The following is a 60,396-nucleotide window of genomic DNA, read 5'->3' on the forward strand; positions in this document are numbered from 1 at the left end:
TTTTTTTTTTTTATTAGATATATTTTTATTATATTATTTTGTTACAAATTCTTGAAAATAAACTCAGATAAGCTCTGAATTTTAAATCTTATGCTGAAAAAAACAAACAAACAAACAAAACTCATTCCCTTTGTTGCATTCATTTGAGTTAGCTTAATGGTATGTCTTGCCACAACCAATATGGTTTATCATTACAGTGGGTTGAACTAGTGAAATATTTGTTTATATACTTTATATTGTTAGCTACTTGCTAACCTTGCACCTCAGCAGCTAGCAGCATTTTTGTTAGACAACTCCACATGGACAGCAACTGACACCTGCTTGAAGCGGCTAATAGCCTTCACTAGTCCACAGCTAACTTCTCTTCATAGCTTGTGCTAGCTTAATCACCTTGGCTGAGTTCGAATGTGCACCCTACTCCCTAAATAGTGCCCTATATAGGGGTCACACCATTTTTTCGGAGTGTCAGAATGTCCAGAGAGAAAAACAGTAGGGCACTCAAAATTACCCACAATGCATCTTGAAAAGTAGTGAGCATGGATGGTCACTAGACGGGTCAATATAGACCACAATGCGTTGCTGGCAGAAGCTCAACATGGCGCAAAGAGGCGAAAAAATTTAGCTGCGCGAAATTACCTATAAGCAAACAAACATAGGGAATAAAAACAAAAATATTTACACACAACTTTGGATTGGATTTGTAATCACATCTTGATGTGGGTTGTGGTTGCCATGGTGACGGCAGTAGTCAGGTGGTTTGCGGTGAGGAAAAAATAGGCAGCTTTGTGTCCGAATTGCCAAGAGAATGAGTGCACTATGTAATGTGCTATATAATGCAGCCCTATGTAGTGAACAAGGGGTTAGGGAGTAGGGTGGACATTCGGACACAGCCCTCCTCTCTGTACTCACAGAATAGCCGTACAGCCTCATCATGCTAGCAGTCGCTATTTGTACCTTTAGTCTTCTATGTGAAACACTGCCTGGATTTTCTGAGTCTGTAGTTGATACTGTGTATATTTAAAGCAGAAATTCCCTCCTAGTGTATAGGTTTAAAGGTTGATTTTTAATAGGCTTTTAAGGTGACAAAAGGATCCAGCAGCCTCATTAAGTTCTGACTCTTGTGTTAAGATGCTTCACATAATTAAAGGCTTAACCTCTCAGTCCCTTTTTCCCATAATTGTAGGCGAGGCAGAGCCAGAACCAATGGAGGAGTAAAAGTGCCACAATGAAATAAAATATATCACTACTTAAATGTGTCATTAATTAAATAAAATGACAGTTAACTACATTAATTTCTTATTAAAAGTATCACTATTTCATTAAAATACCAATTAATGTATGTAAAAACATATAATTTTTAACCTTTTAATGAATTATTTCATGGTCCTGTGTTGCAGTGCATCATGAATTTATTTTATCTGTCAACCTAGTCCATCAAACTCAGTGGGCGTGGCTAATGCTAATCCAGTGTGATCCATTGCTTTGGTCCTAAACTAAGAGGCTGGAGAGAGTAGATGGATGATTTTTGTGAACTTTCTAGGGAGGCAGTGAGAAACATTTTAGAGCTAGCAGATGATGTGACCTGCTGACCCAGAGAGGTAAGCAGAGGAATTTATGATAGTTGTAGCACTTATTTAGTCACTTTTCAACCAATATATTGACCATAGAGTGACTACCAGTTTAAAAGAAGTACTCCACTGCTTCTCTGGTACCAGGATACAACAAGCAGAACACACACAGGGACCAGAGCGTTTGGAGTTTGACCCGGCTGCAGTTCTGGAGCATCAAGTCGAAGTTCTGTTTAAAGCTTCTGCAATCAAATCCGCTGCTTTGCTCAGCAGCTCCTTCACCTCACACACTGCTTGATATTTTGCAGTTGCTAATAAAATTTTGTTCTATGGGTTTGTTTAATAGAGTATCTAAACCAATGTAGAGGTGAATAGCACCACACAGTTTATTGGATTGTGTTCACTAGCTCTGCATCGATTCATTATCTAAAGCATATTTACCTGGACTTGTGGCAAGGGTAACCAATCAGGCGTCAGGATCCACCCACTGACTTTGATGGGCAGATAAAAGAAATTCATGATGCACTGCAACACAGGACCATGAAATAATGAGTTAAATAGTGAAATAATTATGTGTGTTTTTACATACATTAATTGGTATTTTAATGAATTAGTGATACATTTAATAATACATTAATGTATTTAGTTGTCATTTTACTTAATTAATGACACATTTAATTAATTATTTAATGATATATATAGTTATTCCATTGAGGCACTTTTACTTCTCCATAATAAGCAGCTGGATTTTAAATATTTATTTTCCTCACTGGGATTTCTCTGACTGGCTCATTCACTCCAGTGTGCACTCTCTGCCTTGAGGAAATAATTTGTTGTTAGTGATGGAGACACCCAGAGGCAATGCAATCTTAGTGCAGCTGCAGGAGTATATAAGCCACCCAGTCTGGGAGCAACAGAGAACACACTCATGAAATGTGTCAGAGAGGCTGCTTGTTCTGAAAGGAGTTGCTATTCAGCTGCAGAAGAAGAAAATCCTCAGGTGAAGAAATCTTACCTTGGATCAACACAGGAGGAAAACAACCCGGATATATTTATATTTATTTATAAATGGATATTTTGATTAATTGTCATAATCAAAGTAATCCTAAACATCTCAATGGATTTTTCATATCAAGGGTAGGTAGAATTACTTTCATGGGTCTATATATTTAGAAGACAAAATGTACTTTGAATAGTGCTTAAATGTTAATTTTAGGAAGAATCTTTGCTCAGATTATGGATTTATTGAAATTATTAAGCACAATTTGACACTAAAATGTCAGAAATGTATGATAGTTGGTTTAAATATTTAACCAAAGATATATGATTAAAAGACAATACAAAGTTTGATGACATTATGTCCAGTAATTACAAAACCATACAGTTTTTTTCATGTTTTGAAAAGTGACAGTTTTGGAGATAGGAGGTTTGCGCCCGACAGCAGCGATATTGAAATTTAAAAGCAGGAAATATAAAAAAAAAAAAAACTAGCAAAAATGATAGAAAAATCAGTAAACAAATCAATAAAAATCTTATATGAGGAAAATACAAGCAATTGTGTGTAAAAATAAGAAAAAAGGCTCTTAAATAAAAAATAAGGTAAATGCACATTTTAATATTTTATTCTTACATGTGTGATTTGCTGTAATTTGATTTAATGGGCAGTCAGTGCTGCTGCATTTTAAAGGAATGTGCCTCTGTGCTCAGCAGCAACAGTCCGGACTTGTTCAGAATTCCCCTGTTGTTTTATCAAGAGAAAACTGAAGCTCTTCTTTCCAAAACCTTAAGAAGTCTGCCAAGAAATTTGTTTTTAAAAGAAAATGGTTACTCTTTGACCTTTGCAGCTTAGCGTGCCGTTAAAGAGGAGTTAAAGGACATTGATAATTTGCAGAATGTCCTTAAAAAGGATTGATGATGATGGTGGAGAGAAAAGATAATTAGGGTTAATTTTGCAAACAGGAAGGGTGGTTGGAAGTTTTCTTGAAGAGCAGGTGATGGGTGGGGTTTTTCCAAATATGGAAGTATGTTTCAGCTTAATCTATTATTTTCCATAGCTCAATCAAGGTTAAAGGCTGGTTTGATTTTCACTTTTTGTTGTGTAACAGCAAAATTCCATAGTGAATCATTGTTAGCTGTTTTTTTAATAATAAATCTTTCATTTTTTAAAATCAGACATTTTCTTTGTCTGGGGATATTTATGTGCCTTAGATGCTGACTCTAAATTGGGATTTATTTCAGCTATTGGTGGAAGGGTGTGGCCGTTCTTCTTTTCTGTCAAAGGTAACCTAAAAGAAATTCTTTACCAGATTTTTTACAATAGTTAAAAGATAATTTTCCTCTTTGCTTCTCAGTATCCTCTCAGCTAAAGGAACCACATCAGGCCCAGAGCCTAGCTGTGATGCTGGCGATGCAGCACTTCAACTCCTCCAGCCTCATCGCCTTCCGTAACCACACCACCATGTTGCAGGACCCTGAGATTAAGTTGGCGGGTAATGCCACCACTCAACGGAACCCCACGTCAGCAGGCCTCAACATGACTCTGGGCATCCTGTTCAACGTGATAGCCTTTTTCATTCTCGTCAAGGCTTATAACCGCTACCGCCGGAGGTCCAAGGCCACTTTCCTTCTGTTTGCCAGCTCCCTAGTGGCCACAGATCTGGCTGGACATGTTATCCCTGGAGCATTGGTCATGAGGAGATACTCGGCGAGTTTTGGGTCCACGAGCAATCTTACATCGAGCTTTCAGGGTAATCCTGCAAATCCAGATGCCTCCTGCCAGTTTCTGGGAGGCTGCATGGTGTTTTTTGGTCTTTGCCCACTGTTTTTGGGCTGCGCCATGGCTGTTGAACGCTGTCTGGGTATTACCAAACCTCTGCTGCATGCTCAGCTGGTGACCACAGCAAGGACAAAAACAGCACTAACTATGATATGGTTCATGGCTTTATGCATAGCCCTGCTGCCCACCTTTCAGTTAGGTGAGTACACTTATCAGTACCCAGGGACGTGGTGCTTTATCAGGGTGGTGGAGGACACTAAATCCACTGATCTTGCCTTCATGATACTGTTTTCTGGAATGGCTTTGAGCTCTCTGGCGATGGCCTTTGTGTGCAACACCATCAGTGGGATCACACTTATAATAACCCGTCTGAAGAAGAGGGGCTCTGAGAGGTCCTCAACGAGGTCTCATGACACAGAAATGGTGGTCCAGCTGGTGGGCATCATGGTCACCTCCTGCATCTGCTGGAGCCCTCTGCTGGTGAGTTTGTGCAAAATCCAACATGTGTTAAATTTAATATTTGTCACTTTATATCTTCTTATTTTCAGGACTGTGACAGTAAAACAATGATTAATAAATAGGAGCTCCTGCAATATTTCTTTTTTTTCTAAACATCAGCAAGGATACAAAAACAGAAACAACAGAAACATGCAAACACACTTCAGCTCAATATACCTAATTAGGAAATAGTACACAGCTGCGAAAGGTTACCCTTTATGACCAGTTAGAGACTTGTCAGTTGATATATACCCCACCAAGATCCAGATAGATCCAGGGAGTCCAAAACTGGGAGACAAATGTTCATAAACTTTTTAATATTGTCATCTAAAAAGAAAGAGTCTTTCCAGAAGGAAAACCTTTCATTTCTTTACTGTGGGTGAATTCTTGAAAAATGTCATATTTAAGGATCTACTTTTTTTGCAACAGTTTTCTAATCATTACAACGTTATAAGATTTTATTTACAGTGTTTAAAGTGTTCAAATTTCCTTTTGCTGATTGGAGTTTAAATTTAAGTAAAATAAAGAGTTCCCAAAAAATTTATATATGTAAAAAACATTCATCAATGATGTTAAACATTTCAGATTTCTTGAACATTTAGTGCAAAACTCTACACACAAACCAGTTTATATACAGTTACCTCAGAGGCTCCTTTGAAAATCATTTGCAGTGAATTGTTTACTTTAATTGGCCAAACTTGAACCACATTAGTAGAATTATTCATGTGGAAACAGAATGAGCTGCAGGTAACAATCCAGTGGTGTAAAAAGTGTTGTTTTTTGTTTTTTGTGTTTTTTTGTTTTTGTTTTTTTTTTGCAATGTTTCAGATCATTAAACTAATTTAAATATTAGTCAAAGAAAAGTTTTTAAAATGAAGGTTTTTATTAAGGGAGAAAAAAATCCAAACCTATGTGGCCCTTTGTGGAAAAAGTGATTGCTCTCTAAACCTAATAATTGATTGGGCCACCCTTAGCAGCCTAAGAGTGGCCCAATCAAGCCTTTGCGATAACTTGCAATGAGTCTTTTACAGCGCTGTGGGGAATTTGAGCCCACATATCTTTGCAGAATTCAGTCACTTTGGAGGGTTTGAGCATTAACCACCTTTTTAATGTCATGCCACAGCATCTCTGTATGACTCAGGTCAGGGCTTTGACTAGGCCATTCCAAAATCTTCATTTTGTTCTTCTTCAGCCATTCAGAGGTGAACTTTCTGGAGTGTTATGGATCTTTGTCCTGCTGTAAAACCCTAGTTTCAGCTTGAGAACGTAAACAAATGGCCGGACATTCTCCTTCAGGATTGAATTCATGGTTTTGTTTATCATCAAAAGTCTTCCAGGTGCTGAAGCAGAAAAACAGCCCCAGACCATCATACTACCACCACCATATTTTCCTGTTGGTACAATGTTCCTTTTCTGAAATGCGGTGTTAGTTTTACGTCAGATGTAATGGGAGACACACCTTCCATAAAGAAACTTTTTTCTCATCAGTCCAGTATTTTACCAAAAGTGGTGGGGATCATCAAGATGTTTTCTGGTAAAATTGAGACAACCCTTGAAGTTCTGTTCGCTCAGCAGTGGTGTTTTTGTCTTGGAACTCTGCCATGCAGGCCACTTTTGCCCCGTCTCTTTGTTATGGTAGAGTCATGAAAGCTGACCTTAACTGAGGCAAGTGAGGCCTGCAGTTCTTTGGATGTTGTTGTTGGGTCTCTTGTAACCTCTTGGATGTGTCATTCCTGCGCTCTTGGGGTAATTTTGGTTGGCCGGCCACTCCTGGGAAGGTTCACCACTGTTCCATGTTTTAGACATTTGTGGGTAATGGCTCTCACTGTGGTTTGCTGGAGTCCCAAAGCTTTAGAAATGGCTTCATAACCATTTTCAGACTGATAGATCTCAATTACTTTCTTTCTCATTTGTTCATAAATTTGTTTGGATCTTGGCATGATGTCTAGCTTTAGAGCAGGGGTGCCCACGTCCGGTCCTCGAGATCTACCATCCTGCAACTTTTGTATGCAACCCTTCTCCAACACACCTAAATCAAATGTCATCTTCATGTCAATCAGCTTTGCAGAGGCCTGGTAACAAGCCAGTCATTTGATTCAGGTGTGTTGAAGAAGGGTTGCATCTAAAAGTTGCAGGATGATAGTTCTCGAGGACCGGACTTGGGCACCCCTGCTTTAGAGGATCTTTTGGTCTATTTCATTTTGTCAGGGAGGTCTTATTTAAGTGATTCCTGGATTGAGAACAGGTGTGGCAGGATCAGGCCTGGGTGTGGCTCGAGAAATTGAATTTAGGTGTGATAAACCACAGTCATATTTTAATAGGGGGGCAATCACTTTTTCACACAGGACCATGTAGGTTAGGGTTTTTTTTAATCCCTTTTGTTTACTTGTGTTTTCTTTGACTAATATTTAAATTTGTTTGATGATCTGAAACATTTCAATGTGACAAACATGCTAAAAAAAATAAGCAAAGGGACAAACACTTTTTCACACCACTCTAATTAAAACGTGTTGGGCCAGCTCATGGAAAGAGGATGAGGGCAAAGGGCAAGGAGACAAGCCTCAGATCAGACATGCCGTGATGCAACAGTGTAATCGTCATGTTGGAGAACAAATTAACAAATAATGTGCAATCATATATGATTGTATATATATAAGATAATTATTTTAATTATGCTTTTTCTTTTATAATGGGAGAGAGCCATGAATTATACAGAACTGTTTAAATTGTTTGGTCACTGTATAAAACTTTGTTACTGTGTATTTTCATGTGCTTTCTTTTGTTGTTGCTTTGATCAGATCATTTTGGGTTTTGGAAATCAGTGTTAGGGTTATAAGTCAGGCATTAAAAAAAGTTTCAACTATTAAGAAAACTATTTAAAAAAACAAGTTTATTACATATTTGATTTTTAAATTGATTTGTAAAGTGTCATTTCTGCACAATAATAGAAACATACATCTACATGGAAACGAAGTTAAAAACAAGCATGGGGTAAAGTTTTGTGTTGGTTTGCTTTATGACATGTCTTTTTTTGATTTTGGTGGAAAGAAAATATCTAATAAACCCATTTTGACTTAATATTCCACTTTTTTCTGTCTCACATTTATGAAAATCAGACCATTTCTGTGAGATAATATTTTATCTGAATATTCAAAGTTAAAGGCCTACCTCAGTACAAAAATTATTACCAAGAATATTTAAGTGTCAATTTAATTGTGTCATTTAATAAAAAAATATTACTTGAAATGTTTTAAAGTCTGACTCAATAAAAGGGAAGAAATTTTAAAATGTTATAAATTTTTCAGCTGTTTCCACTTTTCCACATTATTTATCATCAATAGTTATAATTGATGAGGCATTAGATTGACTCCAATATGTCAACAAAATAAAACAGGAATTTTCAAAGCAGTTATTTTTCTAATTATTAAAATTCTGATCAAATTTATTTTTTATGAAATTCCCTATTTCAGTTTGTAAACATTAAATGAAGTACATCTTTAACTGTAAAAGTAGAAGAAATTATTTACAAAAATAAGTAATTAGTGGATAGTTAAACATGGTACAATGTTCACCTGTTTCCTCATAAAAGAATTAAAAATATTGTTGATTACTTGTATTTATATAATGCAAAATAATCCATTTCAGAAGTTGAAAACCAACATATACATCATCAGATAGATCACATTTTTATAAGAACAATGTGGATTTAATTCCAGTAAAATAAGATAAACATCTCAGTTCATCTGGACACTTACTGATAATATGCTAATAAAAGGTGCTAGCTGTGTTTACATGTACTTATTTTAATCAGATTAAGAGTTCAGTAGGAACAAAAAACACCACAGTTGGACCAGATTGATCCAATCAGGCTCAGTAAGAATTGAATGTTTAATCAGATGGTGAAGAGTGGTGTGAACCATTCAACAATCTGATTGTTTTTCTCTGACTGGCCTGCATATGCTTCAACCACATGAGGTGAAACTTAGCGGCGGTAAAATATAGCTACTCTGTGATGAGACAGTTTCTACTAGTCTGTAAATAGCAGGCGTCAGCCTAAGATTTGTAGTTGGGACTAATGTTGAGACAGCTGTGGTATTTTCTGTAAATTAGACAGATTGATATATGTTTATTTAGAGGATGTAATAAACAAAAAAAATAATCATACATTACTGCAATGAACAGATAATAAAATAAATAAAAATATAGTAAACAAAATTAGCAGCCAGGCCCATTTTTTTTTTTTTTTTTTTTTTTTTTTTTTTTTTACACAGGAAAAGAGTAATTCTTTTAAAATTCTTTGTGAAATGTAAATAATGAACTCTTTGAAAGTGTTTGAATTTAAATGTTAATGTTTGAGGGATTTTAATCAGATTAATAAAATATTTGTCATTGTAAACATGGCTGCTGTTATTGTTTAGGCGATTTGTGCTCCGCAGATATAATACTAGAAAATAAAAAGACCAGTTTACATTGTTCAGTACTGGGAATAAACAGCCACTGTGAGCTTTAAAAGAAAAAAGAAAACTACAGAAAAATATTTTATGATAGACAATAATAGATAGATAGATAGATAGATAGATAGATAGATAGATAGATAGATAGATAGATAGATAGATAGATAGATAGATAGATAGATAGATAGATAGATAGATAGATAGATAGATAGATAGCAAACAAATAAATAAAATAGAATAACTAGATGTAGACATACAAAATAAGCAAAGGCCAGATGTGTTTTGATAAAAATTTGCGACACCAGGGGATAAGGAGTTTTTAGAGAATTTAGATTACAAGGAAAGCCATGAAACCTGTTAGTCCAAACTTTGCTTTAGTAAGACCCTCAAGAGGCTCATTATGTCCATTATTAGTCATAACTGTGGGGAGTCTTGGAGTTATTTGTGAAGAGCTTCAAGGGTTTTCTGCATTGCTCTTCATAAAAACACAGCGCCGTGGAATAACTCCATTTAACACAGAGTGAAACAAGAAGTGGGAACATTTCTAAGATTCATTCTTCTGGTTCATCTTTTTTTAACCTCGTTTCAGTTTGCACAATTATATCTGTGTAAAATTCTACAATATATGAATTCTGTTTAACCCCATTTTAATCCCTTTTCCAGATCTTTTGCTAATAGTTTCAAGCTTTTATACCCCAGACTGAATATGTGCTAACATTTTCTGTCTTCAAGCATGTCCAGCTTATAGCACACGTGATCCAGTTTTTCTTTTCAATTTTGGCTACTTTAAATATGAAAACATTTAACCTGGCTCCCAGCTATCTGCCAGTAACAGATTTGTGTATTTTATCTCTTATTCCTCTAATCACACAATGTTCTACACGTGTGTAATTTAATATATATGTGAAATTTTTAGATTGGCATATTTGGTCATTTTGGAACCTTTTGGATTTCCTGTCTATTGTCTAATAAAGTTTTTATAAGGTTTTACAAATGTTTGGCCGCACAGGAGGGATTAGAATGAACTGCTTCAAAATACAACAGATCAGATTCCTCATATCATGTCATGGCTCAGGTTGCCAGCCTTTTGTCTTTTCTTGTGATAAATTTGGAGTTTCTAATGTTGATGAATTAAAGGATGCTGGTTTGTTCAATGAGTGAGTAAAAAAAGTACAAAATACAATCAGACTTAGCACTAAAAGTAAAGAACATATTGTTTAGTGGATAATTTCTTTGTTATAACAATGCTTATACTGTTGGAAAACCTGTTTATTTCCCTTATAACCCCTTAAAATTCTGCAATTTTTGTCTAAAATGTTTTTTTTATGGATAAAAGACTTGTTGTTGAGCCACTATTTTACCAGACTGCTTTTATTGGATCCTTGCTGATGTAACAGGATTGTTTTTTCTTGTTGTTGTTGCAGTATCATCTGCTGCTGGAGCACAGTGTAACTTCAAATATATATTGTATTTGCGGGTGGCATAGTAAATATCATTCACATCTCAAGAATCTTAGCTTTCCAGTGGTGAATAACGTGTTAGTACTTGGAAGGGAAACTGAGTAAAATTTACATATTTATTTGTCACGTCCCATCCACATTAAATTTGTGAGGAAAATGCATTTGTGGGATGAGCAGCAGAGTTGAGGATGTGGGTTGTGCCTATTAAAGACTTGCCAAATCTTTACTACCTTCCTTACAAATGTCTAAAAGGATCTTGTTTTAAAGAAGATATAAACAGGTTTTATTGCCAAGAATCACTGTTAGAGCAAAGAAATAATCCACCACACACTGATTTCCTTACTTTGTGTGCTAAGTTTGTCAAATGAATGTAGTCAAGAGGTTAAAAACATCAAAGTCAAATGCACACAAGTTTTTTCCGCCTTGGTTTATTTCAAGTTTAATATGTTTATGAAATGATTCAAGGCTAGTTTAAGACAATTCATCTTTTTGTTTTTCTATTTTGTGCATTAGGTCTTTGGACTGATCTCAGCCACCCACTCCTACATGGGCATTACGTTCGATAACAAAACCTACAGTAAGCTCATGGTGACCGGTGTCAGGATGGCAACCTGGAATCAGATCCTGGACCCCTGGGTCTACATCTTGCTGCGACGAGCCGTCCTCCGAAAAATCTACCGCATCACCAAAAAGCAAGCTAGTATGAAGGGAAGAACTTTTAGCTCCATCCGCTTGGATGTCATCTCTCTTCACAACACAGAGAAAAACAGTGTTAAAAAGATTTAAAGGAGGACAAGTGAGGATTTTTCTTTATTTTTTTTTTTTTTTTTTTTTGTTGTTTTTCTTTCACTTGCCAGTGAGACGATGCTGAACTTGATGATCAAGTATTCATATAATACTTGTTGTGGTTGGTGGGATTTCAATCCAACCTAATGGATGTAAATGAAGCTTGTGAGGATCTCACTGTTTCAGATCTGAAATATTGACTGGCCAGGAATAACATCTGAGTTGGTTCTATGGTTCTATGTATGAAAAAACGTGAAAAAAAAAATAAATAAATAAAATAAAAAGAACGGGCCCAACTCAGAGAAAATTAGTTTACAAAAGAGTGCAATACCAGTTTGTCCTGTGTGAGAATGCGGTGCTTGCAAACTAATGAAGCCTTTAAGATTTTCTGTTATTCTCCACAAATAAACCTAAAACATTGTTAATCAAATGAGACTAAATATTATACTAGGTTATTTATATTTATAAAAAAATTGTATGTTTTGGAATTGTGGCACGGACAATGGAAATTTCTAACAATTCAGAAAGAGTTGTTAATGCAGGAAAATGTTACGAGGCTGCACAGAGAAAGTCATCACTCTCCAAAAAGAACATTGTGGTTTATCTGGAATCTGATACCTAACTAAAAGAAGCCAGAAGGATGTTGGAAAATATGCTTGGTGGATTTATGAAGCCAACTTGGCTTAGATGAGAAGGGTTTTTAGTTTAAATGAGATGTGTTATGCAGCAGAAAGGAGAAAAAAAAAAAAGCTGAATCCCAGCCCAGTGATGAAGCCTGGCGATGTATTTATCTAAACTTCCTCTAATTAAATGTAGCATCCAGGCCATTTCATTACAGATCAGAATTGATGACTGAATGTGACAATGGTCCAAGCCATAAAACGTTGCACTTTAGTGATAAATTCTAACAAAACTGTACAGCTTAAGTTTCAGTATCTTGCAGAAGCAATACTGAACTTTGTCATATTAGCATCCATCTTGCATTGTCCCTGTACTCTGAGATCTCCCTTTATTTTCCTCTCATCTTCCAATAATGTCTTGGGTTTCTTTGCTAAATCATTCAGGGTGTGTGTTCAAAAAGGCCAGTGTATTGATAGCCAGTTGCTAGCAATTCGAGATGTGGTTCAAAACTCAGCTGGACCGTGATCAGAATAAGCAAACTAAGCAGCTGTTTAGGGCTCCCAAGAGTGTTTTCATGCCAAGATGCATTTATTTTATTAAATAAAAACAAATTCTGCTTAGGACCCCATAAAGGCTCGAGCCGGTCTTGAACGCAATGCTCCAGGCTGGAAAACAAAACTGTGAAGTTGGGTTTCTTAGCCACTGAATGCTGCATGGCACTAAGGCTCCAGCAACGTACATAATAAATGTCACTGTGCCATCAAAACAAGTCAGAAATACATAATTTTAATTACAGTGTTACTTTAACAGAGCACTATCAGAGCATCATCATCTACGTGTTAAAGTCCCACGTATCTGTACATGTTCCTACATGAGGACGTTTAAATTCTATGTCTTCCCAGTGTTAAACTAACCACAAAGAAGAAAAATAATCTTTTTTTCTACATTTCAATTTCAATCTAACTTGCGATTTTTTAAAAAACTTTTCTACGCTGCTCAAACCTATAAATGGTTACTGTTAGGAGTTAAAAGTCAAAAGGTTAGATTAGAATTAATGTACTTGGATAGATTGGATAGATAGATAATTCCTAGGACTGAGCAGATTCACTGGTCTCACGATTCTATTCGATTACAGTCACGGATTAGATTTGATCCGATTCCAATTTTCTATGTTACTGTTCATTGCTTCCTTTTTTTTATCAATGAATATAAGCAGACAGATCATAATGAACTCCCTATTTATATATACAATTACTTCAGAAATTAATTTGAGTATTCTGAATATGACAAACATTATAAACATGTAAACAATGACACTGTTATCTTCAACTTGAGAACTTTATTGTTTCACCTCCAGAAAATCAAGAAACATCATTGCTATACGTTGCATTAATTATAATCAACTGTTTTGTTGCAGCACTGATGCAAAATCGTCTACATCTGTATTGCAATGTATTGTTAAAACAAATAAATTCATCACCTTTAGCGATTCTGAACACGAAACATTAATGCTGCCTGATAGCAGGCAATGGCTCCTAGCCCATTTATCATCTCACAATGTAAACTGTGGATTGGGATGCCACAATGTTTTGGAAAACATACCTGCTATATGATTTTGTATTAAGGCTGGATTTAACAAGAAACTCAAACATGGGTGAGTCCACAAGCTCTAAAAGAAACATAAATACACAAATACATTAACTGAATCCCAGGAAAAAATATGGTGTACTGGTGTTGTTCTATCAAGGAATTAATGTTGCATGCTGCTAAGAAATTCTAGTCCAAGAGTAGTATTGTGGAGGAACTTAAAGTTTATGTTAGGAAAATTTCCAACATCCCAGAGCTCAGAGAATTATATTTTTGTCACATTTGGGTTGTAGTTCTTTAATCATGTTAATGCACAAAGAAAGATTTCATTTCCAAATGTTTAAGCACCATTACAAATAGATGAAAAGGATGTAGTGAGTTGGTCTTTAAAGGATGAACTGTTTTCTACCTTGAGGACTTGGAATCTTAAAGAAAACATCTCGACTCAGAAAGTTTTATGTTTAAATGTTTTGTTTTCCCTCTCTGGCTCAGTGTAAAGGTCAATGACTTGTGTTAAAGCTCACATGAGAGGAAAGAGAAAACGCTGTGCTTTTACCTCAGCATGAAGATGTGAAACACACCGTGTGCCGTGCTGTGACATGAATGTGAATGTTTGTCTTTACAGTGTGTTAATTTTTTTTATTCTGTATTATTGTATTTTGAAGTGAAACTAACTGAATGTGGAATTGTTTAAAAAAGAAAAACAGGGAATGTAGATTTACATAATAAATGGTTTCCTTTGCAATTTATTCATTTCTGTTTGGATAGTGATTTTTCTTGTATGTTTTATGTTTTATGTGACATACATCTCATAAAAACTCATTAGAAATTTATTGCAGGAATCCAGGATGTATTTTTCTATATTTTCACATATATAACCATAACATTAGAATAAGGATTCTAGATAAGGCAGCAATAGCTGGAACCTACAAAGGTGTCAACATCTTTCATTTAAACTTTAGTACTGTGCAACGATTACATTTTTAATCGTGATTAATTGCATGAAATTTTATGATTAATTGCACTGTCCTTTAGAAGTCCCGCTATATAAAGAAAATGCTTAACTAACTAAGTAACGTTTGGTTTATAAACACTAAACAGTCCCATCTTTTCACCCCAAAACATTCCACTTTGACCCAATTTTCAGAGAAACAAGATTCAGCTAATACATTCTAAAAATTTATCAAATGTTATCAGCCTCAGACGACCCGTAACAAAAACTGGACAGATAATGCTTTTAGCACACTGAAGCTTGCTTTACTAAATGTCAGATCTTTGGCTGAAAAAACAGCCCCTCAACCCCTCTCCCCAGCAAGACAGTCATGGCCAGTTGTCAAAAGGAAAACTAACAATTTTCCTCCTCAACAACCAGACATGCAACTACAGAACAGGTTTGCTGCACTGCTGCAGGTTTCTGGATCTACATCTGATGACCAGGATGAAATCTCCCTACACAGCAGGGTAAGACCAAAGAACAACTCAAACAATAAAAGGCGACAAGAAAAGCAAACGGCTGTGCCTCAGACTGTGATTGTTGGTGACTTTGATGTGAAAGATGTGAGAAAGTGTGTGGAAAATGTACAAAAGTACTGTGCTTTCCCAAGGATCAGATGTGACAGACAAAATTATGCAAATTGTGGCTACGCACCCAACTGTGGAAAAGCTCATACTGCATATGGTGTAGATGCTGTGAAACAATCTGAGGTGCTAAAACGGGACTTTACTGAACTGCTGGATAGGATCAGCTGTCTGGGTGTCTGGATATTCATCAGTGGTCCTTTCTCTCCAATCAGAGGAGGAGTGGAGAGATTCAGCAGATGGATGGACAGTTTCGTCCATCTTCTGCGTCAGTTTTATCCCTTACGTGAATAGCAATGTCCATTTCAAACATTGTCATACGTTGTCATCCTAATATTTGCATGTGTCTTTTGCATTGCCATGGTTGTTAAGTCAGTTCCTCCACCAGTGGGCAGTGCTAAGTTCAGAGTTCACTCCCATGAGCCGACATCAGTTTCAGACACTGTTTGGTGGCAGTTATGCATCACTATAAAGATGTTTCCAACCAAACAACCCGTCCTAAATGCTCGCATACAGTCTTTGTTTAAAAGCTTGCACATTTTCTACAGTTGTGCTCATCTTCATTCTTCTGTTTTTTTCTTCCCCTCCTAATCCTCTTCTTCTTCTCTGGTTTGTTGCTTTTGATGGTCAAATATCTGCTATTCTGATCAGCACTGCCCCCGCAATTTCCAGTGGGATTGCTCCGCCTTCTTCGTCAAGCAACGGATAACTAAGCTCCCTGAAAACAGAACAAATTATGCTCGTAACTGATGCAGAAGACGGACAAAACTGTCTGTCTGTCTGTGTATCCTTCTTCTGCGTCAAGCATAAACGGGCCTTAAGATGCATTTAGGAGGCAAGCCATTTAAATCTTCAAATGTGAGCAGTTATGTTTTTAGTGGTGTCATTGTGCCACTATATAAAGAGTAAAAACAGTGGATTCTTCTGGGTTTTAAAAGATCTACAAATTAGAAAATGAACAAAGAATCAGTTTTACAATTCACATGTTTTTTTTAGGAATGGCACATATAAAGTCTGTGAAAGAGCACTATGTAATGCAACATGAATAATCAGTGAACTCAAGCACCTTTGTCCTAGCTTTATACTTCCAGCTGTTAGTGTCAAAGAGAATTTGTAAAGAGCGCACAAAATTGACTTGCGTGAGAGGTGCTGTGAGAAAAATCCCATAACATATTATTGGACAAACTCATGCTGCAGCTGTAGCCCTCCCACACAAACATGAAAGTAATGTTTTTCATGGTTAGATTCTTGGAAAAGAAAAGACATCTACATTCCCTCCTTAAAGTTAACTATGTGTTACAGTATTCAGAAAGTTTAATCAGATCAGATCTGTATGCAGCATTGTGATTAAATCCTCTCCCTGAGGTTTGTATCAACTATAGGAAAAGACTTTAATTTAGCTAAATTGTTCAATAAGGATTTACACTCCAATTGTTTCTTATCTTTTCCAATAACATAGTTTCAATTCGGTCAACGTAAGAGGTCATTTTTCTACAGTAATCTGTATTTAAACAGCTGTGAAATGTACACTGAATATTTTTTAATCTAATCAAACACATCTGATGAATGCCATCTATGCATTAAAAACACTGACATTTTCTTTGTCGTAAGTAGTCATGCTGAGGTGAAACAATATGCTCATCAATACCACTACATATCTGTGCCTGTTTTTCTTTTGTGTTTTTCCTTTATTTCAATTTTTACAACTTTTTATAAATAAATTTGTAAAAAAAAAAAGATTCAGTTATGAGTTTAATTTACTCACTTATTTTGCAAAGAGATCTATCCATCAGAGGCAAACAAGCAAATTGTCGAGGGGAAGACTGTGTACTTCTACAGAATAACATAACATCTAATATAACAACATTTATACTCAAGGAAATGAAAAACAGGGTTATTTTAACCAAAAGTAAAAGCCATGTGAGAATATATAACAGGGGTACACTGTAAGAATAGTATCTAAGTAAAGTCATAACTTGGATACACTGAGCAACAAAACAATCACTGTCTAAAGGGCAAAGCCCAAAAAAATTCACTCCTCCTTACACCAAAGAAACTCATATTATAATGCCCCAACCACTTTATTACATTATGTGGAATAAAATGCAACTTTATTACAAATATTAGTCAGTTTTGTGCAGCTTCTACCTAAGGATTTGACTTGTCATATTATTATACTTTTAGCATAAAATATAAAAAATAAATCAAGTTAATGAATAATTTGAAATCTAACAGTTATCATTAGATAGTTTTTTTTTTTTTTCTTTTTTCAAGGATAGCCCCGATAACTGCGCCAGATGTACGTAATCAGTTTGAGCATTCGCCACGCCCTTTGTTCGGCTTCTCTGATTTTCCATTGGCTAGAATTGTAGTGTCGTGTAGGTGTCCACCAATCAGCGCCTACCCGTTTACAGATCGTGGGCGTTTTCTTTACACTGTTGCTGCAGAGTTTAAAGCTAGCCTACAGTACAGGCTGTAATCGGTAACGATATCACAGTAAGTAATTAGAAAATATTTCACTTTAGGCCTTTATATACTGATGGTGGGTTTTTAGAGGATATTTGAACACCACAAAAACATCACAGCTCTTTTGTGTATTTTAACGAGGACTTACTTGCCTTAGGAGCTTAACCGTTTGCTTTTGTTTGGCGAAGCTAACTTGCTATTGCTAAATGTGGTTGAAGATTCAATGGAGTCTTGCTCCTGTCTACTCGACCATTTTGGTGTCTGATAACCAACCGACCCAGTGTCTCATTTCAAAGTCGCTATGCTCTTGTGTTAAATTTTACGATTTAGTAAAACAAAAGCTATTCCACACCTTTTGTCTTTTGCGGTTTGTGACTATGTCATCATGGCTTAGCATGTAACAGTGGTAAACGTTATTTGTCGGGGCTGTCAGTTAGCTGCCGTTTTCGGCTCTGCACCGAATTAAAATGGCGTCTTCTTTTAAATTCCCTCGATAGAGCGGTTGGGTTCGGTACTTGTTGCTCCTGTAAAACGAACTTCTCTTTCATTTAGCAATTAAGGTTAATTGTTGAATTTAAAAACTGCCATTAGCTGTTAAGCTCACGTAACGGGCATGCTGGTTTGGCTTGGTGGCACGCGGGCCGTCTGTTCTGTGACTGTTGTCTCACTTAATTGTACTTTTCGTGATGTTGAAAACCGAATTGAATTAACTAACAGTGTTCACATTTGGGCTCCTTGGTAAGAGGCAATACTTAGAGAGAGGAAAGAAAATAATAAAAACCCTTAATATGTCTGACAGCTCTTGTGTCCCCAGCGTTTCATTGCCAACCTTCTGTCTCAGTCATCTCAGGTTTAGTATCATTAATAGCTCATAAAGTTAACAAACTTTAAGTTAACACTAGTAATGAATGCATGCATCAGTTTATTAACACATTAAACTCGGTAATTAATTTTAAATAAAAAGCACAGATTGTGGGGAAAAAAAAAGTTAAATCGGAGCTGTAAAACACTGATCTTTGATTGTTTGACAGCAGCTCTGCAATGAAGCACAAAAAACACCTCAAATCTGTCGAAATGTGTATTAAACTTTGCACTAACTGTGACATGAAAGAAGTCAAAGCAATGAAATGCGATTATTTCTGGTCTTCTTCAAAAGGGAAAAAGATTTTGAGTTAATCTGAAAGGTGGGTCAGGGGGTTGTGATCACTGAAAACAACAGCGGTGTGGTTGCACAGTCCAAGAAGAATGACAAACAAAATCTGCATAAGTGTGCATCGTGGATGGATGAAATTCAAACATCTGAAACTGACTTTTTAGTGTAAATTTCAGATTGGACATAGCGTAGAGCTGCTGGTGAGCACAGACCACCAGCAGGTTTGTGCCTTTTTCACGCATCAGTTGTCCCTTATCAATGAAGTTTATTGCCAAACAGGAAGATGATCTCAGTACTGTTGTGAACTTAGACACATCAAGCCGATGTCATAGAGTTGGTTGGTTTTGAGTGCTGCGATGCCATTTTGTTGTATGTAAGCTCACAGCAACACAAACCTGCTCTACTTCTATTATTTTCTGCCTTGCAGCCTCAGGGATATACAGGTGAGGATCACCTTTTAACCTCATGACCGCTGTGCAACAGAGGTGCATAGTTCCTGTCTTGAAAACCGTCTTTGAAAGGGATTTTACCTTCTGGGGAAAAAGCAAAGAAGTCATCCCAGGCCATTTTAAGTTTTAGATCAGGGATCTCTAACGCCGGTCCTCGTGAGCTACTGTCCTGCAGGTTTTGGATTCTACCCTGATGCAACACACCTGACTCAAATCACTGGGTCATTAACAGGCTTGTGCAGAGGTGTGTTGTAGTAGGAGACATCTAAAACCTGCAGGACAGTAGCTCACGAGAACTGGACTTGGAGACCCCTGTTTTAGATGCTGATGGTCAAAATGCAGCTATTGGGGTACCAGAGAAGAAAAGTAAATTGTCTGATTGGTTCTGCTATTGACATTTGTAAGATTGGTCATTTCCTTTCGCACCAAGTCCAATTATAGAACGCTTTTGGCTTCATTTTTTTGTCATCTGTGGCTTGCATTGATTTTTGGATATGACATTGGTACAACACAGTCTCCTGTAAATGCTACATTAGCTGCGATTACACGGAGCACTTTTTGTCTGCTCGAACATCCAATCACAATGAAAGCGCGGCATGTAAACACCTTAGCTGGTCCGATCTGCCTCAATCGAAAAGATTTTTCAATCCGATCAAGAGGGATGGTTTTTGACCTTTTCACTAGTGCTGAAACTTATAATCGAATTATTGATTTAATCAATTACAAAAAATGGTTGATTTAAAATTCCAGTAATTGAAGCTTTGTTTAACAAGAAAAATAAAATAAAAAGTTACATTCAACGCATCACTTCCAGTCTGTATAACCTACTTCCAGTATTACTTGTTGGTGAGTGAGATGGACGCTTGTTTGCTGCAACAGAAAGTGATGGAATCAGCAGAGCAATGAAAAAATAAGAGCCAGAGAAAATGTTTAAGGTTCTAATTGTGGGATCATTTCCAACTCAAACCAAATGAAAAGATTGTACGGTGTATTCACTGTCAGACCGAGCTTGCTTTCCGCTATAAAACAACTTCCATGTCGCAGCATCTCTGCAGAAAACACAGGGCCCTCCAGGCACTTCAGTAGCGGCTGTAGTTAAGATACATAATGAAATGAAGATAAAAAGACAGGAGGAAGTTACGTGTAATTAAAGTTTGCTGTGATATACGGCACGTTACGGTAGCTGCGCTGCTGTCACTGCTGCTGCATCCAGTTTTAAAGAGTTGTCTGTCTCTAGCAAAATGAATAAACATGTGAGAGCAGTATGAAATGGATAAAACATTGATATGTTGTGTTGCATAAAGAACAGCAGGATGATGCTAAAGATTTCAATCTAAAACAGAATTCAGATATTTTTGGAACACGGCTATATGAAGTGAAATCTAGGAGGTGGAGACTCCCTTTAAAGAGAATTAAAATGTATAGATATTTTTGGTATATAGAGTAATAGTAATTTCGTTGCACTTTTTGTTGCAGTGACAAAGTTCTATGGAACAAAACTGTTTTCTAGTCAACTTATTGCGATAACCCACATTGGAAATCTAAAACACTTTTATCTGTTAAAGACAAAAATAAAATAACATTCAAGAAAAATCTTATTTTTTATTTGATTTACTGCTTATATTTTAAGCAATGTTCAGCTTGTTATATTTTATTCTGTAATAATATTAGGTAATGTCATTGGTGAAGTCCTCTATTTTTCGTGGCCATTGTTTAAAGTCAGAATATAGTTCAGTAGCTGCAGATGGAGTTGAATGCAACAGTTTATTGTAATATATAAATATGTAGCTGTTACTGACTTTTGTACACTAACTGCTTGGTTGCATTTGAGCCACAAGATTTTCAAAGGAAATGGAAAAGCTTATCCAATTAGTTAATCGATTTACAGTGGCAGATTAAATGATTTATATCATTCTAGCTGCAGCCCTACTTTTCACAGTTGGGTCAATGGGAAAAATATAAAGGTATGAACTCAATCTGATCGTGTCTGCGGAGTGTGTTTCTGGGCATACTGAAAACCACATGGGGGTTAAGAGTTTCAGGAAAAGCAGAACTGGACTGTGGTCAATACATTTCATAAAAAAAACTGAAATAATTGAGGATTACTGAGCATCTCGTGAAAGGCTAGAAGAAAAAATAATCCTTTCTTCTTCCAAAGTTAGTCCAGATCGTGCATGTTAAATGTGTTACAGGTATATTCAGTCTTTCTGTCATGTAAACACACAACTGATCGGGTCACTTTATCTAAACATGTCAGCTGGAACCTCTGATTCCAATGATTTTAATCAGATAGAAGAAGTATATGTAAATGTAGCTTTTGAATCATCTTCCAGTAATGTGTTGCTTTTAACATTGTCAGGCTTATTGCTGGCATCTATAACAATTAAGTACATGAAATATCAGCAAAAATGTCATCAGCCATGTACCATGTATAATTTGATGGTTCAGATTTCACCTGTCTTTATTTTTCCTGTGTTGCAGAAAAGGACCCCAACATTGTCTTCTTCAACCAAGAAGACCTTAACATTGTCATCCACTGGACATAGCTGTGACCACCTTCTCTAGAACAGCAATGGTAATGTTTGAATTCCACCGTCATGTTTTTTTTTCTTCTGTGTGATAAGATAAAGGGCATGCAGACATAGCAGAGGGCATGTCGGCCTTTATTCCACACGTCACTGGTAAGAGTAAATAAATGTGCCATGTCTAATTTGAGTGAGAGGTCTGGTGCCAACAATGTGCCTCGGGCTTTAGGGACACATGCTTCCAGTTTAGACTTGCTTTAGTCTGCCTGCTTGAACACTCTGCTTCTTTAATCACAGATACCTGAAGCCAGGCCTTGACCCTAGACCCTTTTTTTTCTTTAAATGAATTCAAATTAAGTAGGTGACAAGAAAGTAGGTCTTTCAGTGTAATCGTGTGGAAGCTTTCAAGCTGCGTTCAGTCTTTTTGTTTTTTCAGGGTGACCCACAATCTGTCTCATAAAGCAGGATTAGGAAAGCTAGATGAATAACTGTTCTGATTAAAGTCGGGCACATAATCAGGTCTGGATGCAAGTTAAATGATCTGTTTTACTCAGATCACGTAGAGGTGTTAAAAACTTCCTCCTGCATGCATCTATCATGCAGCACCTCTGGAACAGCATTAAATTTATTGAACCTATTGCATATTTCTGCTCTAAATCACAGTCTTATTCCTCTTTGCACCCAGCCTCCTCCAGTGCGCCACAGATCAATGCGCGTCTTTATGAACGATGACCGCCACGTCATGGCCAAACACTCTGCCATCTACCCAACTCAGGAGGAGCTGGAAAGTGTACAGAACATGGTGTCTCACACAGAGCGAGCCCTCAAGGCCGTCTCTGACTGGCTGGATAAACAGGAGAAGGGAACTGTCAAGCCCGACCCCGATAGCACAGACGTTGATAAGGAAAGGTGAGAAAATATCAAGGTGGCCAGTTGTTTTTGTTTGTTAGCAGACGGCGATAACGGCCTAAACTTCTTTGTTTTATCTGCTGTTCTAAAGTGAGCACAAGGATCAGGCCACTCGCTCTCTGCGTGGCGTAATGAGGGTGGGCCTGGTTGCAAAGGGTCTGCTGCTGAAGGGAGACCTGGATTTGGAGCTGGTGCTCCTCTGTAAAGACAAGCCAACCATCAGTCTGCTGAAGAAGGTGTCGGACAACCTTGTTACCCAACTCAAGGTGAGAAATGATTTATCTGCACAAAATAAGGTGGTAACAAGGGATGTTCTGATTTTAAAAAAAAAATTAAAAAAGATTGTTATCTCACTACCAGTTTAAGTCGTTCAAGATTAATAAAAACGTTTTGGCATCATGTGGTACTTACACACAGACTCTGTAGCTTTTGCTGAACATCTAAACTAACTTATCCCATTTCTACTTCAGTCTTTTACAGAAGACAAATACATTGTAACCCAGAACATCCGTGAAGCCAGCATCGTCATAAAAAACACTAAAGAGCCCCCTCTAACCCTCACAATCCACCTGACATCCCCTTTGGTTCGTGAAGAGATGGAGAAGGCTGCTGCTGGAGGTAAGCCCCCCCACACTAGGAACTCAGTATTATGTTTTTAGTGCCCCTTCCCCCTCCACCAGCAAGGAGGTCAGGCAGGCAATTAGACTCATATTGTTTATTGGGCCTTCAATGGAGCTAGGGGGACAAGAACACACCACCACATAAAGAAACTGTGCTATGCTTATAGCTCTCTAGACACTCTCGTAGTTCCATGTAATGTAATTGTACATTTTTGATGGCCCAATATACAGTACAGGGCAGGTAGCTTACTGACTGTTGAAGACATGGTTTTCTCTTCTCCTTGTGAAGATCAGGTCACCAATGAAATGAAGGCTTACTGAGAATTTAACCAAATACAAAAAGAGAGACCACTGTGATTGCATGTGTTTTATCATTGATGATGAACGGTTTGCATTGCAGCAAAAATGAGTAGCAAAAAAAAAAAAAAAAAAAAAACCTGATGAAACTGCATTTGGTTGTCAGACCCAGCAGTGGGCTGATGACGGCCTCTGAAGTTCCTCAGCAGAAAAAAGGCCCAAGGTTACAGATAATGACAAGGGGCATTTCATTTGGGCATGTGTGTCCTGAAACTCAAACCATGGGGGCTGTTGAATGAGGCAGCATCATGTATGATTAGAGTCAGCTAGCTTAAATGTAGAGAATAAGTGTTTTTGTTTTTTCTGAGAGCTTTCAACAAGTGGGGACCTCTGTTTCAGCCTTGACCTTATCTGTAGCCTCGTGCTGACAATGATGCCGAGTTTGGGTCTTGTATTTTTTTTAAGCCATCAGTTTTGCTGCAGTGTGGACTTGTTTTGATACCCAGCTTTTGTGCTTCTGATAATTTCTGCCTGTGGTTCCAATTCTGATTCTCTCTGTCAAGCCTTCTAGTTTGTCAATTTTTAGGGACGCTGGACCTTTGACCAACTGGCCGCTCTCTGTCTCGGAAGGGGCAAAGTGCAGCGTACCCAGTATAGGGGTAAAGGGGAGGGGCTCTGCTTCCTGTTTACGTCAGAAAATAAAAGAAAATACACCCCCTTTTTTTTTTTCTTCTCTTTTTTTTGGGGGGCTCTGAAGCTAAAGCATCTCTTTAAGTAATGCAGTTATGGAGACAACCTCCCTATTTATACAACTAATACTCCTGTAGCAGATAAAACAGACTATATATATATATATAAATAAAAATAAAAAATACAAAATACTTTTTGCTAAGTTGATCCAACTCCATAAGAGCGAGTAGGCTGTGTAATGAGTTACAAGCATAGTTGTTGTTTTTGGGGCGTTTAAAACCACTTTAACTGGGAGGTTGAGCGTTTGGTGGTTCTCCAGTGGAGGGGTCCCCTCCCCTTCCCCCTTCCTGCCTGTGCTTTGGGAAGGCTGCCTGTGTTCCCCCTGGCCGGCTGACAGAACTCCCCTTGGTCAAACTGTACCTTGTCTTCTTATTCCACCTGCCAATAGAAACGCTTTCAGTCAACGATCCCCCGGATGTTCTGGACAGGCAGAAATGCCTAACTGCCTTGGCATCTCTACGCCACGCTAAGTGGTTCCAGGTTTGAATCTTGTCTTTATTTGTCTCTAAAACAGAAGTAGCTTTGAGTTTGGTTTTATGCTGTTTGTTCTTTTTAAATTTAAGACTTGTGTTTTTTTTTTTGTTTGTTTTTTTGTTTTTCTTTACATTTTTTTTTCTCCTCTTTTGAGGTGTACTTCCTGTAGTATTACTTGATGACCTGGGTGTTTGTTTCTTGAGAAATGTTTGTCATCACACTGCTGTACAGTTGCTTTGCTCACTTCACAGGTGCTAAAGCAGTAACATTTACTTAAAAATAAAATAGTTGCTTCTAGTCCGCAACTTTTTCCACTTTTCTTATTTAGTTCATCACTTGTCTAACTCCAGTTAATCCAAATCTGGGACTAATATGGCATGTGTCTGGGTGCAATATTTCTAAACTGTCAGTAATGCTGTGAATTAGGGCTGGGCGATATGGATCACAAGTCATAACTTAATATTTTTGGTTAAATGGCAGTAAATATATCACTTTTCTTCCACTTTCCTGTAAAGGAATAACAAAGACCGTGAAGATGCCTCCACCAACCGGGCAGCAAGGCTCTCCTGTCAGTCGGATTGATAGCTTGAGTCAAAAATTTAATCTAAGTATTGATACGTCCTTTCTGGCTCTTAGAGCTGGAAAGGAAAAAGTAATCTACTACAACATTACAATTTTCCTCTGGGATAAACTATTTTTATCCCAGACTTTGGCCTTTGAGTTATTTGTTGTGGTTCTGTGTTTATTTGGTTTAATGAAAACATTAAATTAAAATTTGCTTTCCATCAAGCAACCCATTTCTAAAGGATCAATTAGGCTAAAGTACATGCAGGGCTGACGGCAGCCGGACCAGTAAGATAACAGCATAATTACTGTGTTAAATAATGGAAACGCCACATTTTCCCCTTTTAGTTTGAAGAAGTACATCCTAAAGATGTTTACATTTTGTATACAAAACTTTTAGAAAACATGTTATAATCAACCTCAAATATCTTGAGAAAAATAAGTTTCCCATAATGTTTAGAGTAATTTGCGCACATGTACATTTCCACATCTGTGTAAAAGACCACCTGAACTGAATCACCTCATAAAACAAACTGTAGTCAGATCTATTATGCAAGAAAGATGTAAAAGATAAGTCTTTTATTTCCTGATTTGTAAATTCTTTTATAATTAAACATAAAAAATGAACCTTCAAGTTGTCAAATTAGGAATTTCAGTTGCTTTTATATATAAAAAAAAAAGTTGCAGATAATATCTTCAGTGGTATTTTACATTTCCTAAATTCATCCTGCAGGCCAGACTGGACCCTCTGGTGGACTGGTTTTGGCCCCCGGGTGGCATATTTGACACTCTTTTTAAAAAAACGTGTTTTGAGAGTGGTAAGAGTAAGCTCTTCCAAGGGAGCCGAGCCAAAAGATATGTTTTAAAGAGTCAGACCACAGTTGAGATAAAGCTCATGTCCAGTGATGAGCTACTGCTTCAGCGATTGTTGTAAATTAGCAGGCCACCAGTTTACTCCACTAATATCCATACAGTCACACAAATTCATTTAATGAGTGCTGAAAAATAAATTAGACTAAAATCTTTGTAAATTAAGATAAACTTTCAGTTAATTTAAGCAAAATTCCGGTGTTTACCTGTGGAGGACAAACTTTGCCAGCTCAGACTTCACCTTTCAAAAGATTCTCCAATATTGATCCTGGTTTTATTCCGTTTTTGGTCGTTTGCTTTTTTAGCAGGATTCCGAGGCCTTTTAGGTTTTTCTGAAACTATTTCTGGTCTGCTTCTTTTACTAGCTTCCATACCTGTACGCTGCTGCTCTTTTGCCGACATAAAATACCAAACGCTGCCTTGTTGTTGTTAGGCAACCGTGGGGAGTCGCATATGATTGGTTAAGGGACCAGGAAGTAGGAAAGAGCAACACGGTGCACCCAAGTTATTCCGGCATGGAACTCTTATTTTGAAGGAGACAAACTTGACAAAGACATTGTTGATGTAGGAGACAGATTGTTAAAAGGAAGCTTCCCTATAATCCTTTGCAGCAAATGAGAACATTTTAAATTATTTTTAAGTAAAAAATCCTAATTATTCATCCTTTAAGAAAACCACACAAACAAGGTGTCAAATGAAAGCTGAGACTCTGCTGTCATAAAACCATAAATCATGTCTTACTTTTTTCTGGTCAAACGTTTCTTTCCAGCTCTAAAAACTCTGCTCATGTGTTCTATGACTCCTATGCCTTTATTTAAAATGAACCATAAAGATCCTGGCAGTTCCCATGAAGACAAATGGGGTTGTAGTGAAGTATATACTTTCTGGATCCTCATGGTGTCTCTAAGGTGAATTTGGGGGTTATCCCTCACTTCTCCTTACTCTGATTAATGATAGAGGTGTTGATCATCAACATCGGCTGATGGGTTCCTGAGATATTTACCTACATAACACCTCCATTAAAACATTTGTAAAACTGTTCAGGTTAATTTTTTTTTAGCTTCTATTTATGCACAGATATTCATCACACATTAATTCCTAGATTAATCAGACTGCTTTTGGTTTTCACTGAAAGGAGTGCGGTTTTCTTTTAGGACAAGAAACAAGTGGGGGAAGCGTTTGAGTTCCGACTCAGAGAGAGCTGTATTATAGTCAAGGAAATAAGAAATGGACAACTTTCTACTGTAATTCCACTGCAGCATGAACTCATATTGAGAGAAACAATATTGTCTAAATTCTTTATTATGTAAAATTACATTTATATAATTAAAAAAACTCAAGATATCGCCCAGCCCTACTGTGAATGAGTTATTTTCACATATAAAGCTACTTGTAGAGCACTTTCTGCCCCATTAATAGAAGAAATGTTCCTTGTGGTTGGACATTTTCTGATAACTCATAGTACTGTTGCCTGTCTCATCTGTAAAACATCCAGCCTCCATCTCTGCAGCTTCTAGTGTAGAGTATGTGGCCTCAACCTTTCCTGCTCTCTGGCTGTTTTTTTGTTACCGTGTGTCACAAAATCAATGGGAATATTGCACCTCGAGTCTTTTTATATTAAAATCCTTTTACCACTAACGTAACCCCGAGTCTTTTCAATGACGGCCCAAATAAGTGCACCCTGTTTTAATTAGCTCTCGTTTTTTACATCAGAGCTGGTTTTAAGTTTGAAGTGGCTTTCTTCTCTCCTCGTCTCCTAATCTTTTAAGTCACACGCATGGTTTTCCCCTCAAACAGAACGTCTGATAACTATTACCATCGATCATTTTGGCTGAATGTGAATGATCATAAACAAGGTCTTCCTGCAAAGTGATCATCTAATATTTCTGGACATTTCCATAATGTCAAAGCTAAGCTGTTATAGTCTGTGTGGTTTCATTTTCATTGATTTCTTTTTGCTTTGGATGTTGGTTTTGCTTGTCCCATGCAGCCGTCTGTTTTTTGACTAAAATTGCTCGTCTGCCTCGTACCTTCCCTTCCTCCCCCCACCCCTCCTTCCTGCTTGTGTTTCCAGGCCAGAGCCAACGGGCTGCGCTCCTGTGTCATTGTCATCCGGATACTAAGGGACTTGTGTGTCCGCGTCCCCACGTGGGCCCCGCTTCGTGGCTGGGTGAGACAGAGATTTGTGCTGTTGAGTACGTTTACCCCAAATCTGTCAGTGTTTGTACTTCTGAGACAGAGACTTCTTCCTTTTCTGTGCTGCAGCCACTGGAGCTCATCAGTGAGAAAGCAATTGGCACAGGAAACCGGCCTATGGGTGCAGGAGAGGCTCTGCGCAGAGTTTTAGAGTGTCTAGCTTCAGGAATCCTCATGGCAGGTATGTTCATGTGTTGTTTGTTTGTCTTTCTTTGCCTGTCGAGACAGAAAAAAAACACAATCATCACCTGGATTTAACTGAGCAATAGATAAAAACCTAATGATGTTTCAGCCTGCAACAAATTATTTACCCTGCCACATGCAGTAAGTTGCTTATTTCTAAAACAGCCATGTCTGAAGTAGGGCTGAGTGAGCTTTCCAAAAAAGAGGAAGGGGGGGTTCACAATATTTTTCCAAAATAGCTTTAACGACAATATGGATGTCTTTGGCCACACAATAAGTCTGCATCAGTGATATTCCACCATTTACCTGAGTCATGATATGTACAGCAAAATAAACCCGCTGCAATTCTATGCTGTTCTAGTTTAGTTTTTTTATTTGTTTTATTTAAAATCTGTATATCTGTGCAGTTTGCTTCTTTCTGTTGGTTAATAATGTTTTTGGAAAGAAGAGGAAAATATAGCTGTTGAGAAACTGCTGTGCAAGGCCTGATGTAGGCTGAAAAAGATGCGTGCTTTCACGCCAGTCTCCATAAGTCTCCAATAACACGAAAGAGCTGCTAAACGCGAAGAGTCTGAACTTGGTTGCTAACTTGGCAACAGCAAGCAGCAATGGCAGAGAGTTTACTTCCGGTATTTGCCTAGATGTGCTTTCGGAAGCGGCGTGTCTTTCAGAACATGTGACAATAGCAGGGAATATTATGACAAAATTGTTAAGAATTTTGTCTCTTACCGTGTTAGTGATCGTTTGAAGCTTAAATCGACACTGCTTCACTCTGCCATGTGTCCTCGCTTACTGGCTCAGCTGTTTTTCATGAAACCCTGGCCGGAAGATGCATCTCATGGTCGTGGAATAAATAATGTGTTTTAGAAAGGTCAAATTATTGGCATGCATCATGCAAAAAAAAAAAAGTTTTTTTTAAATTTTTTGTCCCACACACACACATCAATTTTCCGTTCTTAATGTTGCAGATGGTGCTGGAATTTCTGATCCATGTGAGAAGGACGCCACAGATGCTATCGGTCATTTGGACCAGCAGCAGAGAGAAGACATAACGGCGAGTGCACAAGTGAGCCCAACAAAGCTGTTTGTGCACATTCACAGCTTAGTGAGTGTGTTTTTCACACCATATGTCCTTTATCCTCAGCATGCCTTAAGACTGTCAGCTTTTGGACAGCTTCACAAAGTGCTTGGAATGGATCCTCTTCCTTCGAAAATGCCCAAAAAACCTCGAAACGAGACTCCCGTTGATTATACAGGTGAACCACACTGATCAGCCTGCAAGAGTTAGATAGCTTACAATCCTCACTGTAGAGATAGTAATTATTTTGTTATTTGTGATGTAGATTCTATGTATTTGTGTGCTTTGTATGTTCCTATAAGTTATTTTGTGTGTTGCGATTAGTGCAAATCCCACCCAGTACGGCATACATCCCACCAATGAAAAGACCTATTGAGGAAGAGGAGGGAACCGATGACAAGAGTCCAAATAAAAAGAAGAAAAAGCTTCAGAAGAAATGTAAGTGCTCCTTGTGTAAAAATTAACTTTAAAGTCGACCTTGGCTTTTTGGTGGTATAATTGATTTAGTCTCCCCTGATTTCCCCTTCCCCCCAGCTACAGAAGAAAAGGCTGAACCCCCTCAGGCTATGAATGCCCTGATGAGGCTGAATCAGCTGAAACCTGGTCTTCAGTATAAACTGATTTCTCAGACTGGTCCAGTTCATGTTCCAGTCTTCACTATGGCTGTAGAGGTGGACGGGAAGACCTTTGAGGCTTCTGGTCCATCCAAGCGTACTGCCAAGCTGCACGTAGCCGTTAAGGTGAGTTTAGGATTAACATCTCTGATTAGTATTTAATTTCAAATGTGGCTCATCTCTTCTTTAACAAAATATTTATCTGAACTGAAGTGAATGTGTGGACTGTTCCAGGTGCTGCAGGACATGGGCCTGCCAACTGGAGTAGAAGTGAAAACCAACGAGCCGACAGTAAAACTGGAAGAGCCGGTGGTAGCAGCTGCAGTGGAAGAGTCGAAGCCAGTGGTAACACCGACCGAAATGCCTACTCCTGCAGCTGCAGCCGCCAACGCAGACCGCTCAGAAGCCGCTGAGGTCAGTGTGTTAGCGAGCAACGGTGCACCTCTTCTCTAAATACTGTCACCTCATCCTCTGATGCTTCTCTCCTCATCAGAGCGCTCGCCAACAGGGACCAATTCTGACTAAACATGGGAAGAATCCCGTCATGGAGCTCAATGAAAAGAGGCGGGGCCTCAAGTATGAGCTTATTTCAGAGACCGGCGGCAGCCACGACAAACGCTTCGTCATGGAGGTGGAGATCGATGGACAGAAGTTCCAGGGTACAGGATCCAATAAGAAGGTGGCCAAGGCGTATGCAGCGCTGGCTGCTTTGGAGAGTCTCTTCCCGGAAGGCTCTGTGCCGGAGGCTGCTAAGAAGAAAAAGGGGCCACCTGTGGTAAGCTTTCCATCATAAAGGGGGTGATGTCATCCAGGTTAACATCTCTGACCCCTTTAAACCTGTAATGTTGTCTGGCTGCATCTGGTGTAGTTTCAGGTGTGTGTTCAGGTGGGTTATGTTTTTCCCATTGAATTAAAAAAAGAAAAAATTCTGTGAAACTAAAAAATTAAACTCAACATAAAAAGCTCATCACTTGTTTATTCCCAGTTCATTTCCCCAGCTAAATGAAAAATCACATAAGCTGTCATCGATGTCGGATTTTATGCTTAAAAAAATGGGGAAAAAATTCAAATTGCTTACATTTGTCTTTGGTTTTTACATTTGAGACAATCAGCGTGTCCCAGAAATGATTTATTCTCATAGAAGACCATAAGAAAGGCCAGTGAACATTAACACAGACCCCAATAACCAAAAGCAGAAATATTTGAAATACTTTTTTTAATTGTAGAGAGAAATTAGTGCATTTGTGCTCCTTAAAGCATTTACACAGCGCCTTATGGTTTCCACAAGAAGGAAAATGATGAATGTCATGGAATTTGCTCATCTGATGATGTGATCTGCTTTTCCCTACTAATCTAAGAGTTTTTCAGTGTCTTAGCCAAATGAACAAGAAAAAGCAGGATAAGAGTTAAACGTATTTTGACCGCTGGAACTTCCTGTCTGAGCGACATCACCTGAACTGGCAGGACTCAGGTCTCCTTCAGAAAGTCAGAAAAATGGGATCTGGAAAAAAAATAAAGCAGATACAATAACTAACTTATAGTGAAACATAGTAAGAAATTAATAGAAAATAGAATATAAGTGACCTTAAAAAGTAAAATAAGGTGCTAAATTAAATATTATTAATGCCAAAGAGAAAATAATTGTTGATCCAATCTTTACAATATTTCTAAGAATATAATAAAGATGTATGATTAAACCTACACAGGGATGAGCTGTAGGCATGAATATGTAGTTATTTGGATTATAGTTGATATAGGGACCTGCTTATAAAAAGTCTTCATTCTGACTAGATATTTTCTCCTACCGCTCTGTGTACAAAGATTACTTCTTTTTTTTTTGTTTGTTTGTTTTTTAATCAGTTTTTTAACGTTTTGTTCTGAGCCCAAAATAGAAACACAAATGGCTCATTTTCTGACTTTCTATTTGGTTTAAGAAACAAATTTAGAGAGCACATCTTGGTTTTAATTTTTCATTTCACATTGAAATTAAATCAACAACTGAAATGTTTATTGTTATATGTTATGTTCATTTATCATTTGCTTCCTCTCTGGTGGTCACAGTATACCACAGTAATTCAGCTGTTTTTTTCTTTGGTCTTGGTTCAACTGTCTGCGTGTACATGGACCTCCAGAGGTGGTTTTATCCTGATCTAAAAAACTGCATATTAGCCTCTGTCTTGTTAGTTTTTGTCAATTTTCAAAAGGGAGGAAAATTTCTAGTTTCCGTTGGACTTTAAACGACGTTTGTTTCCTCCATAGCACACTTTGGGGTTTGGCATGATGGGAGGCGGAGAAGCAGGTACGCCCAGGGGCCGAGGGAGAGGAGGGCGAGGTCGTGGGAGAGGCAGAGGCTTCAATAATGGTGGAGGATATGGCCAAGGAGGTGAACAAAGGATAAAAAAAAAACTCTTACTGGACTTGCAGTGTTAAATCTCCATATTAAATATGTCTCCTCCTCCCAGGTGGTTTTGGAACATACGGCTATGGAAACAGCACCAACTCCGGCTACAGTGAGTATTTGTTAATGTTGGCTTTTGTTTTGACTGATGTGTTGAAATTCCAATCAAACATGTCTGCCGTTGTGTTGGCCAAGATGCTTGTGTGGTGCAGCTTAGTGCATCTCACCAGGATTCTGGGAATGTAGTTCATTTTTCTCTGTAGAAAATAAGTCAACATGCTGGGATATAACTCCAGCTGAGGGATTTTACATTTCTCTGCTTTAAGCCACAGGACTGATTGTGTTTTTTGACAAGCCCTCTCTTATGAGTACCCTTCTCTTCCTTCTGGCAGCCTGTTCTGAGGACTGACCTACCTGAGCGTGACAGGAGCAGAGAAATCTAAAAGACAACCAACACATTAAAAAAAAAAAAAAAAAAAAAAAATCTGACCTGCCACGTTTTTAAGGCAGAAAAAAAAAAACTAAATAAACAAAATCTAATTTTGATTTATTTTTTTCCCCTTCTCTGCCCTGTCTCACTCTTTAGGTGACTTTGTCTCAGACTGCTATGGCTACCACGAGTTTGCGACATAGATCTCCCCAGTCTTTAAAAAAAAAAAAAAAAAAAAGTAAAAACTGTCCCATAGAGAGGATTAAAACGGACAAAATACTCAGTAGTGATCCAACAACATCATGAACTCCCTTCACCACCGAGTCCACAACCCTGGGAATAAATCGACAACAACGCTCTGCCCCGTCTTGCCAATTCCGCTTGTCGTGTCCTGATACTCCGGGGAAACGATCTTCCACTGCACGCACGTAGCCATAACACAACCTCTGTCCTTTCAACTTGCGGTGGATGCAGCCGGACATCTGGACCTCCTCAAACCGCAGGCCTGTCGTCATCTGTCCTAGCGGGGGACAGAACTTTGTTTCTTGAGCATGATGAAGTGACGACCCGAGGAAGCTGGACATCATACTGCCCCTTGGATCGTTGTCAAGACAACAGCCGTCTGGTTTCTGTCTCCGTACTGATGACTTCTATGAGAACACTTAGAAATCCTAACATAATTCTGATGTTTCATTTTAACTGCTTGCCTTTCTGTCACTTCCAGCCACGATTAAACTCATTTTGTATTTTCTGTTTTTGTCTTTGAGAAATGGCCCTATGGTTGACGTAAAATCAGCTGTTTGTCATGTTCGCATCTGTGTTTAGTCACACCTCCACTGAATGCATGATGGTCTTACTCTGGCAGTATTTAGTTACGGTGCTCCATCTGTAGCAGCATTTTTCACTGATCAGCTGAGGCTGTTGGCTTTAAGCTTGCACTCTGACCAGATGGATTAGAAAACCTGATGTTCATTTAGTAACAAGACTTCTTGCTCGGTTTTTATATGCTTTTGTTTTGTTTGTTTGTTTTTTTAAATAAATGTGATATTTGTGACTGTGCTACCACATGGTCCTTTTTTTATTATTGATTGACAATATAATCAACATGCAAGGAGTTTACCAATTTTAAGACTTTGCAATGCTGTTATTTCCTAGATTACTACAACAATGGTGGTGCAAATGGAGGCGCTGGGGCGTTAAGCAGCCCGCCTGGTGGCCCTCCATCCAGCACAGCACAAGGATCAGCACAGGGCCTCTATGGTTCATATTACCAGAGTGAAGGAGCCTACGCCACCTCTCCTATCAACAAACCCCCCAAAAAGAAACCTCTAATACACAAGGGTGGGAAAGCAGTCTTTTCAGGTCCCCCAGGGGGGAACATGGGCCCTGCAGGAGGCTACCAGCCCAGCGGCGTAGGGCAGGGGTCATATAACCAGTACGGACCAGGGAAGAAGAATTTTAACCAGAACCAGGGAGGGACAGGTGGTTACCCATACAGCACTGCTTACCCAAGCCAGGTGACTGGCGGTGCTGGAGGTAACCAAGACTACTGCTACGATGGTGAGTTTTAGGTTTTGAATTATTTTAAATATATTTTTCATTAGGAAATGTCTCCTTATTTTCTCCTCATTCGTCCCAAATTTCCCTGAGGGCTCTCCGAAGGGATTAATAAAGTATTTCTATTCTATTCTATTGTAGGCTTCAGCAGCCAGTCCAGTTACATCTCACCGGGAGGCAGCAACCAGGGCTTTGGCTCCAACCATTCTCAATACCACAACCCAGGCTACGGACGGGGCGATGGAGGGATGGGCTACCAGTACAGATAGACCATTCTCCCTCCACCCTCTGAATCATCAGCACCAAGCTCCCTGCATCCGTGTCTCAAGCCTTCTCCCAAAGAAAGTGGCTGACAACTTGCCCGTGCTCTCTGCCTTTTCCATGTTTTGCTTCCTATGTGCTGTTGAGTTTGTATGTAGCACACGTGGGCACAAAAAGAGATTTGTGGACCTTTTTTCTTTCTTTTTTTTTTTTTTTTTTTAATTAAATGTCAGAGCTAAGTTGTGAACCTAGTGGTCTGTTTCAGTGGTCTGGTCAGTGCTTAGTCCTGTGTTTTCTTTTATTTCTGTTATTTTAATTTAGCTGCCAGTCCTTGTCCTCATCCCTAAATGTGAAGACTGATGCTACAAATTACTCACGTGCTGGCTCTGGTTTGGTATCTTTCTTATAGCGTGGTAACAGCATTTTACCCATGAAACTAGTAAAATGTTGTTTAAACTACAAAGTTTTTTTTCTGTGCTTGAAAACAATGTACTTTCAAGCTTGTTCTTTCTGCAGTGCTTGTAATTTTGGCTTATTTTTGTAATTTTACCAGATGTGATGTAGTTATTTTAACTAATGGTTTTGAAGATTACTAAACATTTCTCAAATCCACATTTCTGCTCAATATAGCTTTAGGATTGAGTGGGATATGTTCCTTTGTGTTTGTATCAATAAATGATTTTTATTTTAAATTATTTGAGTTTTGACTCCCAAGCCTTTCTTTCAATAACGTGTTTGTCGTGACAAACGTCTGATTACCAATTCTTTAGGACTAGAATGTTAAAGACCTAAGTTATATTTACTACTGATTCATAATTAAAGCATACAACTAATGAAAGCTTTACTTTTAAGTTTTTTTTTGCTTTCAACACTGCCAACTGAAGTTGGACACCCCTGCTTTATATGCTCATGTTGGTTTGTAGACGCAGTGATTTCAGTGTTATCTTTAGAGTAAAACAAATCTGGCACATCCATTTATTGATCTGACCGAGGCTCACAATTAAGTTTGTTAAGGAACCCCTGCTAAGACGGTAATATAAACATAGTTATGATTAGATATTTTGTTTCTATTATCCAAACCAGTAGGAGCATGTAGATGCTGAACAATACCAGGGTCAGAAATGGAGCCTTGGAGAACTCTACATGTCATGTTTGATTGAGCTGATTTATAGTTACCAATTGATATGTAGTTGTCTTCCAAACCAGTTTAGAACCAGACTGGAAATCTTTATCCAGTTGAAAAGTAAATGAACCACTGTACCTCAGTACAGTATTATGGGCTGTTCAAGACCGGACATTATTCAACAGATGATAAATATTCTTAAAAGCGCACATTGTGATTTGTTAAACTTGAAACTTTTATTACAGTTGGGGAAATGCTGAAAAGCCATTTCCTAATTATTTCATTTAATTCAAATTAATTTATTTATTTTAAATTCTTACACATGCTAAGACTATTGTAAACAAAAGGAATAAGTTGTAAAACCGTTAACTGAACGAAGGAATTAATAGTAATCTCGCTGTAGCCTCGCAGTAATCTCGCGATAGTCTCGCTGCCCTACACGCTCTGCGTCTGAGAGCTCGACGTCACATCCGCTCTCTTTCGGGCTTCGCACGGCTCCAGCATGGCGGACACCGGTACAGTGGAGACGCTTCTACATCGGATTGAGAAAGCGGACGACGGGGTGGACAGCCTGGACGTAGCGAGCAGCCTCGGGTTGGACCACCAGGTCATCGTTGGAGCCGTGAAGAGTCTGCAGGCGCTTGGCGACGTGAGTTTCGCGGGCTGAGAGTCGGCGGAAGTTAGGCTGTCATGGTCACCGCTTGATGTGACTGATGCAATAAGGTCAGGTTTAAAGGGGCGATAACTGGACGTAGGGTTCGTTTCTCACCTGCAGTAAAGTACAACGCAGTCCAGTGAGGCAGATGCGATGAACGCGGTTATAAAATCCACTGCTGACATTCAGGAAAGTTGACAGTCTGGTTTGTTGAATTGTGTGCAGATAATCTCCGCGGAGCTGCGCTCCTCCAAGCACTGGGAACTGACGGAGGAGGGCCGTGAGATAGCCGAGCAGGGCAGCCATGAAGCCCGGGTCTTCAACTCCGTCCCTCTGGAGGGCTTGCCACAGAGTGAGCTCATGGTGAGTGTCCAGGTGGAGTGGTCAGGTACACTGGTAGCTGACAGGTCAGCCCCAAACTGGTGTGAGCATTAGGTTAAAGATGCAAACCCAACTAGAGAAAGCCTTCTGCTGTTTTGTGCTATAGTTTATAATAATACTGATTGTGCAATGAATCCCAAATGTTACCAAGCTTAATTATATGTCTTGTTTATACTCATCTAAATGTGGTTATAACAAATATTAACAAACATCCAGCGTGTTAGAAATATCCATATTGTGTTCAACATACAGTTCAGGCAACTTTTCTTATAGCAAACCCTTCATTTGCTTAGCTGATGAAGATTTTGTGGCAATTATATAAAATAATATTAATATATTAGTAAGGATGTGTGATCTTGGTTCCCTGGTGGCTGTTTTTGGAGTTTATAAATGGAACATACATTTGAACATATTCACAACATCACTAAGCAAATTGGAAGCAGCATGCAGGTCAGAAGGAGAGGATGAAACAGCCACTTTTGTTATTGGGTGGATTAACTTAACTGTTAAATTTACATGTTTTCTCACTCTGTGATCTTCTGGATATATGAGTTTGTAATTGGCTGGAGGTTTGTAGTAACATGAGCTCCTCCAGAACATCCTTAGATGTTAATCTAAATGTCCTGCTTCTCATCTACAAAAACACAACTGAATAAGTTTACTTGGAAGACTCCACAGAAGGATCATATTCTGTGTACTGCTTTTATTTTGGCAATTTTTATTTGTTGAATAATATTTTTTAATAGCAGTTTTTATTTCATTTTAATGTTTTTTATTTGGGGATTTTATAGGACAGTCATGCTTGGTGTGTGGAGATCTTACTGTTTGATGTAATGTTTTTCTTGAACTGTCTGCAAACCAAGTTATTAGGGACAATAAATAAGTTCCTTGTTGAGTCATATGTGTTCCTTAATGACTCTGTGATATACAAAGCAGCTTTGTGGTCAATCCTACGAGCTTCCTTAGGTGACAAGCAGATTAGCATCAACCCAAACAGAACCACCTGGGATTAGAGTTGGAACAGATCCATCGTCCTTTATATTGTTGTCATGCTGTTGAACCTCTGCATTCTCGTTGCATAGAAACTGTCCTTTGGGAAGATCGGCTTTAGCAAGGCCATGTCCAACAAGTGGATCCGAGTGGACAAGACCCACGAGGGAGGCCCCAGGATATTCAAAACTGTATGTGTTCATACACACAGACCTACCAATGTGTCCTTTAGGGGTTTCATTCTCATTAAGATGTGTTTGTGTGTGTGTGGTTCCGCTTTGGCCGTCAGGTGGAGAGCATCCAAGACCAGGTCAGAGAGAAGCTGCATCTGGTGCAGAAAGGAGACTCCACCCAGCTGGAAGAGAAGGAGAAGAACGAGCTGAAGAAGAGAAAACTGCTCTCTGAAGTGTAAGTGATGAGCTGTTGTCCAGCAGGTGGCAGCAGAGGGTTTGTTGTTGATCAAGAGCTGAGTTCAGCTCATCAGACTGGTTGCGTCAGCCTTTTAATGCAGCTCATCCGTCATTAAACGCAGGATTAATTTCCTCTGTGTTAGAAAACATGACGTGCTGGCGTCACGGCAGTTTATATCAGGGCAGGATGATGACAGAACCAGCAGAAGGACAGAAATGAACCCGGCGGGAGGCCAAACCAAAAGCTGAAACACGATGAGATTTCTACATTTTTGTGTAGATTTAGTCTCCTCTTATTAAAATGTCTGTGTGATACAGAAAGAAAAGTTACCAGAGCTTTTAAAAACAGGCTCATAAAAGATACTATGTTCTAAAATAAGTCCAAAACCAGAAAACCTAAATTTACAGTTATTATAAATTACAGTATAGTGGGTCATAAAAAGGATTTGTTTTAAATGGATGATAATCTGTGAAAGTGCCTTAAAATAACTTTATCATAAAATGCATAAAAAGCTTAAATGAATTTAAGTAAATATATCATTAATTAAATCAGTGGTTCCCAACCTGTGGTCCCCCAAAGACTACAGGGTGTCCTTGAGGCTTTGAGCATTGAGAGCCATTGTGGTTCATGTCCACACATCGTCCCTATTTTAAAAAAAAAAGTAAGGGTACACGTTAATTTAATTAATTTAACTTTGGAAGGACGGGACTTGTTTATGGTGAGAATCTCACTTGAAAACATAAAAGCAAGCATGGTTTCAGCACGGGTTGAGGCAGGGGGTCCATGGCTTTTAGTATATGCATGAAGGGGGTTCCTGAGGAAGAACGTTGAGAACCACTGGATTAAATGATCCTTTGCCACTTTATTAAGTCCACCTTGCTAGTACCAGGTCAGACCCACTTTTACACCCAAAACTGCTTCAGTTCTTGTTGTCATTGATCCAACAAGGTGTTGGAAACATTCCTCAGAGATTTGGCTCATATTGTCATGACATCATCACACAGTTGCTGCACATCCATGATGAGAATCTCCCGTTCCACCACATCCCAAAGCTGCTCTACTGGATTGAGATCTGGTAACTGTGGAGGTCGTTGGAGTCCAGTGAACTCAATGTCATGTGCTAGAAAGCAGGTGGAGATGATCTGAGCTTTGTGACATGGTGCATTATCCTGCTGGAAGTAGCATCAGAAGATGCTACACTGTGGTCATAAAGGGATGGACATGGTCAGCAACAGCTGTGGTGTTTAAACAATGCCATGTTTAAATTCCCCTTCTTCCTCATTCTGATGCTCAGTTTGAACTTCAGCAAGTCGTCTTCATCATGTCTACATGACTAGATGTGTTGTGTTGCTGCCGTGTGATTGGCTGATGAGATATTTGTGTTAACAAGCAGTTGAACAGGTGTACTTAATAAAGTGGCTGATGGTATATAAGATTAAAACTGCTACACTGTATGATGTACATGGTCGACACTTATTAACCTGCTCATCCTCGTACAGCATTAAATAAGTCCACTTGCACATGATTCCAGTCTGAAACTCAATTTTTTTTCTCTGCTTAAACTATGATGTAAGTTAAACAGGAAAAAGCTCAGCTGGAGGCAGCCCAAACAAGCAGCTACACCCAAAAAGGCTGCAACCTGTCATGCCAATGTTTTTAAGCGGCTTCTGAAAAAACAACAAAAAAAAGGCCAAAGTGGCTTATGTTAAGAGGATCTGGTTTCACTGCGGGGACGTTGTGCTCTATACACAGCGTGAAGCTACAGATGATTTCATACATGTATATCGGAAACTGGATTAAATAATTGATCAGCTGTTTGACAGAAGGTGAATCCTGTCTCCACTACATGCAGCTCTAAACATCTTATCTCTGTTTAATTAACTCGACTTGACGTTCACCTTCACCCTGCTGCTTTAGGACTCTGTTATCTCCATGTTCACAAAGCAAACATGACTCTCTCCTCTGCTTCTACGTGTTAGATGATCATAAATACAGAATGAGTCAGAGAAGCTGCAGTTCAAAACAAGGAGAACATGTGGATTTTGGTGTCAGATCACTGAAATATACTCTGGATTTGTACCACGCTGTGTATCCAACATCAATCCTCTTACTCTGGATGCTGTTTCTCATCAGAATTCAGCTAAATTAAGCTGATTTAACCAACCGTCTCTCCTCAGAGGCTCTTTTTTCCCCTATCGGGAAATCTTCAACATAGAGCCGCCTCAGATGCACATTAAACACACGCTGCAGGGCTTTCACACACACACATACACAATGTTTGTTAAATACTCTGATGTCATTAGAGGGAGATTTTGGTGATTATTCATGTGCACGCTTGATATTACTTTAATCCCATCTCACCTCAGTGAAACTTCTCTGCTGTAGCAGCAACGACAACAGAAATGTTACGTTATGTCTCATCTGTAGCATTTTATGTGGATGAAACCACTGAAATGAGGCTGCAAGTGTGTAATGTTTCTATTTACTATTTCTATTTATGAATGAACTAGACTGGATGAGTGAAAAATGTTTATTTTTCTCACAAAGTGTTTACGCCCACTGACACTAATGTCCCTTTAAATGATTTTTATTTGTGTAAATTTTAGCAAAACTACCTAAAAAATATATATATATTTTATTTTCTATACAGCTTAAAATATTAACAATTAATGCTAATTAATTGTTAATATTGCCAGTGCTGCTCATACTGACTGTCAGATGGATGTTAAATCAGTGATTTCATTCATTCATATTTTTTTTTTTTTTTTTTTTTTTTAATTCTGCATTTATTATCTTTATCATTTTATTTTGGATTTAATTTTATTTTTCACTTAATTTTTTAAATGCATTTATTTGATTTATTTAGATTTTACATTTATTTTTTTTACTTTTCTATTATCATATTCTGTGTTCTAATATGTGATTACATTTTTATTTCTTTTAATTACTTTAAAATGATGATTTATTAGTGTATTTATTTTTTTATATCATTTTTTTTCTAAAAAAAAGAGCTTTTTATTATTTTATTTTATTACTTTATTTTATTATATTTTTTCATTTTTATTATATTTACCATTTTATTCTCATCAATGGTTTAATTGATTTTATTTTAAATTTATTTTTAAATCTTATTTATCTAATTAATTTATATATTGATTGATAATTGTTGTGTTTTATATTATCAGAATAAAAGATTATTTCTCACTTTTTTCTTTTAATGATCTCTTGAATCCTTCTGTGCTTCTAGGACATCTGAAGTTGTTTTAATTGTTTTTTTAGGACAGTAAAGTCTTACTGGATCACAAAGGGAAGCTCCTTCAGCACCACTGTGACCAAGCAGGAGACAGAACTCACCCCTGAGATGATCACGACGTGAGTCTCCCTTCTCTCTATCTGTTTGTTTAGCACAGTTGTAAATGAGGAAAAAAGCGTCCTGTCTGGCCTCCTCTGTCAGTCGGTGACGGTGTGCAGGGTCTCAGACTGAGGACGCAGAGAATCATCTGCCCACATATGGGGAAAAGTCCAAAGATATGGACCCGGTCCTAAAGGCAGAGCAGGACAGAAGACCGACTTGTTGCATGTGTCTAAACTTTTAACTGGTCTGAACTCATGATGCAGCTTGTAATGCTGACAGTGAGACGTTAAAATGACAGAACGCGCTCACCTCAGGTTCACATCAAAGCTTATCATAGAGGGGATTTAGCTAAAAGCAGCTTCCAGATGTTCACTGTTCTCATGGCCCAAAAAAAGTCAAACTGATGTGGCCTTTGTCCACACACCATAGATTTGATGCTCTCAGCTGTCTGAGATGCAGATTAAAAACATTAAAGCCATGTTGCATAGTTGTTACCTTGGTCTGGAAGGAGGGTGGGATCTTAAACGGCTCTTCTTTCATCCAATTGTAGTGGCAGCTGGAAGGAGAAGAAGTTCAAACCCTACAACTTTGAAGCCATGGGCGTGGCCCCAGACTGCGGTCACCTGCACCCGCTCATGAAGGTGCGATCCCAGTTCAGGCAGATCTTCCTGGAGATGGGGTGAGCAGCTGGGAAACAGAAGAATCATTAAAGATTAAGATCTCTGACTCATAAAAAGCAACACAAACTTGTTTTTGTAGTTTCACCGAGATGCCGACCAACAACTTCATAGAAAGCTCTTTCTGGAACTTTGACTCGCTTTTCCAGCCTCAGCAGCACCCGGCCAGAGACCAGCACGACACCTTCTTCCTGTCTGGTAAGTCTCTATGCGTCAGCTTCCCTAAATCCAGTCCCAGTTTTCTGAGATCAGTCACTCAGATCATCTTTCAGACCCGGCACTCGCCCACCAGTTCCCAGCAGACTACCTGGAGAGGGTGAAGAAGGTCCACTCAGAGGGAGGCTACGGCTCACAGGGGTGAGGCGTGATCATTAGCTCAAACACCAGTGTAGTCATCATCACTGCCCCCTGCATCATCCTACTGATTCTCCATCCTGCTGCGTTTTAGATACAAATACGACTGGAAGATGGAGGAGGCTCAGAAGAACATCCTGCGCACGCACACGACAGCAGCCAGCGCTCGCATGCTGTATAAGCTGGCGCAGCAGGTGAGATCAGCAAACGCTAAAATTCCTGATTCACCTCCATGTGGCTGCCGTATTACGGGCCTGAAATGAAGCGTTATTACCCGCAGATGAGGAATAAATTAATAAAGTTTTGGCTAAAATGCTGCAAACTGTCAGAACTGGCATACTTCTGCATGTGTGGTGCACACATGTTGTTATTAATGAAGCTCTCCTCATCACCCGCATGTCCACTCAGGAGAAATTCACCCCCGTCAAGTATTTCTCCATCGACCGAGTCTTCAGGAACGAGACTTTGGACGCCACCCACCTGGCAGAGTTCCACCAGATCGAGGGCGTGGTGGCCGACTATGGGCTGACGCTGGGAGACCTCATGGGCGTCCTGCATCAGTTCTTCACTAAGCTAGGTGAGAATCAGCAGACGACGCTGGGAAGTGGACTTTAGAGAGAACGCTTCAGGGTCCAAAGGATGGCACAGAAATGGTTCCTTTGTTGTTTCTTTCAGGAATAACCAAACTACGCTTCAAGCCGGCCTATAATCCGTACACAGAGCCCAGCATGGAGGTGTTCAGCTACCATGAAGGTACAGCTGAGCTACACATGTGGTCCAGTTTGTCTGACTGCTGCTTTAAATTCATGATTAATTTAGTTTCAACCAACGAACCACAGTGGAATTTCAGAGAAAACGTGAAGCAAACATCTGCAGCAGGCAGGAACCTGATGTACTAAAATACTGTCAGTAGAAATGTAATTGTGACTAACTACATTTAGTAAGGATGAGTTGGACTGAGTTTAATCCAGCTGCAGATGATGAACAAAAAAATCCAAATCAAAAATCAGACAAGAGTAGGCGAATGTCAGTAATCTGTCCATTTTAGGCCTTAAGAGGTCTTTTCCAAAGATAAAACATACGACTATAATGAGGGAGCAAATGACAATAAAGAACTAAAAATAAAAAGACCAGTAATGGGTCGTGGTGGTCTCGCATCCCTTCCCCAGACCATCCTCCACTCTATCCAACCAACCCCCTGGCCCCCACGTCCACATCACGCTTAGGCCTACCTTGTTAGTTTGTGATACCTGACACGTTCCTTTCTTTTCCTCATCATTGAACCACTTTCTTACGTCCATTCTCCAAAGGTATCAGTCGCTGGTACTTCACTGAAGCTAGCCAATGACTGAATATCGCAATAGCTTGAAGAATAAATTACAATCTTGAAGTTCTTGCAAGATTTGGTGAATATATAGGCACACAGATAAAATCAGTGTTGGGATAGTTGCACTAAAATAGTGGTTACTAGTTACTCATTACTTCTGTAAATTGTAATGAAATTACTTTACTAGTTGCTGCGTTTGAAAAGTAACGTCACTACTTATTTCTTAATTCACCGTGTAGACATGGATAAACAACATAGCCCAATCATCACTGCCTGCCTGCATAGTGTTTACTGTATATTGTAAACAAAATGGCTTTAAAACCACAAGAACAACATCCCTGTCTGTGGGAAGAAATGAGCACACTTGTCTCATCATCATTTTATCTAGTATTTTTCTAAACCTGGCGATTCAGTAGTCGACAGGGGGAGCACGTCTCCTACAATGAACCCTGCAACTTGCTTGTTAATTTCTGTCTTACCGGCTGCTGCGCTCCAGGAAATGTTGAAAAAAGCTTAGCTTGTTTAGGCGGGTCGGCTGCTTGTTTAGGTGGGTCGGCTGCTTGTTTAGGCGGGTCGGCTGCTTGTTTAGGCGGGTCGGCTGCTTGTTTAGGCGGGTTGGCTGCTGAAGGACACCTTCCACTGACCGGCGACCAGGATCTTTCACCACAACTGGACTGAACTGAAAATAATGCGAATATCGCCACTGACCAAAAGCCCGTAACCCTGACTCTCCAGCTTCATTTCTCTCTTTAGTTGGCGCACAATCAGCTGAGTCACGCAAATCGGTCTCTATGGCAACGTACCTAGGCAAGCACACACACAGAAAAACATGTTACTGTAGTCAGTAGAGTAATTTCGTTACCGATATTTTAGGTGTAACGCATTACTTCGTTACCCAAAAAAGTAATATCGTTACTGTAACTTGTTACTCCCATCAGTAGATAAACATACACATCGTGTTGGATATCCAACACTGGATAAAATATACAGACACACACACACAACTTGCAAATATCGCTAGAGGTCCATTTTCTCAGCGGCAGCAGGAAGCAGGAACTGATTCTAAAGCCTTGTTTCCACCAATGGGGGCAGGTGGGTCAGGACGCATTGTATGGCATTTCACACGTAGAAACTGGGAATGATGCTCTCATACCTGACCCCACCTGTAGTACTTTGTTGGGAACCTTCTGTTGGGGTACCAGTCTAACCAGTCCAACCCAAATGGGTGGAGCTTGACACACTGCAATCCTTGATTGGTTGAAAAAAAGTCACCTTCTGTGCAACCTGGTATAAAAACAAAGCAGGAGCAGCTCCTTGTTTAGAGCAACAGATTTTCTTTTGTTGGTTAAATCTCAGTTTTACAAAGCACCGCCAAGAAGAAAGAACACAAACTGTTGAGTGATGCCATTCTCCTCCATTGTTTTTGAGTCGTGTTTTGGTTAAACTTTAAGGAAGGCTCTGCGATGGCGTGATGCTATTACGTAGCTGAGCCATCTATCGCTGTACGGCTTACACTCCGCCTTCCAGGTGAGGTTACGGTTGGCTGTGAGAACACAGCGAGGTTACAGTTTACAAACCATATCCACACGCTAACCGTCCCGTCCTGACCCGTTGGTCAAAACGAGGCTGAGTTATGATGATTTAGTACCACTATAAAAGAAGATTTTAAATAATTATGAATGAAAATAATGTTTAAAAGTATGTAAATTACAATTAAAGGGCCTGTTCCTGGATAGAAGGGCCTGATTTGTAAATGGGAGGGCCTAGCCCACTGGGGCCCGCCCACAGCGCCGGCTCTGCAAAATACACAAAATGATGGTGGGTATGGACAAAGTAGACGAAGATGTCGTTGTTGAAGCAAAAATTCTGTGAAAAGTCAAAACCTGCACACTAAAAGGAGGACATGAACGCCACATGCAGCATCTGTCAGACCGCGAGGCATCACCACATTTCTTTTTTTCATCTGCTTTTCCAGCAGTTCTCTTTTATGGTTTTTCTCCAGTCTAATTCCCTTTTCCACATGCAGGACTCAAAAAGTGGGTGGAAGTGGGAAATTCTGGGGTCTTCAGACCGGAGATGCTGCTGCCCATGGGCCTTCCTGAGGATGTGTCGGTAATCGCCTGGGGCCTGTCTCTGGAGAGGTGAGAGAACACAGACGATTCCCACACCAATGACCTCGCTTACGTCGTCCGGCTCGGCGTGACGACATCATGCACTTAGAAAACGGGAACATATCTGTTTTTTTTTGTTTGTTTTTTTTAAACCACAGTATAGTTCCTATTTAGGGATTAAAGGTGTGCAACTCGGTCTGCTGTAGCTCACGTCTGACCTACATTTCATATATTAGCACTAGTTTTCTGAAGAGGATTTGCCCATTCATACATGCTTTCTTTGTTATAATATTGAGTACGGTTACTCCGTCTGATGGGATGTAACTCTATCAGCTGTTTAGAGCTGATCTAAATCCTGTTGAATTTCTCAGTCTTTTCAACCCATTTTTAACTCATAGTTCCATTTGCCCATATTATTGACTAAATCTCATGTGGTGGTCTCTCTACAGCAAACTGTTTAAATACAGTTTTATTTGGATTGAACTGGGAGTGCTAATAACATGCAATCGTGTGAACTGGGAAAAGCTTGAATAATCCATGCAGGGTAATCCTTGCTGCATCTCCCAGCCCTCTGCTGTTTTTAACTCTCAGACCTGAGGCCTGCTCTATAAACCAGGAGTTATGGATGGGGAGGTAACTTCAAAACAACTGGTGTTCAGGGTTTGGTGCTGGTTCCAGTTCAGTGTAGGGAACTCTTTCTTACACCTAGATGACAGATTAACAGGCCTGACTGTGTGGCTTTCTAACCAGTCTGTTGTCTGTGAAAATCCTTCCTCGAAGCAGCCGGGGAACTCCGTCACAGATTTCCAGAGCGTGACCTGTTAAAGCACAAATCTCTACATCCTTATTAGATCCTCCAGGACCATTAAACACCTCCAGGATTACAGCTGAATGATCAAGACTAAAATAGTCTTACACTGAAAATACGCTCACCGGCTACTTTATCAGGTCTACTGGTTCACTCGCTTGTTAACACAAGTATCAGCCAATCACACGGCAGCAGCTCAACACATTCAGTCATGTGGACATGATGAGGACGACTTGCTGAAGTTCAAACTGAGCATCAGAATGAGGAAGAAAGAGGATTAAAGTGACTTTAACATGGCATGGTTGTTGGTCTGAGTATTTACTGGGATTATCATACACAACCATCTCTAGGGTCTACAAAGAATGGTCTGAATGAGAAAAGTCTTGTTGATGTTTGAGGACAGAGGAGAATGGGCAGATTGGTGGGCGATGATAGAAAATCAACAGGAAGTCAACAACTGGTTCCAACTAAGATGGAGAATAGCGTAGCATGAAGTAGCAGAAGACCACACTGGGTGCCACTCCTGTCAGCTAAGACTCACAGTTCACACAGACCCACCAAAACTGGACAATAGAAGATGGAGAAATGTTGTCTGGTCTGATGAGTCACCATTTCAGCTCAACTTTGAGATCGTAGGGTCAGAATTAGGTGGAAACAACATGAAAACATGCATCCATCCTGCCTTGGATCAACAGTCCAGGCTGCTGATGGTGTGGGGGATATTTTCTTGGCAAACTTTGTGGCCATCATTCAACCACCACATTCTACCCGAGTATTGTTGCTGACCATGTCCATCCACAGTGTAGCATCTTTTGCCAATCTTCCCCATCTTCTTCCAACTACTTCCTAGAACATAACAATGAGTTCACTTTACTCCAACGGCCTCCACAGTCACCAAATCTCCAGTAGTGGTAGTCCAGTAGAGCAGCTTCGGGATGTGGTAGAACGGGAGATTCTCATCCTGGATGTGCAGCCGACAAACCTGCAGCAGCTGTGCTACCTTTAGCATAAATGATGTTCATAGTTCATAGTTAGCATAATATGCTTTGTCACACCTCATATTCTTAATTTTTTCATTACTTGATAAGCTGTTCCAGCCGTGTAGCTGTTCATCTCAGATGTCTACTGGCAAAAAATAAAGAAAAAAAGAGGCAGATATCGGTGGTGATTCTTGACTCTATAATTGTGGTCCTGCACAAAATCAGTTGGTCCACGGTGTTGCATCCAATAAGAAGTGAGCATTTGGTTCTGTTGCAACCACAGTGTGAGCTCATGAACTTGGACCTTTGGTCCACACAGCATTGAGCTGATGTGTAGCTACTACAACATAAGATGGTTGTGCAAATTGTGCTAATGGTTGGCTAGTTTGAGGCTAATGCGTTGTTGCAAGCTGTAGAGCTGATTTGCATCATGGAGCTCATCATAAAAAATGTAATAAAGTACATCATCATTCTGTCTTTTAACATGTTTTTATGTGTTTATGAGTCCAGCGTAATTTAATTAAAACATCTGGATGTTTGCTCAGACTTTTAAAGACTAAACAACCGATGTAATGACATCAATTATCTGCTATCCGCATCAAAATCAGACCAAGTACCTGATGTGTTATACTTATCGTGCTGCTCATGTTTTACTTTCTGCTAAACAAACGCTGCTTTCTCTTCTGACCTGCAGGCCCACCATGATCAAATACGGCATCAACAACATCAGAGAACTGGTGGGACACAAGGTGAACCTACAGATGGTCTACGACAGCCCCATATGCCGACTGGACTCCTGAGTTTCACCCACCCTGTTATTATTATTAATCCAAAGGACTGGTTTTCACCGTACAGCATTTCTCCATCTGTAGAGGAAGCCCTCCTCCCTCTGCTCTTAGATAAAGCTGTTGGTGTGAAAGCCACTGCTGCACAGACGCAGCATTGTTCCGAACTCTGAAACCATTTTTTACAAACCCAAGTTATTAGATTCAATGACCTTGTACAGGAAAAAAACTTAGCAATGTGACAGATAGAAAAATAAAAATGTTTTTTCTAGCTGCGAATATGGTCTGATTCCTTTTTCTGTTCTCTCATAAGTTCATTTTACTCGTGACCATTAATATCCATGTCAGTTAAAAAGGAAAAAATCTTTTCTTTCCAAAGTCTTGCAGCAAAATAAGTTTACAATGAACCTAAATATCTCATGAGACTCTCAAGCGTTTGGTTGGTGTTCCTTTCCAAACGCAGATTACAGGACTATGTTAAACGCAGCTGTCTGTTGTGACGGGGAAAAAAGAGGCCACGGACATGTTTGGATGGGATTCCAGGAATGTGGGATTACTAACAACCTTTGAGTTTCTTTGGTTGTGTTTTGAGTGAAGACCAGACTGTCCTGCTTGTGCCTCTCAACAGTGGATACGTTTCTAAATATAAATGTGCATGTGTATTGAGTATTGCTGTTTATTTTTGTTATTTTAAACATTTTCGTCTGTATTGTCTGAAAAGTTTTAAATGATGTATTAATCCTCTAAAATCGTCTTTGCTTTTTTAGATTTGTACATATTGAAGTTATAAAAATCCAATGGCTTTAAAATATCTTGGGAATGACCACAACTTCTTCCTCAGACAGTAAAAGAGGATCTATTAATATGCTAATCTGGCCCCGCCCACTCCTCCACCTGCCAGGTTGGCAAGCATCTGGTCAAGTCCTGGCAGCCAGATCCCCCTGGCTGTTTTCTAGCTAAAGCTCTAGCTCAGGGGTGTCAAACATGCGGCCCGGGTCCCAAAACCAGCCCGCTAGAGTGTCCAACCTGCCCCCAGGATAAATTTGGTAAATGTGAAAACGACATAGAAGAAAATAACTGTAAATCCTAGTTTGTCCACCTGAGGTTGCTTTTTATGATTAAATATAAAACATTTCCAAGACCGGGGGAGAACTTATATCTTACCTAAAAGGTCTGATTTCAGTTTGTGTTATGAGGGGAATCAGTTCAGATGGTCAGTATTATTACACATGTGTCGATATGTACATGTAAGTACATTTACAATAACTTGGCTCTTGAAAGGTTACTCTGATCATAATGTGAAATACTGCATCATTTCGGTTCTAAATATGTGATGAAATGTTTAATTTCTAGATCTATTATTTGTAAGTATGAATGATAAACTGAGATAAAATATTGATGACAACGCATTTAAGTTTCTCAAGAAATTTCCAGTTAAGAATATGTTTTTCTAAAAAGGTGGTCCATTAAATGTAAACATCTTGAAAACATACTTGCTGGAGTTTTCCTTATTTATTGGTTATCATGCTGTTATTTTACTGGCCCTGCCCGCTTGGGATCAAATGAACCATTTACACCACATTTCATGCACAAGACAATTCAAGGTCTTTAGATTAAACAATTAAAATAAGTTTGACTCCCCTGCTTTACCTTCTCATTTCATTGGTTCCTCACGGTGAATGAAATTTACCTGTTCATCACAAGTAGGCGGGACTGGTTCCTCCAACCTTCTATATGGACCGTGCAAACCTCTCCTCTACGGGGTTATAAGTGGTGCAAAAAACCTCATATATAGCATGAATGGATGATTTTAGTCATGAAATGTACATATAAAAGAAATCCTGCTTAAGAATATTATGGTTTTGTTTTCTTTTATTTATTCATTTGTGCATAATGTCAAATGAAACAAACTTGTGACTGCCTACAAATCTCCCACAAACCTTATACTACTGTCTCCAACTCTGGAAAAATATGCATTTAAAATTTATTTTATCAACATTAAAGTAGCACTGCATAACTTTCTGACCTTAAGAATACATGTTTCTGATTCATTTTGGTGACACAGTGACATTCATCATGTATATTCCTGTAGCTTTTTGTTGCCCAGCAACACTTCATAACTTTATCTTCCAGCCTGGAGCATGATGTTACAGCAGAGTGTTGCTTTATGCATCATGTTCCACACCAAAAACTGGAGCTGATCACACTGGTCGTTTTCAATGTGCACCATAGAGGAAGAGAAGAAAAGAAAATTTAAAAAGACCAAGAGATAACACAAGAGTCAACATCTGACTGACTTTTACTGGCTGGAGAGAACTCGGAGAAGAGCCAGGATGCGAGACTATGCTGATTTAGACGCCATTTGGCAGCACCAAAGTTAGAAAATCTGCTAAAGTCCAGTAGTGCTTCTTTAAAATATGAATAAAAATACATCCAAGAGATTTTTAAAGTAACCAAACAACAACTGCAACAAAAAACTGTGACTCTGAAAACTACTCTCCTTCAGGAGTACCTAAGCTCCTGAGCGATTAACCTTCCCAGCATGCCTCGTATGCTTTGGTGCTAAGCTGCATTGTTTGACTCTTCAGACCAAACAAGAGTCTGTGACTGTGTGCAACACTTGTAATAAACACTGCAGGATTAAGGCATCGTGTGTGTGTACAGGTTGAATTGCTGGAACTCTGTTAAGTCGTCGTCTTAGCCTAATCCCCCAGTGTCTTGAAATAACGTTATGCAGAATCGTGTAAGTCGGCCAGGTTGGAAGCAGGCACGGAAACATCATAGAGTAAAATTAACTCTTGGAAGTGAGACATGTCTTATACTGAGAAAGTTGTCAATCTGTGAGCTGACTAGCTAATAATCTCTTGTCACACAGGTGGATTGAAACAGCTGAACAGACGGACAATCAGTCAGTCTCAGGGTCTCAGGAAAAACTGAGTGGACATAAAACAATCCTGCATGAAAGATACGTGCAACGTTTGATCTGGAGAAAAAACATCTTTTATTTTTGTTCACATTGAAAGAAGATGGGTGTGTTGAAGCCTGCTGTCAGGCACCATTTTTATCTTCTGCTCTACACCTTTTGTTTTGAGGTCCTCTGCTCAGGCTTCTGTTTGTAAGATGTGCAAGAGTCTCAAGTCATGTAGCGTGAAACTAAAGAATTCCTTCAACATATGAAAACAGAGCAGTCATTGCAGTTCTTTTTGCTGCTGAAGGTCAGCTGCCACATCATCTTGTAATATTACGGCCACATTAGGCCATAGTTGTCCAGATCAGAGCTCCCTCGGGATGCTGATCTCTTTGTGTGGGCCCGGGCTTGCTGGGAGCGCATGAGGAGCATGGCCCGTCGGGCTGAGCGAGTGTGGAAAGAAAGAGGGGATGTAAGGGATAGCGGCCATCAGCAGAGGGCTGCCCTGCGGGCTGTCGTCACGGGACAGAGGGATGACCACATCGTCCTGGTCCCAGACGTGGAAGGCGTTGTGGGCGAACGGATGCGCTGAGTGGGGGTGGCTGAAGCTCATGCGCTGAGGGTTGCTCTCTGTGTTCTTTTCCTCATCTCCAGGTGGACCCAGAACACAATCTGAAACAAATTACATGCTGACAGTCATGAAAAGTAAATAATACCTATTTTTAGTTTATTAGCTGTTGACCAAAGTAACATCCAAGTTAAGGCTTCGAGGTTTAGATTGACAAGAACCATAAATCAGCTTTTCAAGAACTTTATTGTAACACTGTCGTAACATTTTCTATAGTGTAATTTGGATTTAAAGCTTCAGGGAAGAGTGATACAATCAAAAGAGATCTTTCTGCAAATGTTACCCAGATTTTCTAGAAGTTAAAAAAAAATGAAAGGGAACAAAAATGTGCAACTAACAACTTCAACTGAGTTATTTTAGAAACAAACATGACTGGTGAAATGCAACTTAAACAAACTTTCAGGTCCATTACAAGGTTCCTGGAACTTTGTGGGAAAAGTTTCCAAGATGTTAACATTTAGGGAACCAAACATGCGACTAAGATTTGATTTATGTCAGATTTTTTTTTTTTTTTTTTGTTAAATATTACAACTAATTAAAACTTTATAGGTCCGTTCCCAGAACTAAGATAAGAAAGGTTCCTGCATTGTTGTAGAAAAAGGTTTTGACACTAAAGATGTAAAGAGAATGTTATGGGAACCAAACATGTGACCAACAACATATATTTATGTCTGAAAAAAAAATTATCTTGGTAATATATGATAACTAAAACAACCTTTCCAGGTCTGTTCCCAGAACTAAGACAAAAAGGTTCCTGTGTCTTTGTGGAAAAGGTTCGGACAATGTAGATGTAAAGATAACATTAAGGAAACCAAAATGACAACTTATTTAGATTTGATTGAGTCACAACATAACTATATAGAAATACATAGACATTTATCTATGTCAGAAAAACTTTCCTGGTGAAATACAACCATTAAAAATGTCAAGTTTGTTCCCAGAACCAAAATTTAAGGTTCCTGTAACATGTTCCAACTTTGTAGTTGTTAATAAAACATTAGGGGAATCAAAAAAATGCAACTCTCTAGAATTTCATATATGTTAGAAAAATGTTCCTGGTGAAATACAAAAGTTTTAAAATCGTTCAGGTTTGTTCCCAGAACCGAAATACATGGTTGGAACATTGTAGGAAAAAGTAATAACAATATATATTATAAAAGAACATTAGAGTAACCAAAAAATATGACAAGCAAATATCATTTGATTTGTGCCAGATTAACTTTCTAATTGAAATATTGACAACTAAAAACAAACAAACAAACAAAACTTTCTGTCTGTTCCAAGAACTGAAATATAAAGTTCCTAAGATGTTGTGGGGAAAAGGTTTTGACATTATAGATGTAAAGAGAACACTAAGGGAACTAAACATGCGTCCAACAACATGCATTTAATCTATGATAGGAAAACATTCCTGGTGAATTATGACAACTGAAACTTTCCAGGTGATTTCCCAGAACCAAAGGACAAAGTTCTGGGAACATTGTGGAAACTGAAATTTGTTTGCCAGATGCTGCTGTTTATGAAAGGATGAAGTAAATAAAAGGCTTTTAAATAGATAAACAAATAGATTGCAATAATAATAATAAATAAATAAAAAGAGTTGGGGCCTAATTCTGTGAAATTGCGCCACACCACCTGATTGGACTAAATCTTTCATACTGAATCTTTTGTCCCAGGTTTACCATTCTCATGCACCTATATGCTGCGTTTCAGTGTGTAACCTACTGGTACATTTTTATGCTAAATCAAACATCTTAAAAATGTATTACCTGCGATGTCAATAGCCAGGTCCTTGATGAGATGTCCAACAATAGCGTAGGCCACTCCAACCACCACCAGAGCAGCCATGATCAGATACAGCACCCCCTTGGGTAAAGGGATGAGCTCCTTCGAGTTGGGCTTGTACTGTTTGTACAGAGCGTCGTCTGAGTACGGATAAGCCTGGGATTCATGAGTGGTGTTCAAGCCGGTGAAGTTATAACCATTCATGGTAAGAGATTTAAAGATGCTGCTGATGATGGACTTCTTTCTTGTCACTTATAAGTGAAGCATGTTATTCCTCACTCAAAAAGCGGACAAATGATCCAAACGTCTGCACGAGAAAGAAGAAAAGCGAGTAAAAAGAAGGGAAAACACGAGAAAATAAAAAAGAATATGTTTGTAAGCTTACCTTATGTTTAAGTTTCAGCTGTATCCAGTTAATCAGAGTGAATAGTCTGGGGTTGTTTCTCTGAATCCGCTTCGCGAGGTGTTGCCGCCCCGCGTGCTGTCCGCGGTACTGAAACACAGCACGCGCTCCGACGGTAGTTATAAACCATAGGGTCCGCCCACTTCGGACCACTTGTCCCCACGTTGCAGCTCCCCCCTTCACACGCAACTTTCAGCTCATCCCCGGCTGTTTTAGCCCAAGAGCTTCAAGTTACTGAGAAGTCACTTAATAAGAAAGCCCTCCATTTTTCTTCGGAGGGAACTATTTTCAATCATCCAAAAGCTGCAAACTTTCCCAGACTTCCAGCCGACCACGACGGATGGCGTGTTCAGATTGTTTACATAAGTGAAAGTTACAACAGAGCCACGAGACAACAGTGTGTAGATAGCTGTTTTGTTCACGAAGAAAACAACTTAAAGACACTTATACAACCAAGAGGTCAGATCAAGAGGTCAAACTAATTCACCCTGTTTTCTCTTTGGTTTTAATTACACAGCGTCCATTTCTTCCTATACTCCCAGTAGATCATCAAGAACATATCAGATGTTGAAATTTAGACATTTTACCGTAAAAAAAAACTGTAAAAACAACTAGAAGAACATTAAACATCTCATTATATTAATTAGTAACATGACTGAGTATAAAAGGAGCATTTCAAAGAGGCAGAGCTTCTTAAATATAAAGATTGGAAGAGGTGTAACAATATGAGTATAAAGATTGTGGAAAAATGTTCATGAATGTAAAATCATAAAGACTTTAAAAATTCCACCATTCAAAAGTTTTGAGACACTTTTCCATTGAACCCAGTGGGTAAGTGTGTCCACACTTTTGACTGGTAGTGTGCAGTATGTATCTTTGAAAGATTCAGAGAATCAGAAGAAATCTCTGTAGGCAGGGGACAAGGCCAGATGCTTGTAATTTTCATGCCCTCATGTAGCACTACATTTAAAACATGCATGAATAATTTTGAATTTGATGGCACATCTCTAAAAAGTCAGAACCTGGTGATGTTTACAATTGTGTAGCATCTTCTTAACAACGTCTGACTAGGCTGGCTAGATGAGAAACTATATATCTCCAATTTGTATCGGAAAGAAATATTCTCTTTTCTTTAGCATAACAAGGACAAGTAGTGGAGAAACCAGACATGCCTTAATATTTCAACGACTTGAAGTATAATAGTACAACTCCAGTTCCCCCAAAATTGGGGCTCTGCATAAAATGTAAATAAAAATAAAAAGAAATGACTTTCATATTTTATTAACCTGTTCTCTTTTCCCCAAAGAACATAAACAACATAACAGGTGTTGAAACTGAGACATTTTACTATTTCTGTCATGATCTGTGTGTTTCTGGTTTAGTATTACAGTCCTCTGGGTTCATTGTCTTGTCTGGTTTCCTGTTTTATTTTGTAGTTCATTCCCCTTGTGTAATTTTTTTGCTCCCTGTTTGTCAGCTCACCTGGTTTAATTAGAAAAATCCCTTCACCTGTTCCCCATTATACCCCTTGTTTCAGGTTTCCTTTGCCAGATCATTTGTTTTTTTTCCTCGTCATGTTTCCCCTGGTTTTGTCAACAGTGCAAGTTCTCCAGTTCTTTTTATTAAACCTTCATTGCCGTGTTCCTGCTTGGTCAGCTTGCATTTGGGTCCTCACATCCACGCTTTGTGACAATTTCATGGAATTTTTTAACTTGATGGCAGCAACACATCAGTAAAAAGTAGTTCCAGTATGATGTTTAGCATTGTGTAGTATCTTCTTTTAAGTGGAGTTTTAGGAGATGGATGTCATTCTGGTCTGATGCAGGATTCTAGCCGCTCTATGGTCCTGGACCTTTGCTGCTGGATATTTGCTTTTATGATGCTCCAAATGTTTTCTATTGGTGAAAACATCAAAAACCTGGATGAGATCACTGACCATCTGAAAACCACCATTTGCTGTCTTGACACCCTGCCAACCAGGTTATTTTTAAAGAATTATTCAGGATGCATGACCTTAGATATCTTACAGATTGTAAACACGTCTTTGCTTTCAGGTGTCTTCCCTCAGACACTGAAAACAGCCGTTATCAAGCCACTACTGAAAAAGAAACTCATGAGCAGCTACAGGCTGATACCAAACCTCTCCTTTCTTAGTAAGATTATAGAAAAAGCTGTCTTTCAACAGCTACACAACTTCCTGACACTAAGTAATGGTTTTGATGTCTACCAGTCAGGTTTTCGGCCACACCACGGCACTGAGATACTCTAGTTAAGGTCTTTAATAACATCCGCTTGAGCACAGATAGCAGAAACGTTTCAGTCCTGGTACAACTGGATCTCATTCCTGCATTTGACACAGTTGACCATAACATCTTACTAGACTGGCTGAAAAACTGGATTGGACTTTCTGGCACTGCAATTAGTTGGTTTGAGTCCTATTTAAAAGACAGGGACTACTTTGTATCCATAGGTAACTATAAATCTGAGTGAACCAAATTAACCTGTGGAGTTCCCCAAGGCTCCATGCTGGGGCTACTGCTGCTCAACATCTACATCAGGGGTGCCAAACTCTGATCAACTCCATGCATCAAAGTAAAGATTGGATGTGCCAAAACTTCCTTCAGTTAAATGAAGACAAAACTTAAATAATAAATTTTGGAGGCAAGGAAGAAAGATTAAAAGTCAGGACTCAGCTTCAAGCAGCTTTGACCTGGTACACACATAACGATTTTTGGGTCTGATCATCGTGAGATTTCCTTGTCCAATTATCATTTGTCTGTGGTGTGTTACGAGCAGATTTGTCCTGATAATCCGCTCCGAAATGGGTCATAACCGACAATTGGGAACATTGAACAAACGACTCGTGCATTGTGACTGTGTGGATGGTGATGTGGCACAGAATGTAGCCAATCAGAGAGCAAGCTGGCTGGGGAACAAGGAAGTAAATAAAGTCCATGTTCACGCCGTCTCCAGTCTGTTATTTTTTTCAGTTCTGGCTTTTTCTGTTAACAGTATTCCTACGACCACCATCATTACCTCGTCTTGTATATCTTCTTCCATGCAGTGTGTTGTGTTTTCTGATTGTTACTATGTTTCTTCTCCTTTATTTTTTGCCAGTTGTTGCTATGCTTCTTCTACGTTTCGACGTTTATCCGGCTCGGAGAGGATAGCATCATTAGGTGTGTGTTGTTCTGTGATTACATTTTTGGAGCACACCACACACAATACAATCAAAACTGATTTTCTTTATCTTCACATGTGAGGTCTCGACCAGATAAAAAAATCTCATAAGATTAAAAAATATGTTATGTGTGTACCAGGCCTTAGTTAAAAACTAATAACCAAGCCTGAAATATGGGAGTAGTCCTGGACTCAGACCTAAATTTTAGCAGTTATATTAAGACAGTTGTGAAGTCGGCCTGTTATCACTTAAAGAACACATCGAACATTAAAGGACTGATGACTCAGCAAGATTTAGAAAAACTTGTCCATGCATTTATCTTCAGTAGACTGGACTACTGTAATGCTGTCCTCACTTGTCTCCCTAAAAAATCCATCAGACAGCTGCAGTTAGTCCAGAAGACTGCTGCTCGAGTCCTCACTAAGACCAAGACAGTAGATCCTATAACTCCAGTCCTCAGATCTTTACACTGGCTTGCTGTCTGTTAAAGAATTTACTTCAAAACACTGCTGTTAGTTTACAAAGCACTGTATGGTTTAGGACCAAAATACATCCAGGATCTTCTGGTTCGTCATGAACCAACCAGATCCCTCAGGTCATCAGGGTCAGGTCTACTTTCTGTTCCCAGAGTCAGAACTAAACATGGAGGCAGCGTTCAGTTTTTATGCTCCTCACATGTGGAAGAAACTCCCAGAAAACTACAGGTCTGCTGACTCAGCAGTTTTAAATCAGGATTAAAAACTTTCTTCTATTTGCTGTCTTTTATCAGAACAACTGTTAATTCCCCACACTGGAACTTTATTCTTTCCTTTTATCTGTTTTATTTTAGCTTTTTTTCTTTCTGTTTTATTTTTTTATGTCTTTTAAAGTTTGTTTTTAATGCACTTATTATTGCTTCCTGCACCCTGCTGTAATGCTTTTGTTCTACGTAAACTTTGAATTGTCCTGTACATGAAATGTGCTATACAAATAAACTTGCCTTGTGATGGATGCAGGATGTAGTTTAGCTTTGTCTTGCTGAAATCTGCAAGGTCTTCCCTGAAAGAGACGTTGTCTAGACGGGAGCAGATGTTGCTCTAAAACAGGGCTATTCAATTCGGTCCTATGAGGGCTGCAGTCCAACAGGTTTTCCATGTATCCCTGCTTCAACACACCAGCATCAAATTAAATGGATCTAACAGCCAATCCAGTTCTTCAGAATGACTAATTAATTTGAGTCAACATCCTCCATCTCCTGCTCCCAGCCTTGGAACACAAGACACACCTGATCAGGGATTTCCTACTCTCTTGTCTTGCTGTCCTCTCTGCTGTCCTGCAGGTTTTAGATGTTTCCCTGCTGCAACACACTGACTCAAATCAATGGGCTTCTAATTTGAGTAAAATGTGTGAAACATCTAAAACCTGCAGCACAGCAGCACATGAGGACCAGAACTGGAAATCCCAGCCCCAGATGAACCCATCAGAAAATGTTTAGATCTCTCCATAACTTCATCCATACTTTCATTAAACCAGTAAACCCAGAACGTAGAGGCGTGCTCCTTGCTGCTGAAGTTACTATCTGTCATTCTAGTGAAAATGAAGCAGGAAAAAAGAAGAAACCAGGAGTTTAATCCGCCATAAGTCTTTCATTCACACTGCACATGTGTCTCAACTGTGGTTGCACTTCTCATACCCACAAATCCCAAATCATGAATCATAATCCTGTATTTTGGTCAGAGAATTAGTGTGTTTGTTCCCACTGAATGTGTTAAGATTGGCATTTGAGCGTGACTCACTTTGACAGTGCTTCCAGCCGGCTGAGGCTTTAATCCAGATGATTACTTGGGCTGAAAAGCTGCCTAATTGTCAGAGTGGCTGCTAATGTGTGGAAGAGAAAATATGAGGCGGAGAAGTCAGGCGCCTCCATCTTCCCAGAGAAGGAGGACACAGTCTAGCTGGGGTACAATTTGTCACAGTGAGCTGTATCTACACACCCAAACGATTAAAGAACATTGCTTAAAAAAAGGGTAAAAAGTCATTTTCTTACATAATCAGCATGTAGAACATGCCTGACCACCGTGTTCTGCTGGGGGATTTGCTGCATTATAATTCCCTTCATTCAAAGTGGCAGCGACACACATGCAACCAGGCTGAGCAGGATGGAGGCCTTTATCTCACAACCATCATACCTTGATGGATTTAAAGAGCGGGGAGAAAAATGGGCAACAAAGAGATTATCTGCTCTGTGCTGAGAACATTTTGCAGGGGTCACTCCTTCTTAACCTGATGGCATTTCAGTGGGTCACAGGCAGGACGATTTGGGTAGTCCTGCAAGATTACAGGAATGCCGAGGGGTTAATTGTCCCAGTAGGAAGTCGGGCAGAGATGAAAGTCTGGTTTATGCCCCAGTTTGATGCACACATGCATGTTTGT

General features: G+C 39.1%; 3 protein-coding genes across 5 annotated transcripts; all 3 read left to right on the forward strand.

Moving 5' to 3' along the window:
* Window positions 1-2,507: 2,507 nt before the first annotated feature.
* LOC121634501 (prostaglandin E2 receptor EP1 subtype-like) lies at window positions 2,508-14,492 on the forward strand. 2 transcript variants are annotated; one of them, XM_041977184.1, is made up of 4 exons: window positions 2,508-2,705; window positions 3,807-3,848; window positions 3,920-4,824; window positions 11,270-14,492. In XM_041977184.1, the coding sequence occupies exons 3-4, from the start codon at window positions 3,967-3,969 to the stop codon at window positions 11,540-11,542; spliced, it is 1,131 nt and encodes a 376-aa protein (XP_041833118.1). In that variant the 5' UTR covers window positions 2,508-2,705; window positions 3,807-3,848; window positions 3,920-3,966; the 3' UTR covers window positions 11,543-14,492. The 2 variants fall into 2 exon arrangements, with proteins under 2 accessions (XP_041833118.1, XP_041833113.1); XM_041977179.1 differs by lacking the exon at window positions 3,807-3,848.
* A 3,245-nt stretch (window positions 14,493-17,737) lies between these two features.
* Window positions 17,738-35,817, forward strand: LOC121634395 (interleukin enhancer-binding factor 3 homolog). Of its 2 annotated transcripts, XM_041976991.1 has the most exons (18): window positions 17,738-17,824; window positions 21,878-21,971; window positions 22,607-22,830; window positions 22,922-23,096; window positions 23,301-23,448; window positions 24,886-24,977; window positions 28,480-28,575; window positions 28,671-28,782; window positions 29,753-29,850; window positions 29,929-30,040; window positions 30,187-30,300; window positions 30,397-30,602; window positions 30,711-30,890; window positions 30,970-31,251; window positions 32,736-32,859; window positions 32,939-32,986; window positions 34,460-34,864; window positions 35,003-35,817. In XM_041976991.1, exons 2-18 carry the CDS (start codon window positions 21,969-21,971, stop codon window positions 35,128-35,130), a joined length of 2,547 nt encoding a protein of 848 aa, XP_041832925.1. In that variant the 5' UTR covers window positions 17,738-17,824; window positions 21,878-21,968; the 3' UTR covers window positions 35,131-35,817. The 2 variants fall into 2 exon arrangements, with proteins under 2 accessions (XP_041832925.1, XP_041832934.1); XM_041977000.1 differs by lacking the exons at window positions 34,460-34,864; window positions 35,003-35,817 and adding an exon at window positions 33,461-34,358.
* An 889-nt stretch (window positions 35,818-36,706) lies between these two features.
* farsa (phenylalanyl-tRNA synthetase subunit alpha) lies at window positions 36,707-49,358 on the forward strand. Its single transcript, XM_041977124.1, has 13 exons — window positions 36,707-36,894; window positions 37,126-37,263; window positions 38,364-38,462; window positions 38,561-38,679; window positions 41,962-42,054; window positions 42,588-42,716; window positions 42,797-42,912; window positions 42,987-43,071; window positions 43,163-43,262; window positions 43,477-43,645; window positions 43,744-43,821; window positions 46,422-46,536; window positions 48,989-49,358. Exons 1-13 carry the CDS (start codon window positions 36,748-36,750, stop codon window positions 49,092-49,094), a joined length of 1,494 nt encoding a protein of 497 aa, XP_041833058.1. The 5' UTR covers window positions 36,707-36,747; the 3' UTR covers window positions 49,095-49,358.
* Window positions 49,359-60,396: the final 11,038 nt, after the last annotated feature.

The sequence above is a fragment of the Melanotaenia boesemani genome, chromosome 2 (assembly GCF_017639745.1).
Source record: "Melanotaenia boesemani isolate fMelBoe1 chromosome 2, fMelBoe1.pri, whole genome shotgun sequence".
Lineage (NCBI taxonomy): Eukaryota > Metazoa > Chordata > Actinopteri > Atheriniformes > Melanotaeniidae > Melanotaenia > Melanotaenia boesemani.

Excerpts from the sequence above, each read along its gene's own strand:
- LOC121634501 (XM_041977184.1), top strand. The coding sequence starts at position 3,967 with ATGCTGGCGATGCAGCACTTCAACTCCTCCAGCCTCATCGCCTTCCGT. Across the intron at positions 4,825-11,269 it reads TCTGCTGGAGCCCTCTGCTG|GTCTTTGGACTGATCTCAGC; the intron begins GTGAGTTTGTGC and ends TTTGTGCATTAG.
- LOC121634395 (XM_041976991.1), top strand. Across the intron at positions 24,978-28,479 it reads GCCACGCTAAGTGGTTCCAG|GCCAGAGCCAACGGGCTGCG; the intron begins GTTTGAATCTTG and ends TTGTGTTTCCAG. Across the intron at positions 28,576-28,670 it reads GGGCCCCGCTTCGTGGCTGG|CCACTGGAGCTCATCAGTGA; the intron begins GTGAGACAGAGA and ends TCTGTGCTGCAG.
- farsa (XM_041977124.1), top strand. The coding sequence starts at position 36,748 with ATGGCGGACACCGGTACAGTGGAGACGCTTCTACATCGGATTGAGAAA. Across the intron at positions 42,717-42,796 it reads CAGATCTTCCTGGAGATGGG|TTTCACCGAGATGCCGACCA; the intron begins GTGAGCAGCTGG and ends TTGTTTTTGTAG. Across the intron at positions 43,646-43,743 it reads TCAGTTCTTCACTAAGCTAG|GAATAACCAAACTACGCTTC; the intron begins GTGAGAATCAGC and ends TGTTTCTTTCAG.